We start from the raw sequence: 72,089 nt of genomic DNA, 5'->3' as shown, positions 1-72,089 counted from the left end.
CATATATAGATTATAAAGGCAAAACTCAATTGTGTCTGTGCAAATCAAATATTTAACATAAATAAATATCTATGTACATTGAATCAATATATTCATAATTTAAATAAGCCTGAAAGGCTAATTTTTGATAAAGCCATACATAAAACGTACTGAAAATCTCAGGCATACACCACACAATGATACCACAACTATATTTCCTATCACCAGGTGGACGTGCGTTTGCGCGCCTCAAAGAGGGACACTAATGACATGCTAAGCGCATGCGCACTGGGGATGTTACTCCCTCCTCCTCCTTCTGCTTCTCCTTTCCACCTCTTCTCCTTAGCAAATAGCAAGTGGCTTTCTAAATCCTTCCATTAATACAAACAGGGGAAGCCTGGCCATCCTGGGTCTTAACAGGATCTGAAATAAATAAAATGCATGCAGATAGACTTTGAGATGGATGACTGAGGGCAGCCAACAGGATTACCAATAACAAGAAGGAAATCGCTGCACACAGCAGAAGGATCAGTATGCTTTCATTTGGGATTGTTTCTCCTGCAAGTTGGACGGGGTATTGGGATTCCTAGCTGGACAGAGAAGCTGAGAAGGTAAGGGGCACAATGGGGCAAATGAAACAATGCATATAAGAGGGGGGGGGGGGCGATTATACAAGAGGAGATGCTGGCAGATTTAGGTACCCAGGCGAGTGCTTGCCTTCTGCTAATGTGTGTGCAGGAATAAGCTGTGCACCTGATACATTCTATGCACTGCTATCCAATTGCTATTAGGCACCATATAGAAAAGTATACACGTATATATATATATATAGATATAGATATAGATATATATATATATATAGTAAAGTATACTTCATTAGCATTTAGATTGCTTTTGTAGTGTTTGCTAGAAATCATGGATGAAACCTTATGATTTGCATCATCATTACTGAATATATATATATCTACACTGCTATATATTTGCAAGTTGCGATGCTTTAGAGTACTTGGTTTCAGTGATGCTGCGACTATGAATGATGCTGCGTGAAAATCGCTGTGAAATTGGAAAGCAAAACATCAGATTCATCATTAGATTTTATTTTGTAATTTTTTAAATTCTTGATCTTGAAAATAATAAAGGGGGGTGATGCTGAGGTCACCAACTAGACATGATTATTTAGGAGCCTCACAAAAGGTCCGGGGGCTTGTGAAAGCTGCTGGGGGCTGGTGTCGCTATTAAATAATCATTGGTGCCTCAATCCTCAAGAGGGAGGAACGCAATCTGTACAGGAAAATTGGGTTTCTCTAATGACAAGGGGGAGGAAAAAGGCTTTTTTTTAGGAACATGTGAGCCAGCAAGATCATGCACATAGGATATGAAACGTTCCTTTATTATTATTATTATTATTCTTTTATTTATTATTATTATAGAATAATATATTTAATATAATGCTATAATTATATATTTTATAATATTATATATATATGACCGATATATTAGTAATTGTAATATAATTTATTATTATTATTATTATGATTATTATTCTGTACATAACAAATCTATCTCTGTCTGCATATAACAATGGTTACGTAATTTGTAACATTTTATGGCATGTGGCTTGTTAAATACTACATTGTATCGCATTGTTTTTGAAAGCATCCATGATTAGGCTGTGCAGCATTAAAGGAATCTTTTAACCACATGGATGCCACAGAGGAGTGTGTAGAAGCCACAGTGCCACTCAGAGGATTAAAGAATCCCTGTTTACAGAGAAAAGCACATTGCGTTGGATTTATTTAACGTGGGAATGCCTTGTGTTCACTTTATGGGGCATGGACAATGGGAAGGATGGCTTACAATAAAGGGGGCGTGTCGGCTCTCCAGCAATTTATTTTATATATTTTATGTTATATAATATATATATATATATATATATATATAATAGCCATATAGATGGGTTAGGTAACCTCGCTTTTAAATAATATTAACATTTTAGAGTCAGTGATCACCTACTTGTTGGGATTTACCCAGCCATATATACATATCGGGTAGCTCTGTCACTTAGGATATATCAGCGAAACCCCTTTTTGTGTGAAGCCTGTGTACTGTCTGCTTAGACGGTTTTACTCAATAAGATCTGGGGCAGACCAGATGGGCCAAATACGCAAATTTCCTTACCTTTTTCAAAAGGCTTTATACTTTCCAGGATCACATGAGTGTGTGGGTATGTGAAATAATATGTAAGTTGATTTGGTGGTTGAAGCCCGTGTTTGAAAATATTACATTGAAATCAGTAGGAAAAATCACAACTATTAAATGGACAGTTTAATGCCCCGAAACTATGCTCACTAAAAGAAGAATGCTTATTGAAGTACATTAATATGCATTCTTTAGAAGTATGAAAAAATATTTAGCTTTGGGAGATGCAGCAGCTGTCATATGTATTAACCTATATATAATGGGTGAAGTGTCCATCATATGCATTTTAATGTATACGAGAGCTGCTTAGTCCCTTTATATGTTCATGTTGTCTGTTTTGCAAATGCATGGGAGGATTCTGTAGAATCTCCCATGCGCATTTGCCTCTTTCGAGTCCCCACAGCTCAATGCAGTGCAGGAGATCTGTGTTTAGCAGAATATACTCCCCTCCATCACTGGCTCGAGAATGCAGCCAATCAGTGGCAAGAAATGTCAGGCCATGGAGAGCAACTGCAGCAGCAGGGCAGCAACTTCTGGGTCAGGTAAGTTCTGTGTTTTTATTTTGTTTCCATTTTGGAAGAATGCATATTAAAGTACTCACAAAGTCTTCTTTTTATAGTGTTTATAGAGACGCCAAGCTGTGCCTTTTAAGAGATGAAGTGACATGCACATAATATATATTTTTAGAGGTAGATTCCAGACCATTAAAAAACTTCCTATAGAAACCTCAAAACATATTACTGTAGAAAGGTGAAATAAACACCCTGAACAGATAGGTCAAACGATTGTACTGTGACTATTTAAGTCTTTTAACCCCTTAAGGACAATGAGCGGTCCATAAACTCATTAAAAACAATGCATTTTGAGCCAGTACATGTACGGGCTTTGTCATTAAGGGCTTTAATGCCAACACATGGACTGCAGCATAACAAAGAAGCCACAAAAAAGCTAGTCCAATGCTAACTCATATGCCACTGATTTAGGGGTTTCGGGGAGTTTACTACCACACCAGATTTACATTCACTTACCCAATCATATATTTTTCCTTTTGAAAATCCAAAAAGGGACATAAAAAAACCTTCAGGAAAAACATATTTCAAACAATATTGTTGTACCTAATACGACCACCAGCAGTGAATACTCCTTAATAATGCACTCACATACCTACTACAATGTAAGCATGTAGTATTCAATCTAAATTAAACGAATAAGCCTTGTTGCAACATACAACTCATTAAGTCAAAATTGGAAATGCTATATAGTCTAAAAAAACATAAATATTACATAACTGCATATTTATTCGCAAAAGAAATACCCCGTACATTTAAACCTCCCTTTGATGAGAGAGTATAATTTGACACATAAATGCAATTATATTATTTGTTCGGAAGTCCTGTGTACAGAAGTTAACTATAATGATCGATACATATTATTAGTTCCAAATCCAAAAAAAAAATAACACAGTGGTAAACAAACATGGCAGACACAAAGCACTCACCCTACTGACTATACATTGCATGTCCAAAGAGTAGACTCAAAAGCATGCTGGACTACGATTATGGTGGTATTATAATATGTGCCTTTGAACTTGATTTGTTTCTCTAGGCTGTCTATTGATCTACATAGCCAAAGTGACACAGACTCAAACTGTTCTTAACTGCACTGACCATTCACAGACCCACTGACAACTTTCAGCACCGCTGGCACACACTTATACTGACTACTGTTTACCACACAATGAAAAACTTGATCCCACTGACCACTCTATAAGATGCTCCCAACCACACTAATGTAAACTCAAACACATAGCAATCTTAGAAACAATGGAGTACATTCAATTACACATACAACTATCAGTCAAACTAATGCACAATATTATAAAGCATAAAGATCTCAAGCTGCACCTAGCCGCAGATATATACATACCACACTAAACCACATACACCACATTCTCAGGCACACACACCACTATCAGACACAGACATACAGACACGGTGCCTTGAGAGGCTTAATTGTGTAATTCTCCAATGCAGAGACAAAATCTGTATGTATGGTGCCGGGTCACAATTTCTCTGGCAATAAGAGAGTGATTTGATGCTGCAGCTCACTCTCCCTTCATTAATCTGGACCTGGAATTACACTCATCAGAACTTGTCGGCAGCATTTTAGACCCTAGCTGTCAGTTATGTTGCTAACCATTGGAATGGGGATGGAGGAGAAGCATGGTTATACTATGTGTCTTCCTACAGGATATGTTTATTCAGTAAGTTAATTCATAAGAACTCAAATTAAATTCCCCAAATTTAAGGTCACATTCATCAATCTGCAATCAGTAGATGTACGACCTGCTTTGTGAGTTGTAGAATGCAAATGAAATGTAGGTTAAGCATAGTAAATTGAGGTAACCCTTAATCTGACTCGACAACTTGACATTTTACTCAACCTCAAGCATGAACGCGTACCACTACAAATACCAGTTAGAAATTTAAGTATATGTACAGTTAGAGAGATAGATCTAAAATTTTTCTATATGTTTATCCAGTTTATCATTCTTACAGCAGGATGATTTAGGCTTCCACAGCAAGTAGAGACAAGAGTTATCCCAGAGGTATGCAAATGAGTACAGTGTGAAGAAATGCTTATCTGCATTGAAACTTTCAAATCTGCAATGCAATTCTTTATTGAATGTGAAACAGGGATTGAAAATGGTTTTAGCATGTTTGCTTAAAGCAGAAGTCAGTGCTACATTTGTTTTTGAATATATGTTTTTTTCATCAGTATAGTATAGTAACCGTAGACAAAAAGATACCCCAACATTTCAGGTGTCCAAATTGGGACACCAGTGTTTGGGGTTCTGGCAAGAGATCTGGCATGGTAACCCACCTTACCTGAAGAGTCACCTCACAACACTAGCATTGCAAGAAGACATTTGGTAGCTGCAGTGGAGCACAGACTTCCATTGGTTCTTGCTTTCCTAGGCTGATTAGGGGAGGTCAGAGGATCTCCTCCACTGGCCCATACGGCCCACTGCCCACAAAAGCGGGCCAGCTGCCTGTACCTGCGGGTCCCAGTAATCCTGCGCAGTCCCGCAAGGCTGCCTTCACGCTGCTCCCTTACAGTGTCTCTTCTCTTGCTCCGCCCAGGAACAAAGCGGAGTCACGTGATGTGACGCCACTTCCTGTGGCTCTGCTGTGTTCTTGGCGGAGCAAGAGAAGAGATGCTTTGAGGGAGCAACTCGAAGACAGCCTTGAGGGACTGCACAGGAAATCTGCAGTTCAGGTAAGGAGGTGGGCGTGATTTGTGGTGGGAGTGGGCGTGATTGACCACAAATGTGGCGGGATTCGGCACACATGTCGCGGGAGCGGGCGGGAGTGGAACACACACATTGCGGGAGCGGGATTGGACAAAAAATCAGCAGGAGCAGGCAGGATTAAAAAAGCAGTCCCGTGCAGGGCTCTAGTCTGAAGTTTAGCGCTAAATCAACATTGGATAAACCTGATCCTTCCCACCAGTGGTACTTAGAAGTAGGGTGATGGGTGGGGATTATTTAATGATTTTATGTACCTTTTTTATTGAAATTTAATAGCCCCACCTGTTCCACAGCAAATGGGAGAGAAGGAGGAATGTTTGGACAAAAAAGATTTGTTTATAATGTAACCTCCTATCCTATGTCATCTTGCATTAAGTAGCAAACAACTCATGACTTGAGTGCATGGGACTTCAGTTGAGCCTTGGCTGACTACTTTTCAGTGATTAGAAAAGTTAGACTTCATGAAATAATGTTTGAAGTTTTACGGATTTAATCTCTGATTAAAATTGGAGACCATAAATATTTGATATGCTTATGTAAACCTCACAACATGCAAAATTGTGAAAGAGAAACACTTGTTTTTAGGAAGTGTTGTTAGAGGGGCTTTACTTTTCTTGTGACTTTTTAACAATTGTAATGGACAAATAAATTACTCTGTACCCTGACCTAATGGCTTGTTCTATTACTAGTCTGATTACCAGAATACAAACCTTTACACCACACCAAGAGGGAGGCTACTTTACTATCTGTTAATAGTGAAATATGCCTGTAGGGTGCTCCCTGGGAGAAACTAAATTTGTATTCCTTAAATTTAAAAGTGTTGTAATCCTGTGAGCATTACAAAAAAAAAAATCACTTAGGTCAACTCATAGTTAAATTCAGATCTTCAAATGTACACTTTTATTTCTCGACTGACACCTTTCATTGGGCTACAAAAAAAACTAGGATCTATAGCTTTGATTGACACTGGGTTTTAACCTATATTGTACTCTTTGAGTGTCAAGGGGGTGGCCAAAGGGTGCACATATGTCAACACCCCCAAGGAACATGGAGGGAGGAGAGGAAAGGATGGGCTATGTGCCTCTCCCAAGGGTTAATAGGGTATTTAACTTCCCCATTCCAGTGTGCATGGGATGGAGAATATATAGAATATAGAACATGCTACTCCTTATTTTTCTTCAAATTAGTATCAGTAGGGTGCAATGTTTAATAACTGAAAAGCCATTCCATAATTCTACAGTGTCAATAGGATAGCACATTGATAAACAGGTAGGAAACACCTAAACGTTTGTGTAAATAAATATGGGTGACACAAGTGCACCAATGAGATGAAGGTATGTGCATGAAGTGCATGTTTTGTTGAATCTTTCTGGTTATAGTTTGATATATTTCAAAGACTCGTATCCCAAGGGGTATATGTAGGCTCTGTTCCCCCAGCTACTTACTGCTCTCTACCCTACAATAAATGGGGTAGGGGAAGAGAGAGAAAATTTACTTACTTTTGTTAACAGGGGATCAGGAAAACCCACATTTTCTTCTTTATTCATTTAATTTTTACTGGTATGTACAAGCGGGGGAAACAAGTTACTTCACCTTCTCTTGAGGTGAACTGAAATTAGGATTTACTTAATACATCTGTGAGTTGCTTGCTTGGCTCTCCTGCAGCTGAGTGGATACGAGTCGAGTGTCATTTTCTGTTATTGCAAGTGTGAGTTGGCACTAATGAAAATGTGAGTTTGTCATAGCTTGCAGACACTGGTAGGTAATACAATTCAGTACATTTTACATGCTCATGTTAAAATGTCTCATAAATAATGTTGCCTTTTTTCAATTATTTTTAAGATCTGCATTACCTATATGAAAAAATCTCCTTGTTATTTATCACAATCACAACCACATATATGCAAAAATCTCCTTGTTATTTATCACACTCACTTTAATAGTTACATATATTTATAACACAGAATCACGGCTTCAACGTTATTAATGTTAAGGTCCAGTCTAAATGTTTTTATAATGAGTTCTATGCCCTTAGCAGAATGTGCAAAGAAAAGCTGTCAAACGCTATCAGCTTTGGGTCAGTTCACACGGTATTGCAAAATGATCTATACATTGAGCAAGCAGTGTACAGATCGTTAGCTAGAAGACATTTTTTCATTACTAGTACTACTGATGTATTGTCACCTGACGAATGCAAATCAGGGTCTACTGAAAGCTAAGGGCTGTCAGGGACATCCAAGAACACATGGTCATATGATAGATAAAAAGCAGCATCTGTAGTAGATATAAATTAGGTTTTCCAAAAGAACCTGTAAAAACAATACTGGTGATCAGAAACTAGGATTCCAAAAAGAAGTAACAATGTCAAAATATGTTAAACAAATCCAAAGGTTGTGATATCTGAAATAATTACAATGCTTTTGTAGAATGCTGTGCACAGAAATAGATTGATATATATTAATAAAATATTATTTTGAGAATACGATAGAGAGCACTGTATTTACTCCATTATACAGTAAGCCGACCCTGATTATAAGACGAAACCCCAAACTTTGGATCTTAATGGAAGATAAAAATAAGAGGCCTGAATATAAGACAACCCTATTACGAAAGAATGACTGTTTTTGCTTTCGTTGCTCTCACACTCACTCTCTCTCACATTCTCACTCATTCACTCACTCTAATGCTCTCTCACATTCTCTGTCCATGTCTCCCTAACTTCTGAGACATTGTGAGAGTGTGAGAGAACTTGCGTAAGGGTGACTGACAAACCCCTAGGCTTAGTAGGCTGTGCTGTGGCGCCATGGATCGGAGTTCTGAATAAAAGATGACCTCGATTATAAGACAAGGTTGTTTTTTTAAGATGCCGTGGAATGTCTGGAGGGTGTATTGTTAGCACAAGTATCTTTCTCCTCACCTACAATACTCAATAAAACAAACAAAAAAACCTCAACCAAATTTAATAAAAAAATGTTTTTTAACTCTTTCAAAAGTATAAAAATAACAAATGTTTTACAATGTAATATCCCTAAAGAAAAGGGCACTTAAAGGCTTTAGAAGGGCATGAGCTCTATTAAGGGGTTAAAACAAAAGACTTGCTGCAACTATAATTTAATAATATGCCCACTAGGTAAGTTAGGGGTTAAATAGTGTTTCTTTTTATGATTTTATCTCAGTGCCCCTTTATGGTTCACTGCAATTTAAGATGATATCAAATAACCACTGGGTTGAGGTAATTACCAGCAAGTGTCTTAGACTAATGACCAATGAATTAATTGAACTGTATAACTGTTAATTATTTTCACTAAAGAAACCAGATGGTGTTTTTGAATAACAAATTCAAATGGAATGTAAACTAAAATCTAAAAACACGTTTGAAAACGGATATTAGTAACGCTCACAAATATACTTTTCGTATGATTTGATATGTAAGATATTTAATGGCAAATAGTGCAGTTCCACTATATAGTAATATTATATATTACTCAGGAATGTAGTATGAGGTGGCAACTGTTGTCCTAGTTATGCTGATAAATTATGTAAAACAAGAAATGTATGTATTGTGTTTCTAGAGTCATAAGATCAATTTTCTTACAGATGCCTCCTTGTGCCCGAGCCATGAATTATGTGGAAATTGCTAGCGCAACTTATGTCACAATATGCTAGCTTCTCCATAAATATTTGTGAACATGACAAAAGGGTGCTTTGGACTTTTATTTAACAGTAGAGTTCTAATTAATAGTATGATATATCAGTATGATATATATCATCAAAAATTAAAGCAAATACAATATACAATGTTCAATGTAAATCGTACTAAAAATATATAAGGGGGAAACAGTAATGACAACAAATATTATATGAAAACCAATATATAGAAAATATTTAAAAACTTTAAACCTTTTAAAAAGTGATGAGGTAATTTCCTCTTTCAGATCACTGGTCTGTGTGTCCTTCCATCACAAACACTTGTTTGTAAATGATTTAGTATTAATTAGCAATTACCCATGGTGGTTTAAGTAGGCGAATGGGTTACTGGTATTATAAGAACATCAAAAATTCTTGTATGTTTATAATAAATCACCAGTAATATTTATTTATAACTGATTGTTGTAAATGAAAAAAGATAAAGTATACTAATATTATGAAGCACATATCTTATCTCATAAACCGCTCTATGCACTACTTACCGTATTGGTAACACCCAGTGTTCCCTCTAAGCTGTGCGCTTGTGCGCGCGCACATAGCATTTTTAGAGAGCGCACACGTCCAAAAATTGTGCGCACAACAGTTTTTCCCAATAAAAAAAATATATATTATTTTTTTTGATACTTTATGTGGTGCGGGTATTGTGCGCACCTAATTTTGGCTCTGGGAAAATTTTTGCACAAGAGAAATTTTCTGCGCACACCACCTAAGAAAAATTAGATGGAACATTGGCCACACCCTTAAAGTTTGGTGCTATTTTAAAGAAAAAAATATTTTTTAAGAAAAAATACACATTAGTGGAATGGTAAAACAGTATTATATCTAATGAACAGGAATCCATGTATTTTAACATTTTTGGTATTTATTATACAGTTAGTCAGCATAGGTTATATACAAACAGAAAACCAAGCCCCCCCCTTAATTCATAATGCACCTTACTTATAGATATGCCAATCTGTCCCCAGATATGCTTTATAACCCCTGATATGCTTTATTCCCCCTAGAAGTACCCACTTGCCCCCCAGATATGCTTTATGCCCCCTAAAATGCCACTCTGCTTCCTAGAAGTGCCACCCCCGATTTACCAATGCATCTCCAGACTCCCTGGTGTCTAGCGGGGCCGGCCGGTGGACATCTGTGCAATGCGCACAGACAACCTCCGCTGCCGGCACTTCAGTCGGGGGTTCTATGACGAAGAAGCACCGGCGGAAGTGCCAGCAGCGGAGGTTGTCTATGCGCATTGCCGCAGCTGGTGAACCTCTGCGCGATACGCATAGACAACCTCCGCTGCCGGGACTTCCGCCGGAACTTCTATGGTGGAGCACCGGAAGGTTATGTCAAGCTGCCGGAGAGGAGCATCCAGGTCCCCTGCAGCGCTGTGGGGGATCTGGATCCTAACCCTGCTGCTTGCCCACAGCAGGGATAAATCAAAAAGAAAAGAAAAGCACCCGTCCGGCGCCCGGAACTGCGCATCCCTGCGCTAAACCACGAATATAGGACACACCCCCACTTTAAAGAACAAAAGTGTGTGTGTGGGGGATGCGGCTTATATTCGAGCCAATACAGTATGTGATTAATATATATAGATCAGTATTCCCACAATACTGTTTAAGAAGTTAATGCAAACAGTAATAAATAACCCCAGACAGTACTAAGTGGGAAGGACGTAGGAGGGGAAGTGGGCATACCCAGACCTGTAGGAAATGGAAAAGTATCTCGCAGACCCAGGGAAGCAGCAATTCTCTTGAAGACTCTGATTCAAACCCAGAGATACGTATGGCCTAGACCAAGCATGGTGAAGAAGCAACAAATTAAATTTTCTGTAAATTTTTGTGTGCTGTTACTTTGCTTCTGACTTACTGCCTCCATGTATGTTAAACATGGCGGCATCTATTTATGGTTGCTGTACCCCTCAGTAAAATGTTCTACTACCTTCTCCGTAGATATGGAAATCTGATTATTATTTACCGTATTGGCTCGAATATAGGCCGCACTTTTTCCCCCCACTTTAAGTCTTTAAAGTGGGGGTGCGACCTATATTCGGGGTCTAGCGCCCGACGCTACCGTCACCGGAAGTTGTATACGCGTATTGCGTAGATGTTCCCCGCCGGCCCCGCCAGACACCCGGGAGTCTGCTCCGGTAAGTCGGGGGGGGGGCAGAGGAGGACAGTGGCAGCATATCTCGGGGGGGGGGGACAGTGGTAGCATATCTCAGGGGGAGGAGGACAGTGGCAGCATATCTCGGGGGGAGAGGACAGTGGTAGCATATCTCAGGGGGGAGGACAGTGGTAGCATATCTCGGGGGGGGACAGTGGTAGCAGCATGTTTTTTTGGTGCTTTTTTAACCCCTTAACGACAATTGCCGGTCCTGGCACGACACGGAAAAGCATGTGCTTTACGACAATTGACGTGCCAGGACCGGCACGTCTTTAAACGGGTGCAGAAAGCGATCTGTTTTCGCTTTCTGCACCCAAAAAACGTTGCTGAATGCCTCGACCTCGACCATCTCTGGCCCCTCCACGGGGCGTCAACATCCGCCATACTTTGTATGGCGGCGGACGCCCGTATTAAAAGCGTTTAGGAGGCGATCGACGATCGCCTCCTAAACTTAAATGGTGTCGCTGGAATGCCTCGATCAGGAGGCATCCAGCGACACCAAACACTTACCTTTCGATGGGCTGTGACCGCTCCGGAGAGCGGTCACAGCCGCAGCTGCCGATGATCTTCGCCATCAAGCAAGATGGCCGCTGCCCTGTAACAGGAACAAACAAATTTTAAAAGTTCGCTAGACGGTCCAGACCATCTAGAGAACTTTGGCTCCACTTGCAGGTTGAATACAGGTACTGCACTCACCATGCAAGTCAATGGAAGCCAGCTTTCTAATCACAGTGTGATTAGTAAAAATAAATTAAAAAATAAAATAAAATTTATAATAATTAGAAAAAAAATAGTAAAAAACTAGTAAAATGTAAAAATCATTTCCCACTGATGTCACTATCAGGGGAACCTCCAAGTTGAAAAAAAATGTTAAAAATTTTTTTTTAAAAAGACAAAAAAAAAATATATATATATAAAAAATATATTTTTGTGAGCAAGTCCTAAAATTAGCATATTAGCTTAAAACAATTCTCGCATGGAAAGAGTTAAAATACTGGCATATTAAATGCCCGTGGGGTGTCTACTTTTAAAAAAGGTATGATTTGATGGGGTAAATTGAATTGGCCAGGTTCAACAACGTCCCAATTAACACCGGGGGAAGGATGGCCACACACCTAATTTCCAATTAGAAAAATGCACACGTACCAAATGTGGCCTTTTAGTTCCCCCCAAAAATGACAAACCCATGCATGTGGGATATCACTGCACTCAGGAGATGTTGCTGAACACATTATGCGGTGTCGTGTGACAGCGGCATATACCAGGAGCTGTAAATTCATACATAAAGTAGGTGTGTGAGGGAAAAATACACACACAAAAATACTACTGCAAACTTTGAAAACATGCTGGTGGTAAAATGTGTGCATGCAAAGAGTTAAAATACCAACATTTAAAATACCCTGTGGTGTCTAGTTTTGAAAAATATATGGTTTTGTTGGGCACACTGAAATGGCCCGGCTCAAAGATGTACCAAATAGGGCATGGGCAGTGGATCCCCAAATGCCAAAGTTCAACATTGAAAAATGCGCATGCCCCAAATGTGGCCCTTTTGCCCCCAAACGGCCAGGCAAAATCCTTCATGTGAGGTATCGCTGTACTCAGGAGATGTTGCTGAACACATATTGGGGTGTTTTGTGATAGTGACATATACGAGAACTTTTTAATTCATACCTGAAGTAAAATGTGTGTGGAAAACCAAATGCAAAAAATGACTACCACAAAGTTTGACAAAGACTGGTGGTAGATATGGTGCATGGAAAGAGTTAAAATACTAGCATTTGGAATACCCTGGGCTGTCTAGTTTTCAAAAATATATGATTTGATGGGGTAAATTGCATTGGCCGGGTTCAAAGATACCCGAAATGGCACATGAGGGGAAGAATTACCAGATTTGGAAAAAATGGCTTTGAAATAGCAAAACGCTACCTGTACTTATTGCCCCATAATGGGTAGAAAAAAGCAAAAAAACATAAAAACATTGGGTATTTCTAAACTCAGGACAAATAGTAGAATCCATTTAGCAGGTTTTTTCATTACCTTTTATAGATGAGTAAAAGATTTTTCAACTAAAAGTTAGAAACAGTCATTTTTTTCTAAATTTTTCACCATATTTTATACTTTTTTTAGTAGTAAATAATATGATACAATCAAAACAATGTCATCTTGTCAGCCCTTCTTGTCCTGAAAAAAACAATATCTAATGTGTGTGGGTTCAGTAAACGGGAAAGAAGAAAATTACAACTAAACACGAGCAGCGCAGAAATGTTAAAACGGCCATTGTCACGAAGGGTACAAAAAGTAAAATCAGCCTTTGTCACGAAGGGGTTAAAGAAAAAAACCTTTTCTTTAAAAAAGCACCAAACTTTTAGGGTGCGGCCTATATACGGGGGCGGCCTATATCCGAGCCAATACGGTATATAAAACAATATGTTTTTATTTTTTTGTGGGGTAATAAACTCACAGATAATGCATGTTGCGACATACTGGTTAAAAAAGAGACTTTCTCTACAGCTGATCCACAGATATGAGGTCAGAGGAGTTGAAGCACAGAAAGAGTTGAATCATTGATGGAATGGGGAATGATATGAAATTGTGAATAGGGAGCAGGTGTGGCACTACAATAAGATGTTGGGTCTTTAAATATTTTGCTTAAGGTCCCAAAAAACCTGGTTGTGCCTGAAAGGCACATTTTTTGTGTGAGGTAAAATATATCAAAGGCTAGACCATCTTTCTCACAATCAAGCAGCACTTGGTAAATTTCTATGCGAAAAACCAAGTCTTTACCTAGTGCTCTTAACTTCTTTGTGCAGCTCAAAAATGTCTGGCAGTGCCAGTATTTCTCTATCGGTATAAAGTTTGTGCATTTTATCGAACAAATGTTACTTTTATTGACTTTAGTGTACTGTTATCTTATGTACTACTTGTTATGGCTTGTTTAACCATAGTACAGCTCTGCCCACTATGACAAAGCTGTATAAATCAATAAATAATATAAATACATAATGTTTATCTTCTTACCATAACATAGAATTCCAGGCCTATTTAACATATTTTAAAAACACACAAAAAATCACATATTGATATTTTCTGATACTTGAATTACTAATAGGAGATAGAGAGTTATGGCTAGGTATGAGTTGGTGCGGTACAACTGGTTTGAGAGTCGGAAGAGTTTAACATCACTTTACTTAGAATGCAGTAGAATTTTTAAGCTATTTATTTTTAAGAATTTATAAGCTATTGCTTTTTGTGACAGCTCATTAGTCTAATAGAATAACTCAAGTTGTGCCAAGACATAATCTAGGCAACAGATTGGAGCTTCCTAGAGGTTCACATGTTTAGAGCCCTGAACAAAGACAAAAAAACCCCTTAATGCTTTATTTCTCTAAATGAAGACATTTTTCTTCACAATATGAACCCTGCATGGGGCACAGAAGTGGTTCCCTTAAATGTTAAGCACAATAAATTTGACTTTCAAAGCAGTTTATATTTTCTGAATTACAAGACAATCCACTTAAATAATTACAGCTTCTTTTATAGCAATTTAATAGCTGCAGTAATTAGACAGCTATTACCATTCAAATAATATAAATAAGAAAGGATGAGATTATTAACCAATGCAGAAAAAGTAAATTTGTAACAGCCAAATTACGTGTTTAGAGGTACGTGCTAAAAATAGTCATGAACAAGGCCTCTTCATTCTACAGTAACATAATTAAAGGGGATTAGTATGCAATTATGTAACAGATATGTAAGGTGTGCAACTTCCATGAAAAAAAGTCGCTTGAGAAAACTCGGGAAAGAACTTGTAGCAGCCAACCAACATCATTTATGCATTGTGTACATGTCATACAATTGTATCACTTGGAAACATCTATAATGTGTCAAGTTCTGTTTGATTGAAACAAGGGCCCTTAAGTGGAGGTTTTACTTGATAAAAGAATAAGAAGAATGACCCTGACAAGGACTGCATATGCAATAAAACTAATTTCAGAATCAGTAAAATCATCCCTGCTTTGGATCAGAGACACAATATAATGGGCTTGAATTTACAAAAAAATACATACATAGGCTAGTCGAAATAATACATACTTAATTCCATTTCAATTGGGTTTCTCAAGATTTAATCTAGAGCAAAAGGAGTTAAACAAGAGAACGAATGGCTTACTAGATCAAGCTGGCAATGTAATTCTTTTTCCATGTTCTGCTGTCTTATATTTGTGGAACTACCTGCACAGTAGGATCCTACTGTACCGAAACAATAACTTATCTTTCCTGCTAGCAGGTAGGATTTTGGTTAGGAAGCCAAAGATTTGTATTAAGTCAAAGACAAGAGCTTCAGTTACAAAATAAGACATTAGGATTATGGGATATTCTTCCATGGATAGGATTTCTGTCTCGATAGCTTTTTTTTACATTGTGCTACAGAAGCAACCTTGAATAGGAATGATATCTTCTTACATACAATAAGTGTTTCAGCCTGAAACACTAGTAATTATCTGTGTATTACTTTTGGTTTTAGTCAGTAATGCTGTGTTTAATGCCTTAAACATGCAGCCCATGAATGTATGACATGTAGGCAGTGAAAAAAACAATATTTAGTAACGTATCATATTTCAAATGGTCAGATAAATACATTTGTTTTGGGGATATGGTTAAATGTTTGACTATGTGTTCTTATGTGAATTTGTGACTTATTAATAGCTATTTATATAACCGTAGAATTCAGAAAATTATATAATTTATATACGTAATTTAATTATAAGCATATTTTTCTCTCTTTGCTTCCTTTTTATTTTCTCCTTCCTCAACTATTCCCGCTACTTCCTCTTGTCTTCTCTTTCTACACGTGAATGAGTATTCCTCACTTCACGCAAAACCCTTTCTAGAGGGTCCTAACTCTCCTCCCTGCAGGCAACAGTATCTGGCATTCCATTCCCCTTCTCTAACTTCCCTGCACACATCACTATCCCCTTTTTCCATACACAGCAGTGTCTGGTAGCCTCTCTATTCCCCCCACCCATGACACTATCCAGCAGTACCTCCAACACTTAGCAGCATAGCCTCCAATCGAGTAGCAGATCACTGCAGCAATTTGTGATCATGCTGGGCTTAACATGAAGGTCCAATAGCACCTGCAGTTTGGTAGGACCCTGGCTTTAAGCCCTGCCCAGTGTGACTGACAATTCCTATGGGGACAGCGTTATATACGTATAAAGATTATTATGACTGTAAATACTGCAGAACACAGTATATCCAGCAAATATTTTGATGTCCTACAAAAAAGGACATCAGGAGAGGAAAGAGAGACAAAAATAGTATGGTCTCAAAGAGAACCATTTTGGACTGTTATATATTTCCTCACTGATACTTAGTTAGTAAAATAAATAAGAGATACCAATGTTTTATGCAAAAAGGTTTTGCACAATTAATAGGAACTTATTTATTTAATTTTGACAAATTTCTATTTGAGGCCTTTATGCCATAACTGTTTGAAACAAATCCATGTCAATCAGATCTTATCCTTCCTTCCAACAATCATCAGAGAAATGGTTCAAAGCTTTTGCTTGCTGCCCTGGCAAGCAGTGTCACATAAAATAAGAAGTCAGCTGCATTTAAATAAATATAACTAACTGTCTTCTGGCATGCCAACAACAGTTGCATCTCTGCCCACAGAATAGGACAAAGGAGGGCATATTCTCTTGTCCTCCAAATTATAACAATTAGAAAACTTTGAAATCAAAAGGCCTTTCATTATGTGTGAGGTACATATGAGTTAGAGCAGTATTAGTATACTCATGTGGATTATTGGATTTTGTATGTATCACTTACTTGATGGATTTTAATGATTATGTAAATTAACTGTAAAATTAAAAAAGGATTATTGCTGGTTGGTCTTCTTAAGTATCCAGAAATACACTAGAACACTCCCTAGCTTACTGTGCATTGAAATATTTAAGGTTATTCATTTTTTTGTGTATTGACAGTAGATAACTTCTCTATTACTTACTAGATAAAGGAGGTTTTAGACGTATTTACAAGCAATACTGTTAACAAGTGTTATGCTTAGTAAAGGTGCTGTTCTACTTCAAATTAAAAATTATTCTAGCCATGGTGACCGAATAATACAAATTTTAATAAAGACAGAAGGCTCCTATTTCGCCTTCTCCGAACCCGACAGACCTACCAATGCAGGGAGCAGAGCGACCACCTTAGGGTCGAATTCAGGTGTGGCCACTACCTTGTCTGGGAGGACTTTGCCTGTCTCAAAAGAGGTCCATGGGGTCTCAAAAGACCTCATATGGGATCTCTAGATAGAGTGAACTGCTTTCTTCAAGATAGCAGTGCAAAAAAAAAGCTGGCCTGTAGAATCCTCGAAACATGCCAAACATATGCAGATGGACATACTCTGTGAAAGAAAGCCAAAGCGACATTAATAAGTCTATTTAAAAAGTAGATTTTTTTACCGCTAATTTTGGATGAAGTTGGTGGGAAAATTAATGCACTAAATATGTCAAAATGACCATAGTGGCATAGCCTGGGCTGTCTACCTTTATTTGGTGTTTTGAAATCCCAGACTGCTATTGAAGTTGTAGCCTCAGAATACCAAATTTGAAAATACTACAGTTTTGAAGACAAATATGTGCACTTTTTAATATTTGTCTATAACTGCAAAAAAACTGCAAAAATCCTGGCATATGAGGTGCATCCAAACTCAGCACATGTATATCAATATATTTTACGTTTTAATGTCTCTGTGTACAATTTATAAGAGGTAAAGCTGTAAAACAAAGCCTTTTGGGTGAATTTTTCATGTTTCATACTAGATAATGGATTATAATGATAAATGTGCTTTAAAAAAGCCATTTGTGTCCTGAAAAAAACAAAAATATATACTTTGTGTGGGTACATTAAATAAGGAAAATCCTGAAGGATTTAGTTTTACCTTAGATACTATCTCTAAATTAAAGTAACCATATGTACTAATAAATAATAGTAAAAACACATATTTCCCAAAATTAAAAATTAGTCATCTTGAACCTAATCAACATAACCAGTTAAATAAAAATTCATAAAACAGATATATTCTGTTTACTAAATTCACCTATCTGGTGTGCTACCTCCACTCATTTGCACATTAATTAAAACTGTTTTGTGGTTAAAACGTGTAGAGCATACTGAACATAAGTTACATCTCTTCTGAGTAGATGTCTGTGTGCTAATATGTGCAACAGTAGCAATCCATATATCCATATCTACTGGCCAGTTAATGGTTCTGTTAAAGTGCCAAACTTTAATTGGTCATATGGGTCATATCTAGAAAAGAAATGGATTTATTAAATATTTTTCTACTCATTTCTTAATGAGCTGGGAAGGGTATTGCATGAACTCCTGTTGTGATTCTGGACACTAGATCTAAAGCCTCTTGTACTTGGATAACCTTTTTGCCTTCACTGGGTTTCAGACTGTTTCCATGCTGTTAATTCATTATTTTATCTGCCCCACAGGAGTTATTACATTTTACGCTTTACATGGTCATCTTGCATCTATTTTGTTATAAATTTGGGATTTACAGTATCTTCATATTTTACTAGCTCATCCTTACTTAGTCTTCCCTATAACTTCAGTTCCAGTTATCCATCATAAAGTGAAGTCTATATCTCTCAATTTGTAGCTGATGGCTATGTTTGTGACAATTCCTGCTGCAGTAGCTTAGAGGATGTTATGTGCTCCTAGGTCCTGCAGCACAAGCACAATGCTATATGCTAAATCTTCACAGAAAACTATCAAAGAGATAAATCATTTCTTGTGGAGGCTTAATGTTAATTTGTATGTTTTCTCTGTGTTTGCGACAGACAGGGTCTAAAGGATTTCCAGGCCAGAACCCAATGTTTGTCTCAGCCCTTGTAAAGAGTGGAGTATGAGCTGGAGCGAATCCCACTCAAACTCTGACTCCTATTTATTATTTTTGTCCTTCACTCATGTTGCAGGTGAGTCCAGTTCAAGAAACTTAGTCCAGGATCATTCTCAACTATGGCTGTGCTCATCTGCTTATTTATCTCCAAGGCAGCAGAAACGGATCTGCCTGTTCAGTTAGTAACTGTCTTGAAAGGCAAATGCACATAACATAAGTTTATTTTCCATACATGCAATGCATTTTACTAAATGCAAATTGGAACATGCATTCTTTATGACAGTTAAAACATTAGACTTTTGTCTTATTTTCTTCTTCCTCTGCCTGGGTCTACTGAAACTAGTAATCACCAGTGTATAAACATCTTGTACTTGCTCAGTAGCATTCCCATAGTCACCAAAGCAGCAGCTAATTCAGTCATTCTCATTCATCGGAGTGGAAGCTCAGTATTTTTTTAATCCAATAACATTAATTTGCCTGCAGTAAAATGTTCTGAAGTCCATCTAAAACGCATTTGACATGGAAATAGGACTGTGGTGCTCCTTTGCCAAGCTGTTTATATAAATGTCACCGTTGAATAAATAAATGTGTAAGTGTTTCTTCTTTCTTTCTTTCTCCAGATATTTGTGGTATAGCTGATCAATCTGTTGAAAGGAAATGGCTTTGGAGAATAACACCCATCGCAGCTATTCAATTATACCGTGTTTCATTTTTGTCGAGGTAAGTGTAGTGCCGTCGCATTGAAAGGCTGCAGGGTTGCCATGGTGATAGCTGCAGATCAGTAAACAAGTTACTGCGAGGTTCACATACAGCTGTTACACATTTGATTGTATAGCCGCTGCATTTCTTGTGTCAATAAAATCCTTATAAACTGATTTAGACGGATGTAGGTTTGAAAAGGAAAAGTTAACGTTCTCACTGTTGTCAGTAGTTTCAAACTGTTTAACCAACTACAGCTTTTAATGGAAGAAAAAATAATAATTCACCAAACCCCCATCAAATTGTGTGAGACCATTTATTACTGAACTTATTGAGACAAATGTGCAGATCGATAGAAAAGCAGGTACGCAGACAGTCAATATGAGTTAAGGAAAGCAAGTACATATACAATTAGAGCTATGTGCTGTGCAGCGGAGTCCGCTTAACTCCTGTAAATTAGTCCTGCAGAAAAAACCCATAAATTGTAGCTAGTGATGGTATGTAGATGCCTGGCTATACTGGCTATTAATAACGTTTTGCGAATGCTCCAAAAAGGGTTTAAATATATAAAGGACCATGGGTCGACCTAGTGTATCGGTTTGTCTTAGTCTGTCAATTCTCGTCTTGTCATACCCCTTGAATATATGTATTGTATTAAGCGCTGCATAGATTGTTGGCACAGAATGTCAAGTTAAGTGTCATTCACCCTTGTTAGAAAATGCAAACTTTAGAAATATATTATATTATTAGGTATGTGCATTTGTTTCTTTTTTTATGTCTTCCTCTCTTCTCTCCTTGTGTCTTATTTCTCCTCCTATTCCCTCTTACTTTCCTTCTTTCAACCTCTTCTTTTTTTTACTTTTCTCTTTTTACCTTTTATCTTTCTTTCATTATTTATTTATTTTATTCTTTCTTCCTCTGTCTCTATTTTAATCCTTCCCCCACCCCACCCTGCAGTCATGGGCATAGGAACCCCTAAAAATGCGGGCGGGATGTTTTGGGTTTGATTCAAGTGCATTATGTTTATTGTGCATTTCACTTCTATTATTATTACATTTAAAATATAATGACATATATATGCAACTTCCCTGGTTGACTTTCCATCCATAAAAAGCACATAAAATTGTGCCGCTCTGCCCCTAGATATGCTTTATGCCCCCTAGATATGCCACTCTGCCTCCTGATATTCTTTATGCCCCCTAGATATGCCACTCTGCCTCCTCATATGCCACTGTGTCCCCCAGATATGCCACTCTGTCCCCCAGATATGCTGTATGCCCCCCCTAGATATGCCACTCTGCCCCCGATATGCCACTCTGTCCCCCTAGATATGCTTTATGCCCCACTAGATATGCCACTCTGACCCCCCCAACTTACCAATGCACCCCCAGACTCCCTGGTGCCTAGTGGGGGCAGCCGATGTACGTCTGCTCAGTGAGCGTAGACAACCTCTGCTGCTGCTCGTCACTTCCGCCGGGGCTTTTATGCCAGCACTCCGGCAGAGGGAATCCTCATCTCTGGCAGCCTGGGGAAGTCTGTGCAATGCGCTCAGACAACCTCCACTGCTGCCGGGGCTTCTACGGTGGAGCACCGGAAGGTCATGTAACACCTGCGCTCCTTCATAGAAGCCCCGGCGGAAGTGCCGACAGCAGCGGGGTTGCTTGCATTGCACAGACGTCCGAGGCTGCCGCAGAGGAGGATCTAGGTCCCCTGCAGCGCTGCAGGCGATCTGGATCCTCACCCTGCTGTTTGCCCGCATCAGGGCTAAATGAAAAAGAAAAAAAAAAACCTGCCCTGTGCCCGGAACTGCTGTGTGGCCCAGTTGTTTAAAGGTGGTTGGGGACCCCTGCCCTACCTCACTTTCTCCCAATCTCTTTTTTTACAAACATGTACAATAATATATAACTTGAAACACAGGTAAAAATAGTGTACGTTTAATACATTAAATATAGGAAAACACAGCTAATCTTTGTAACAAAAACATTTTTTTAAATATTGAAAAATTGGACCCTAGGCAAGCATTGTACTTCATTGGTTGATGGCAGACGAGTCCCCTGCTGGTGACCAATAGAGTTGCTCATACAGACTTTTAAAATCCTGGCTCAGCAACATGGCCGGCAGAGACCACTGGAAGGGACCAGGGAGGTTAGTAGACGAAGATGAAGACGAACACGAAGATTCTTCGTGTACGTTTTACCGACGCTATCTTCCCTTCTTTGTTTCTTCGGGACGAACATAAAAACAAACTCTTCGTGTTCGTTTTCATGTTCGCCCAAAGACAAATGCACAAGTCTGTTATCTACCCCACCTCACTACCAACCCTCTCTCCCCCTTCTCACTATCTACCCCCTTTTCTCACTATTTACCCTCTCTTCCCTCTTTCTCACTATCTACCCCCTCTCACTATGTACCCCATCTATCTACCCCCTCTCTCTACACTCCCTACCCCCGCTTTGTAGTTCGTGTGGCTTCAATGCTGAGCACCGGCATATGACGTCATATTCAGAGGCCTCGTGCTCTCACCACGGCAGTCAGGTCATCGCTGAGGAAGGTGGCAGCAGGGAGCAGAGGAGACGCCGGGAGGTTGCTAAAAACTCATTCATGAGCGACAGCTCGGCTCCCCTCTCTCCTCCACCAGGGTGTCGTACAGCATTTCGATTGGGGGTTCCTACGGCACTGGGGGGGGAATTTCTTCATTATTGTTCCCCCCCACCCTCCCCCCGGTTCATACACTCATGCCTGCAGACCCTGACCCACAAACATTTCTCACACACACACACACAACAGTATCCAGCAAATATTTCTTGTCCTTCCTTGTTTTCTCTCTGTCTTTATTAAAATTTTCAAACACTTGTATTTGGCAGTGCAACTGCACCAATGACACCATCTGTCAGACACTTCCCCTAAAGGCCCCCTCCCACACCACCCAACAGGATCTTGCACCCAAGGGTGAGCCTGTGGTTAGTGATACTTGGGTGCAGTATTTCTTTGTTGTTCCCACCCAGTAAATAACACAATAACATACAGATGTGCTCTATCCACTTGCAGCTAACCCTCTAATTCTAACAGGGTACACACACTCTACTATATGCTGACACTCACACTTTAGCAGGAACAATCTGTGGGTTCAGAATGAAGGCACGGATTTGTGTAAGCGGCAATAATCTTGTAAACCATAGACAGGCACGGCTCAGGGCAGGCGGCGACAATCTCATAAACGGTAAGCAGGCACAGGTCAAGGCAGGCGGCGACAATCTCATCAACGGTAAACAGGCACGGGTCAGGGCAGGCGGCAAACACTCAAAGTCAGGAGACGGTCCAGGAGTCAAAATACCGGAGACAGGCAGTAAGGAAGTATAAGGCACAGGAGGACAACAGGACACAACTATAGGGGAGCTGGTATAACCAAACAATGAGTGTAGTGCTTGGTTCCTTTTTATAGTGTCATTTGTTAGCGCCAAAGCGCGTTCTCCTGTAATTTCTCCTACTCCCTGTAGAGGGAGTAGATGTACACGTTTGTTCTTGAATTTGTATGTGTAATCTACTGTGTACATGTACAGTTAATGTAGTCATTTTAGGCAGCATGTACAAAGCCATCATTGCTTTAGCTTTATGACATAGTTACGTTTTTCAGATACCTGTCCATTTAACATGTTGAAGGGTGATCATTATTCTGCTGCAGTACAGTTAAAGTACATGATGAGTTACATAGAAGAATGACTAGGTTAACGTTAGCATGACATTTTTCAAACTATATTGTCTATCCAAGGTCCACTCCAAAGTGACTGGCACACTCAGTGACTGAAGGAAGTGCATCTATGTTGCTATTTTAGCACAATGAATATGTTAATTGAAATACTGTTACAAAAAAAAAAAAAATAATCAAAACATAACATATACACAAATAAGAAATAACTCAAGATAATTAAAATAATTAATTAAAAATACATTACTTATCAAAAAGTTCTACTGTTTTCAATACATTTTCATAACAGCTCTACAAATCATTTTTTAAGTCCTCATTCAATGCAGGATTTACGTATGTAGTTTGCTATGGTATTTAAACTTTGCACTGGAACAATTCTTTAATCCCTAGAACCCTAAAGGGATTATGTATGAAGGTACTGTAATGGCATAATAGGTATAATGCAATATAATGGTGTGTGTATATGCAGAATTACCAGCCTTCATGTACAGTTGTGGGGATAATTTAGTGTTTATTTTGCGCATTAAAAATTATACATTAATAATATGACAAGATTCTACCTTCTATTCCACAAACATTTAAAAGCATTCTGTTGGATTTTCTACCTGTATTATGTTGTAATTATATTATATTATTATATTATACTTGCACTTAGTTTGCATATATAGTAATCTCTGCCAGTTCTCAATCAGCTATGGAATTACTACAACTAGATTAGGAGCATCTAGGTAATTGTTGTGGTGTTAGCCCAGGCTGGATGGGACCTTTAAGGATATTTGTATGGTTCCAACAGTCTCTGCTCCAGGATGATATACACTGCCCTTTATTAATAAATTGTATGACATGGCTTACTTCTTGTTTATTAAATAAGAAAAAACACACCACATCTGTTTTGTATTTTTGAGGCTTCTTTTTTGGGTGTAACATTTTTTCCAGCATTTAAACAAATAAGAAAATTACAATGATGTATGCTAATAATGAACACAATTGAAGTGGTTCTGTTAATCTTAGTTTAATCAATCACTTATTCAAGTAACACATTCAAAGACTGACTCTCCTTTAATGTTCTGAAGCATCACGTTATATTCTATGATAAAATAATGAAAAGCAATGTTAAAAATGCATATCTCTTAAATTTCTGACCCAAACATCACACATCAAATAGAGTGATTTATTTATTGCATGAAACACACAGCAGGGTAGATATTAAATGAGACAGGAAAAAAATAGCTTCATAGTAACAGGTTTATTAGAGGCATTTATATAATAATAGCTCCCTGGAAGGTTGAAATATGCATTTATTTTTACATGTGCTTTCTTAAATGGGATACGGTAAGTGAATATAATTTTCTAGACTGCATTGTTTATGTATGTGTTAAACTGTAAACTAGTTGTTAACAAATTTATTTTTCCCTTTCAAAATATAATAGGGTTCTGTACAGTTATTCTCATAACTCATAGCTTTTTTCATATCATTTTGGGGATTACATTTTTCTATATAAAGCTATGGTTGGTACATAATTTATTATGTTGCTAAATACTTATGGCGATTAAATAAATGCAACTGGGGGTGAAGAATGTTATCATGAAATGCTAAGAATATTGTGAGAAGCATAGCATTGCCTAAGTCTGTTTTTATGGGTTATTCATAATGTATATATTGTTTATAAATGTTTTCAAATATATTTAAGGTCTAGTGTAGAGTAGCTTCTACTTTTGCTTTGTTATTTAAACTTTTATTCCTGCGACCCAGTGCAGTGATATCACATACACTCAAAAACCTACTGATGTACGAATAGGGCAGATGACTTTTGGCCCACAGGCAATCTCAGTCAAATGCCCCAGTAATTTGGAAGACAGTATTCTGAGTAATCGTATCTTTACCTGTAGTTCATTATCTTAGAAACAGCAATCACCATGTTAAATGCCGTTATACAACACAGTGCATTGAGGACCACAGTGACAAGTTTCTTGCAACTCAGTATTGGGTCTTAATCCAAATTTTAAAGAACCCTGCATTAATGCATACGGTTATAGAAACAATATTTTGTAATAGTGGAGCATTCCGCATTTCTGGAGGTTTGTAGGAGATGATAGCTCTATCTGCTTCTGAATAGAGCTAGACCAACAAGTAAATCACTAGACGTGGACTGTTGGTTAAAGGAAAGACTAATGCACACAGAAAACAGTTTTTAAACAAAGAAAGAAAAGTGCTCATTTTATTTATCTAGATTACATTGTGTTTTAAGAAACCACTATCATGGTTGGTGCAATAAAAGCAGAACCTTTATAAGACAGCAAATTATACAGATGTAAATGCCCATGGGCAATGACACTATATCCTCATAGCAAATGACTGTCAATAACAGTTATTGTATTACAAACCATAATAAGGGTTGTAAGTTTGAAGAAACAAAAGCTAGAATACAAAACGTATAATGATTAAAACGTGATTATATTGTTGTTTTTAAAGCAGGTCCTACACTTTGCCATCTCTAAATAGTTTGCTTTTTGGGGTTCCTGCAAAGATCAATGTGACATATTGAGCATTGAAGATCACCCAAGTAACAAATTATATATAAATATGTGACAGTGGAACTAATAATTAAAACAAAGCCTTGTCAATGCAGCTCAGATGTGCATGAGAAAAGGGCTAAAATTCCTGTAAAGTTTCTCCGTTATTATCTTGAAAGAGAATGTGTTCAGCTGCCATAAGCACTGTTCATCAGAGAGCTTGTACTGAAAGATATGGAAATTAAACCTGACAAAAGTAACCAGTGGAGGTGGGGCACATTAAAGGCAAACCAAGCAAGGCAAAGCTATTTCCCTAGCAAAAAATAATTGATGACATTTTAGATAGAACATTAAAAGAATTGGCAAACAACAAACACTTGCTATGTACTGTTGTTGTAGGGAATTTTGTAAAGACATGCGACTCATTACATGTTTAGTAAACACACACACATATATATATATATATATATATATATATATATATAATGCCTATGCATATGTGTACCAGAAATCTATTAAACAATCGCATATTGTCACTTTGACGGGACCGACCTGTACCCCGACTGGGTACTCCCGCCAAACGTTGCTTCCTCCTGCCGGGACACCAACAAGTAACCCCTTCAGCGCCAGGCAGAACCAGCGTTGTAGATAGAAGGTGGGACGTCGCTGCACCGGAGCTGCATTGGCACTGTGGCTATCCGAAGCTTAGCTACACAGCGAGGCTACAGCCCACCCCAAACATCAGGCAACACTCAGGTTGAGGTGAAAATAGGACTCATTAATTAAAACCAAAGACAGAGCTATATATACACAAGTAAGAGGGGCTTTACAAATATCACGTGATCTAATTACCATGTCAGGAAGAAAGTAATTAGATCAAATCCTGCAACACAATATCTGGGGGAAGGACAGAATGAAACGAGACATAAATAATTATATTAATTGGGGACGTAGACGTGGAATGACGATAGACATATAATTGACTTGAGACAGACACTGGCCAGGACACAGGGATAACAGGAGCTCACAGGATTAACAGCTACCTGTTATGCAGCAGTGACACCTAGTCATACCTACAGGGAGTCTTAAGACAAGGGCTAAATCACACAATAACAGGGGAAACACTTCACACCTATGCAATCAACAATGCAAAGACAATCAGCCTTCTTCCTACCACAGGATGTCCAGCTGATGTTACATTTTTGAGACTCTGAGTGCTAAAATATGGGGAACATCAGCAGAAACTGAACCCCTGTATCCACACACAGAAGTCTCTACAAGGCCTGGGCCCATAGTCGATAGGGAGGAAGCTGGCTCTCAGGCCTCTCCAGGGGCCCCAGTGATGGAGGGTTCTGTCACAGTCACTTCACACTTTCCACCACATACCTTTTATGTGACTTATATTGGAAAATATTGGCAAAAGAACATGTAATTGTTCCCGCTGCTTTATGTGCAGAAGTGGCCCTAACCAGTAATTAGTGTACTAAAAAAGGTACAGATGGAAGCTCATGGATTGGTTGCGAGTGAAAAGTTGCCTATTTCCATCACTCACAGTGAATATGTGTTGTTAATGTGACATGTTGAACACAATAGATGTTTTGTGGAAGCCCATTAAATATTGGAGATGGTGCAGTTAGCACATTAATTTAAAGACAAAAGGAGCAGATAAAATGCTTTATCATCCCAGCACAAGAATGTGAGAAAATATAAATTTGAGAAAAAATTGGCTCCCTGCATCATTTATCCCCGTTCTCTCTTCTCTAGATCCTTTCTTCCTTTCTCCCTGTCCCTTTCAATCGTTCACACTGTCAGTCCATTTCACTTTCAATTATGCACACAGACACACGGCCTTTTAGATTGACTGTTAAGGGAAAAATGTAGATATAATAGAACAGCACTGTATTTGTGTTTTTATGCAAATTGAAGTACTAGCAAATAAGTCATACTTCATTATTACTTTTTATTACTTTTTAACCATTATATTTTCTGTCGTTTCTTTCTGTTTGTGAACATATCATTCCCATATGGATAAGGTGGCAACTGAGCCATTCCATCATGTTTGGTAATTTTTTTTATAAAATCATGTAAAGTGGCAATTATACTCCAAATACAATATGTGATGCCAATTTAGCTGTAGTTAGGCTTGCCACCAGCAGGCCACAAATAGCCAACATCAAGAACATTCAGACAGTAAGTTTCTTCACTCAATTGTTAGTTTTGTACTATAAGGCAAAAATACTAAAAAATTATCTTGCTATTTCTTATGTACCCTAATTCACTAAAGGGTGATTGCACTTAAGTTGACCAAACTACATGCTTATTACAACCCACTCTTCTGCTCACTAAAAGCAATTCATATCGAGAAATCCACCCAACTACAACATATTCGAGTTGTGCAGAGTTGAAACTCAAGAAAGTAGTTAATGAGTAGGCATAAAAACCTGTCCTTAAAAAACTAAATATCTGGATGTAACAAAAAAACAAAATTATATGCTTATCCACAAGACTTTTAACCTTGGTCCTAAACCAACTCACAGTAGGAACTTTGCAAACTTGAATACAATCATTTGCAATGGAAATTCTCCATGTCATGTAACTTTACCTCTGGTTGAGCATTAAGGCTAAAACTAGAGAGAAATTAGGAGATTCTCTGTAGACAGTTCATGAAGTTAATGTTTTAGCAAAATTGTATTTCGTCAAGTTTTCCCGCATTTTTGTGCCAGCAACACCTTGATAAATCACCCCTATAATGTGTAACACTTAAGTATAACTTGATTCCAGTACGTAGAAACTTTTAAAGTCTATACACATGCATCTTTTTTAATTAAGTAAAATTGCTTGGCTTTCAGGAGCTTACTATCAATATGGATATATTTTAAAGCCAAGTGTACCATAAATCTGAGTGTTTCTTTTTAAGCTATATTACTTTGTACTTTTCTATAGAATGTTTTCCAGTGGAGGATACTTTTGATGAATATTGTGGTCAAAGGTTTATGGAACGATGAGGATATTTCCTGGAAGTGGATGTTGAGTGCTCTGACATAGATGCATTACTATGAGGTTGATGCCAAGAGCTTGGCTTTCTGATTTTTTTTTTTAATTCAGTTAAAAGCTACTTTACGCTGGCTGCGGAATCTAGTTACATTTTATCTTAATTGATCTTGTAACACCTTGTAATACTGCAGCATTTGCTAAAGTTTTGGACTGGAAAAGTAAAAGATGAACAATACCTGTAGTGATATCAAGAGAGCAATTTCGTAGAGCAGAAAATTAAACCTATACATTTAACTAGCTTACCAGCAAATTATGTATAGATTACATTTTATCATAAATAATCAAGATAACTTGCCTTAAGGCACCCTGTATATATATTTTATGTATATGTTTGCTAGCATAAAATATTGATGATACTCTCCTATACCTCAGTCATCAAATACATTGTAAGCTCGCAAGAGAAAGGCCCTCTTCTCCCCCTGTACCAGTATATATAACGTCTGTTAATATTTAAATTGTCGTACTTAATTTTACTGCACCCTTTTGTAACTGCGCTATGGAATCTGATTCTCTTATTTGTGAATGACATTTGAGCTTTAAGGATATGGCATATCTTAAGTTAGGAAAGTATATATAGCTGTCCCTGTCTTATATTTTTGGATGTACTTAAACCTATAGACGTAAGGCTTGAGTTAATTTGATTTGTTACAACAGAACTTTTCAAATGTTTTTACATGTATCTTAATATTTATTCCCCTCATACTCTTTTAAAAAATTACAGGGGCGGGGTTGTGGCTATATTTCCTTTTCAAATAATCCTATAGTTTATATTTCAATTTGTGATATCAAAGACAAGTTTGTAATTGCACAGATAAATGGATTCAGCACTATTTGGGGGCCCAGATTATCTTTGAAAACGTTATGTTTTGTCATCATTTTTTGTCAATTATGGTTATTTCCATTTTCACTTCATCCACATTAACAACATGAGTATCTCAGGCCTTATGAGCTTCTTATAAGCCATGCCGTAGATCATAGCTAATGGCTAAAATGCGGCTCACTAAATGAACTAGGTCCAGCTTTTGACCAACTGAGGTGAAAGATGAAGTCAAAGAGGAATAAGATGGATGCATAGGTAGACCTTGAAGCCAAAAATTGTCTGACAAATACATTTTCTATATTATTTGAGTTAGTCTTCATATTTAACATGATGACAAAGTATTTTTGAGGTTACTTTAGTGTGAAAAATGATATGGACACTAAGTCAGTAGGACATTGAAAGGAAAACCATTACCGCATGTCATTTATTAGATCTATTTTATGATCCATTGGTAAAGTGAATATTTGGCAAGTAAAACATTTCTTCATTTCATTACTGTAGTTAATGAGGTGTATTTGAGAAACCTGGCAATTAAACATTTAAGTTAGTGTTGTCAGAGTAACTCATTGTACCCATTTAATGTGATTCTCTTGGATTTTAGAAGCCATAGTTTTGTTTATGAAGGCATGGTTTTAGAAGTGTTTTCTTAAAAAGGATCTAAGAATGTTGTATTCTTTGTTAATGTAACTCAGCAGGAAATGTTTTAAGCAAATCAAATGTATTTTATTTTCTATTTTTGTTTCTGTTTGATAAGACATTTTCCTAAATGTTATGTATTATATCACTTTTCAAAACAGCCATGATTAATTAATAATAAGGTTTGTTAATAAGATCTCCAGATATATCTGCCTCCTAACTTTTTTGTTCAAATTTATATTAGTGTACCCCTTTCCAGCTCCTAAATAATAGCAAAAAATAGCCAATCACCTATGATACATAACTTTACTTAATCATATTTACACTCTCACTTGTAAATTTGTTTGTCCACTTACATGATACATGTACCGTGATGCGTCTACGTTTCTAAGACATAAATATATGTTAATTTTGGGACTATTGGGAAAAAATAATAATATAGAACATTCTGTCTTAAAAACCAGTTGGAAATCCTGTGAAATTATATATAAATAACCTCACTTTGAATACTTTTGCCTATTATACACTTGATTTGTTTTATCAAAGGATATAATTCTCCTTGTTCTGTAATCCTCTGCTATTTCTGTAATCTTAACTTTGCATTTCACTGAACTACTTCTTCATCCATCTTCCCCTATATGTCTCAGGTGGCCCCTATCTTTGTGTACTTTTTGATACATAGTGCTTTTAGGTACCTCCCAACACTTTTTGCCTACAGTCTCGATTTTCAGCCACTGTCCAGGTAGCTGCACCGGTGTCCCACTTTTGTATATGTGAGGATCATGAGGCACAGACCTTCATAATAACTGGTACATGACCACCTCATAATGCTCTGAAGATTACCACAAGGTAAGGTTGGGTGGCCTTTCCTCTGAAATTAAATTAATCTTTTGATTTTGATACCCTTTAAAGTGCACCAAAGTCAATTTTGCATTACAGATACAGAATGTGTGGCTGGAACACCATATGATTCAAGCAATTATCTGTGTATATCCCATGTCAAATAAGTGTATAGGCCATCCATTAACCTCTTTGACTGTAAGCTTTTCAGGTCAATGCATAAAATATACAAAATATTTACTGTAGTATTCTATGCTTAAAGATCTGGATGTACCTAAAAAGAGCTGTGTCTTAAAATGTGAAATGCATAGATAGATAGACAGACAGACAGACAGACAGACATTATACTCTTTAGGGCTATAATATTTTCTATTATTATTAGTTTTTTATTTTAGTTTTTTTAAATTGAATTATTACATTACTGATTTAACACACACACACAAACACACATATATATATATTTAGTTTAAATTAAAATGTTCTCGTATGGAATAGTGGCCATTTTAAATGTAATTTGTTATTTTCTATACATTTATTTAACTTAACTACTCAAAGCTTAGGCTTGGTGTATTGCATATATAAATTAGAACATGACATGTACCATAGTCTCAGATTTCTTCATATAAATGTAAGGGTTGAATACGGTTTAGTTAAGGCCAATTAAAAGGATGCTGTTACTCACCTGCCCTCGGCTCCCACGTTGCCACAGCAACCGCCACGCAGGAGAGGGAGACCCCCCTCCAATGCACGGCCACCTCCGCAGCAGCCGCCACGCAGGAGAGGGATACCCCCCTCCAACGCTCGGCCACCTCCGCAGCAGCCGCCACGCAGGAGAGGGAGACCCCCCTCCAACGCAGGCCACCTCCGCAGCAGCCGCCACGAAGGAGAGGGATACCCCCCTCCAACACACGGCCACCTCCGCAGCAGCCACCATGCAGGAGAGGGAGACCCTCCTCCAATGCACTGCCGCTTCCGCCGTCGTCCGCTGTATTGCCGCGCAGGAGAGGCAGACCTCCTGGTACACGGTGTCCTGCTTCGGATACCGGAAGTGAGGTCATGACGGTTTGGCGGGAGATTCAAACTTCCCCTGCGGTTTCCTATTTAAACCTCCTCAGTTCAACCAGACCTTGCCTTCTGATGGTTGTCTAAGCCTTGTGCTAGTACCCAGATAGTGTTTTGATTCTGTTTTCTCATGTATGATCCCGGCTTGTCTGACTTCGTTGATTTCCTGTTACCTGACCTCGGCTACGTTTACGTTTATCCTGTTCTCCTGAATCCTGACTTCGGCTACGTTATATGACAATCCTGCTCTCCGGAATCCTGACCTCGGCTTGTCTGACCTGTTCTGTCCTGGAGTCCTACCTGACCACAGATGCACACTGTTGTATTATTCAACATACACAAATATTTTTAAATACGTGTGCAGTGAGGTAACCACGTGGAATCACAGCTTACTGGGCCAGTCAAGGCAAATCTCCCCAACCAGCCCATGATCCTCACTATACCCCAAGGTTTGTCAAACAATCTTTCTTTGCATAATTCAAACTAATTAGTTTGAATTTACATACATTTAGTTTAGTCTCCTTTGCAACATAATTTTCACATTGTAATTATTGGTGTTCATCTCTCTCTACATGTTCTGATTTATCTTGCTTTGACACAAGTACCCTTGTATGAACTGGTATTAATCCATTTTACCAGGATGTGAGCTTTAGTTCCCATTGAGATGAGCAGAAGTCAGTTTTGATTTCTATTTTCTTTGATGCATTTGTCCCCTGGGTAAACCTTAACAAAGGGCAAGCTTCAGAAAACCGTAAGAATATATAGTGACTCGCTACATAGCCGTGGCATCCTGGCACAACAGAAGCAAACAGAAATGTGTTTCAAGCATTTTCTCACTTGGAATATGCACAACTATTTTTAAAAAGCACGATACTAATAATACAATAATAATAATTGAATATCCATCATGGGCAGCCTCAACACTGAACTGTTGTAGATCTCTACTGACACCTACCTGCTTGTATAGTTAATGCTTTTTCCTGGAATTGCATTACTCAACTGGTATACTTGCACAATATTATTATTAGTATTATCTTTTATTTATATAGTGCCAACATTTTATGCAGCGCTTAATACAATACATGAATTCAAGGGATATGACAAGACAAGAATTGACAGACTAAGACAAACCGATACATCAGGTGGAGAAAGCCCTGCTCGCAAGTTTACAATCTTGAGGGAATACAAATACTTTGATCGTATTTTGTGCAGAATATTGTATGGGATTAATAGATTATAAAGTAGCAGGTCTATGCCAAAAATTATATCTACAGATCTGTCACATTCTATTACATATAATTTTAATGGATTGCTCACTCAGTACACTGAAGTTCTTAGCATAAAGTAAGCATAGATATTTATGAAAATAAGGAAAAACTGTTTTGTTAGAGACCACCTTTTTCTTCCTGAGTATTATGTCATGAAATTGATGTAGTTTTAGCAGATTTTCAGCAGGGTCACAGGAGGATGACAACCTAATTCCATGCACCCACACAAATTATATATTGCCTCTTCAATGTCAGATAGAACTTTCTTTTGATACCATTTTTGACTGTATAGCCCAATATTTTGTATAAATAATACATTAAAATAATAAAAATATATGAAAAAAAACATTTTGCTAGTATTTTTAAGAAAATGTTTCTCAAACCAGTTCAAATGACCAAAATACCTCAAAATATATTAATGTAAATGTCTTTGAAAAACCCTACATGTATAGGTTTCTTTTTATGTTTTTTGGAAGTTACGGGGCACAAAAATGTCAAACTTGAAATTTTAGACTGTTTGAGACTGTTTAGCAGCTCACCAGCTAAAAATCTCACAAAAATACAAATTTTTGGAGAGAAGACAAGCCAGGGTATTTCACTAGAAGCATTTGGACAGATCATGCAACAAGTTGTTTATTTTTGTTGCTTTTTCACAAAACTTTCCATGTTTCTTGTGAGTGTTTGCACAGATTACATGCAACTGCAAAATGTATCCAGCTTGCTTCTGTAGATTCCAAAAATACATCATTTTTTATGAGCATCGCGTTCCTTGAGAATGTGATTCTCCATTTATATTCATATGATGATCATGTGAGACTTCCAATGTGGGGGAAGCAATAATGGCAGTTTCTGAGTACTGCCTCTGCTCCCCTGCACTAAAACTTTTTTATTTTCTTACTTTTATATTTACTTCCAATCAGCAGCACTCACTACACATTATGGAAGACTTGAGTAATTGTGTGAGACTTCTGGAGCATGGAGGGTTAGGTTTAATGTTGGTTACTAACTTCCTGAGTTCATGCAATCATTTAATATGTGCCTGGATGAAGCTTACTTATATTTTTTCTAGTAGATTTAAAGTGAATGCAACTTATTTCAATAACATCTCCATATAAGACAAACCCTTTTTTAGGAATGATGCCAAACCTGGTTTCTGGTTAATGAAGCTTCCCCAAATGGATTTTCCTAGGCATGGCTATCAATTTCTACCTTACTGATCACTGACTTGCCAACTTTTTACTGCCATGCAGGCATAAGTCATAGTTTGCAGATGGATGAGTAGACATTTTAATTGGTTCATTTCATATTTAGTAAAGGTTATTTTAAATCCAGCCAAATTACTATTCCTCAAGGGTCGAACATGACAGTTCATATCCAAAGATTAAAAAACACATGCTCCAACGTAGACCATAATTTATGGAGCACATATGGAGCAGTACTAAAAATAGGATATCTAGCTGTGCCAGGCACAGTAAATTGACCGTTTAAACTATTATTGTATGTGAGCATACCATATTTGAAGCATTGCCATACCTGGGAACTTTCTAAATGAGTTGACGTGGGCTCTTTTAATGTGTACCATTTTGATGGTCCATAATGCAGATTATGTGTAACATCTCATTAAATGTGTTAACGTAATGGTTCTTATACCTACAGTGCTGTGAAAACGCATTTGCCCTCCTCCCAGTTTGTTCTATTTTTGCATATTTGTCACACTTAAATGTTAAGGATCATCAAACTAATCAAAATAACCAGAGATAATACAAAATGGATTTTAAATGATTATTTCATGTATAGAAGAAAAAAGTTAGGTTTTGATTAACTCTTTGCCTTTAATAAATGAAATGATCATTTAAAAGATGCATTTTGTGTTTATTAGGAATTATTTGGAAGATCTAAACAAGTAAATGTGAAAAATTTACCAAAAATAGAAGCAATTGGAAATGGAGCAAATACCTGTTAAAGAAACCTTGACTTCGTATTATCATTATTTAAGGATAGACTTAATTGAGTAACTAACATGCATTTAAACATGCATATGATCAAAAGCACTAATTAGGACTCCTAGATATCATCAGCTCAATGTAGACTATAGGTGGCTCAGCTCCAGACTATGTGACCCTTCACCCTGAGATTGGAGCTTAAACCATGTATTGCCTTAAGTAGCCATTCACATATCTCCCAACATTTTATGTGACCAAAGACGGACACCATTATTTTGGGTGATGTGGTTAGAGGTTAGAGTGTGGCATTCAGAAAAAGTAATATATTTTATTTACACAACTAAAGAGATACTTGCCAGTCGGTAAATGAAAATGACTGAGAATATAATTTATGTTTATGTCAAAATCAAACTACCAGGGTTCCTGAAGGTATGAATTAAGAAATGCAGATCTAGGTATTTTATCATCTACAAAAGGAACATCTGTTGCTTTAAAATGCTAATAAAGCAGCATTCAAGTATTTTTGAGTCTCAGTTGAAGGTTGCTATGGTGATGCTGTTGGAGCTGTTGGTTACCTTGATCTGCAGACCTGTGTTTTCAATGGTCACAAAAAAATATAGTGCCAATTAATTGGGAAGGCAGCTTGCACTACCAATCAAAATACCCAAGACTACATACTGTGGTTGGCATGTTTATACTTGTGTTTTGAACCATGTTATGATTGGCATTTTCCATGTAAATTATGGCACTTTCCCATACCTCCAAAGTGTTCCCAATTAAGAAGGGCACTCCATCTTTGGTGCCAAATCCTTACAAATCCCTCACAATGTTTTCTGTATATAATTAGCAACACAAAAATTTGTATATTGATAGCTGGATAAAATCAAGATGACCTTAAGATACCTGTGTCACGTGTGGTTAAAGGTGTGGTGGGCATGGTCATACGTGGTGCTTGGCTTAGGCAATCATGCCTGAAGTATCACCTTGTGGTGCTCAGCTGTATAGCATTGTAAAGTGGCGACAAGTAGTTTGAAAAAACCACAGTAGTGGTTATTTCACAGACCTCCTTTGATTTTATAGCTCCTGGTCATAGGAGGCCTAGAAAATCAGGATAGTGTCTGAAAATCAGAAGTGTCCAACTAAAACCAACACGCCTAGTAGGTACGAAATTGTGTGAATAAAGTACATTCTTCTTCTTCTAAACATCTTATTCAATTGCAAAAATATTGAAAGGTCATATTCATATAAACAGTCATCGTAGTCACACCTCTAACCCCGTTACCTGAAAACAAAAGTATGCCTCTTTGGATATTTCAAATGTTTAGAGGTATGCTGCGTGACATCATATAGCTTTTGACTAAATTACCTAAATGAGACTTTTTCCATGATCTAGCGTTCTGTTACTCAGATCATTTCTTTCCCCCATCATTCATCCAACTATTTAAAAACTTGAGCTACTGTTGAGATATTGCTCAGCCACTTCTGTATTTCGTGGTTCATGTCTCCCAACAGTAGCTGCAGCTAGGGAGCAAAGGGTTGATGCCTATGCTTAAGACATATTTACAATAAAGCCCAGAACATTCATTTTTTGTTGTTCAAATCACAGATTTCCTTCTGAGATGTCGAAGTTGTCAATAAAAGCTTGTATATATTTTCGATAATGTGCTAATTGCAACATCTGAGTTGTAGTAGAACTGCCATTTAAAACTGTTGGAGTTGTTCACACCTGCTTGGCATCAACCAGCACTTCTAGCTGTTAAATTATACTTTGCTTGCGTATTATTCTAGTAACAGCAAGCATAATGCATTTAGCTAGAACAGAATAATCATTAGCATTACCTGATAACAGAAGGTGAGCAATTAAGCATATAGTTGAAAGTACCTTTAAAATGGAAATTAAATTGTTTTATTTGGATTGTCAAGTATTTGTGTGTGTGTGTGTATATATATATATATATATATATATATATATATATATATATATACATGGCATTGTCAATGTGTTTTCACTGAAGTGAAAATGGTTCAGTATTGAAGAAAGTTTGCAAAATATCCAGCAAAGTGAGTAAAATAAGGATTTTAAATGCATTGGCTAAAAAAGATGTCTGAGTACTCGCTAATTGTAAGTACCGCTATATGGCTCAGAACAGTTTTTGATGTATGAAATGTCATCTTTTACTTCATTTTTAATGTTCTTGTTCACACCAGGATTCCCCTCATAATGAGATAAATGTTTAACAGTAAATTTATTGCGACTATTGTAAAATATTTCTGTAATGGTAACAGAATGTGGGCTTTAAAATTGATAGTTATTATTATGGTCATGTTTTGATTTTAAAAATATTTTTTTTAAATCACAGGTGATACGTAAATTGCAGAAGAGATTGTGAACAGGCCACAGTTATTTAGTATACTTTAACATTCATAGGGCATTTCCGTAAATTGCTTATAAAATAATTTGCTCCACATGTAAGAGTCAGCCACAAAATTCAGGAGCCAGCGGCTGGCATACTATTACTGCTGGGTCATGTGACGTTGCTTTACATAATGGTTCTGCGCACACTAAGGAAAAGCCAGCTCTATCTCTGTAATGTATTGTATGTGTTATGAGATTAGTCTACTGTAGTGCTGATAATGTCTGTGCAATCCCTTGCCATTGTGTCAGGACTCGACAAATCCTGGGCACCAGGTCACCATGGCAACTAAAAATATTTTTTCTCCCTGAGGCAGACGGCATATGCTCAGAGAGTTGTAGGGATAAAGATGTAAGTCACGACACAAGGAGTTACCTCTTTATCTCCTTAAGTAGCTGGGGTTGAACGGTGTCCTTTCTACTCCTAGTAGGCGTGGTTGAGCGGACTCACATAGCATCATTGCGTGCCAGGCTTCTGTATGGATAATACCAGTTTTGGTGCTGTTAACACATTCAGCCTGTAGTGGCCACTCCACATAGTTTTGGAATTCTTGCTCCACTTTGATGGTATCAGCTGGGCCTTGGTATCTTGTGTGGCCCTGCCCTTTAAATACTCGCTGCTTATTGCAAACAGAGCCTTTGAATTTGGGTTTCTACCTTAGGTGACATGCTTGATCCAGCCCGCTGTTTGACTGTTTCTCTTGCTACTGTTACTCCTGACTAATGTTTCCTGTCAGAGGGCTATCTTGCTAAGCCTTTTATCCGACGTCTACCATACCAAGCGCCCTGTCCATGGACTATCCTGCCAAGTGCCCTTGTGGATTTCAGTCTGTTCTGCCTGTCTGATTAAGTCACAGCCCTGTCTCGGTCCACAGCCCTGTTTCGGTGCTCAGCCCTGTTTGTATCATAACTGCAGCCCTGTCTTGGTGCAAAGCCCTGTTTAAATGCTTAATCCTGTCTATGTCATCTAGCCGTGTCTGAGCTAATCAGTCCTGTCTTCGCTGATCAGTAATTAGTCCTGTTGGTACCATCCTGTCTTGCCAGCCCTGTTTGTACTTCCCAGACCTGTCGGTACTATCCAGTCCAGCCTGTATCACCCAGCCTTGTCGGTGTTAATGTGTATGAGCGTATGGTGCTGTGTGTGTTACTGTGTGAGTGTATGCATACTAGCCAGGTCAAAATGAATACGTTCACCAAAACAAGCAATTGAGGATGATCAGCAAATTAAGATTCTGAGTAGATATTGACAGCCCAGGGTGGAAACCAGGTCAGGAAAGCTTATAAAGGTCATCTGGGATCACTGACTTTACAAGCACGCCTCCTCACAAGTGAATGGACCAAGATGTGAGAGCGAAGGAGATATGACAGAAACTTTAAATACATGAAAATACATTTTGGGAAAAAAATAGCTTGTACATTTTTGTCTGGCTCCTAAATCCAAACCAAATGTGTCAACCCTTGTATTGTGTTATATGTTAATTACAGTAATCCTTTTCTGTTTCCTGTGTATGTCAATTTCCCATGCAGTAGTAAAGTGCATATATAAACTGTGCCCAGTGCCAATAAAGTGTGTGTTCTGTTGCATTCTGACTGGTGGTGACACCTTTTCCCCAGAGGAGCATCTTTACTTTATTGTAGCCAGCTTTCATATTGAGGAATGTGGCAACAACAGCCAGGGACATCCCATGGACAATACTTTGCAACAGATTACTTTGTTATTTACTTTATGGAACATATTTTCAGCTGGATTCAAATCCATAGATACATTTATCACAGCTAATTGAATAGCAATCCTTATGTAGATAAAATAAAAAAGGTAAAAACATAGTTACAGTATATTGTCCTGGATTTGATAGCTGGGATACAATGCATCACAGTGTTTATCTATTTTTCTTAATTGCAATCTCTGGGAGGATTGATATTCTATTACTTGTGTTAGATTTATCTCCGACATTGAATCCATTCCCTTATTTCTCAACTGCATTGATCGTGCCATCAATGTTGACACTCGTGTGCCCTTTGCTTTAGGCACATGTCCCTTTTGTGAGTCGTGCTAGGACCTAAAGTCATTTAGACGCATTCATTATCGCTGTTTGCCGAAGGGCTTATGTAACAGCATATGGCATATATGAACATACTCCCCAGCCACAGTAATCGGAAGCTTGCCTGGGTGATGGGGGAATTATTGGTTCATGGGATTTGTTCTCCAAAGAAACTGCCACTGTTTAAATGTTTTAACTTACCATGCTGTATTTTCAGCTTGTCATCATGGCTGGGACTGTTCTGCTCGCATACTACTTTGAGTGCACGGATACCTTCCAAGTACACGTCCAAGGTTTTTTCTGTCAGGATGGAAATCTTATGAAACCTTACCCTGGGACGGAAGATGAAAGCTTCATTTCACCACTGGTGCTGTACTGTGTACTGGCAGTGACGCCAACAGCTATCGTAAGTAATTTATATGCTAAATACGTTTAATAATGTATGTGACATATTTAGTAATCACTCCATTTTAGACAAATATGGCTGTGACAAAATGACAATAATACAATTTTACAAAAATACCATTACACATTATATTGTTTGAAGAGTGTATTTAGACACAGGGTATTTTATCGCTCTATATAGTGAAGTACTATTTGGACATATTAAAAATTTCGATTATTTCGAATTATTTACTTAAATGACTTTCCACATACACATTACTTGTTCTATTCAAACAAGTATGTATGTATTTTAATATAAACATTGGTAATACAGGTAACTATTTTTTTTTTTATTTCTATAGTGTCAACAATTTACGTAGCCCTTTGTACAGTACATACATTCAAAAGGTGTGACAAAATTAGAATTGGCAGACTAAGACAAACCGATTCATTCGGTAAAGAGACAAACTTCTAAAAAAACATTTAGTGTTAACATCGAGCAGCCCACAATACACTCAGTAAAGGAAAAACTCCAGTGGGCAGCGGGTGCATGTAATCTTTTGTTGTACCAAATGTAAGTAATCGAAAGCAAGTAGTATTTGGTTTTGTTTAATGTTTAGTGGTCAGAGACACTGATAAAATTATACATGCTACAAGGTATAATGATGTCCTTCACAGGTAATGTTTGGTGTCAATCTAGTTATTTTTTTATAAAATATCAATATGGTTTCTTTGATTTTGTTATTTTGATTTCTTGACAAAAATTGCATTTTTATTCTAGATATTTATTGGTGAGGTAACTACATATTTTATAAAGTCTACAAGAGAGAACCTGATTAATCAAGAAAAAATGATTTTGACCGGAGAGTGCTGTTACCTGAATCCATTAATCAGGAGAATTATTCGATTTATAGGTAAGGACCAACAAGATTGCAGTTATCGGATCACTGTAGTTTGTGTTATCCCCCAGAGATGCATAAGAGTGTTTGCTCTGTCCACTTGCTATACTCTGTATCATGATGACCCTAGTCAAAATGGATCATCCATCTCCCTTATATCTGCAGATTGCATTGGGAAAGTTAGTGATATCCTTAAATCACATTTCCTTATAGGCTGTATATAAAAGAAACTTGGCTTGTCGACAACAACTAGTTTGTTTGTGTTTGTTGCTTTTGAATTTTGTGTAGGTTTTCTTCTATAGGCATATATATATAGGTGTCACTGCTGGGGGGAAAAAAAAATTCAGCCAAAATCCCCTAAGCACAATAATACCCCATAAGTATACGCTATGTGTAGATAGACAGATAGATGGATCCACGTGCAGGCAGATATATATATATAATACCCCATACGCAACCAAATGCGATACACAGTGTGTATATTAGACTTGGGCACCAGGGGGCTCTTCGTGTTCGTCTTCGTGCTCGTCTTCGTCAAAAAAAAAATCTTCGTATTCCGCGAATATTCGCCCGTTCCTGTCTTCTCTTCGGGCGAATATTCGTTTTTTCTTCGTTTTTTCCGGTTAAGGAGTTAACGCGTACCGCAGCAACTCTGGCGCCAGTAGTTTAAATGTGCGTATCAGCAACTCTATTGGTCGCCAGCAGGGGGCCTCCTGCTGGGGACCAATGAGCTCACTACCATATACATAGCTAATATATTCTCGGGCAGAATATTATGCTACTCAGTGTAAAACCAACAGAGGGCAGCATTCTGTCCGAAGATATATTAGCCATATGTGGCAGTGTGTTCATTTTCATTTATTAATTATTTAAATAAAATATATCCCCATGATCCGCTGGTCTCCCCGCTGCAACAGTCAAATGTACGCACTCGCAGACATTCATTCTGTCGAACTTGCAAACTCTTTTTTTCTATTTATTTTGGGTTTTTTTTGTATTGAACCATTACACGAAAGGATCATGGGAATATATTTTATTTGAATAAATTCAAATGAGCACACTGCCACATATGGCTAATCTATGTTTGGACAGAATGCTGCCCTCTGTTGGTTTTACATTAAGTAGCATTGTTCCATATGCTTCAAATCCAAAGTTATTATGCAACTTAATGTAAAACCAACAGAGGGCAGCATTCTGTCCAAACATATATTAGCCATATGTGGAAGTGAGCTCATTTGCATTTATTCAAATAAAATATATTCCCATGATCCTTTCGTGTAATGGTTTAATACAAAAAAACCCCCAAAATAAATAGAAAAAAAGACTTTGCAAGTTCGACAGAATTAATGTCTGCGAGTGCGGACATTTAACTGTTGCAGCGGGGAGACCAGCGGATCATGGGGATATATTTTATTTAAATAATTAATAAATGAAAATGAACACACTGCCACATATGGCTAATATATCTTCGGACAGAATGCTGCCCTCTGTTGGTTTTACACTGAGTAGCATAATAACTTTGGATTTCAAGCATATGCTACTTAATGTAAAACCAACAGAGGGCAGCATTGTGTCCAAAGTTATAGTAAGTTATTTATGCTAAGTTAAATGTCCGTACCGGCGACTTTGTGGGTCGCTGGCACTGACATTTAACTGACACAGCGGGGAGACCACTGGTGTCCCTGCTGTGTCAGTTAAATGTCCGTACCAGCGACTTTGTTGGTCGCTGGCACAGACTTTTAACTGTTGCAGCAGGGTCCCAGGTTGATTTTTTTTTTTCTGCCTAGCAACTAGTGGTAAGGGGCCGTGCGAGTGAGCCTATTGGTCACTTGCACAGCCCTTTACCCTACGGATTTCTGCTCCCGTTATCCAACGCAGCATCGCAGGGGTTAACGGGAGTGGAAATCAGGAGTTAAAAAGGCCGTGCGAGTGAGCCCTATTGGTCACCTGCAGGGTCTTCCTCTGGCATCAACCAATTGGTTGATGCCAGAGGAAGACCCTGCAGGTGACCAATAGGCTCACTCACACTGCCCTGTAACCCCTGACGACGAACCTGCGGATTTCCACTTCAGTCAACTCCCGCGATGCTGTGAAGATAAGGTAAGTTAGATGGGGAAGGGACCGGGGAGAATAGTAGACGTCTACGTTTTACCGGCACTGTCTTCTCTTCTTCATGTCTTCGGAACGAACACGAAAACGCACTCTTCGTGTTCGTTTTCATGTTCGCCCAAAGACGAATGCACAAGTCTAGTGTATATATGCCGATCAGCCATAACATTATGACCACCTGCCTAATATCGCGAAGGACCCTCTTTTGCGGCCAAAACAGCATTGAAACATTGAAGCATGGACTCCACTAGAACTCTGAAGGTGTGCTGTTGTATCTGGCACAAGACGCTAGCAGCAGAATAATTTAAGCCTTGTAAGTTGCAAGATGGGGCTTCCATGGATGCATCCTGGTGCCATGTGTTCTCCAGGTAATGGACACACACACCGGGCCATCCACGTGATGTTAAAGAAAAAGTGATTCATCAGACCAGGCTTACCTTCTTCCATTGCTCAGTGGTCCATTTCTTATGCTCACTTGCCCATTGTAGGTGTTTTCGGCAGTGGGCAGGGGTTAGCATGGGCACCCAGACTTGTCTGCGGCTACGTGGCCCCATAATCAACAAAATGCAATACACTGTTCTCACACCTTTCTATGAGAAGCAGCAATTTGAGCTACACACGGGCCAGTCCCCCCTACGTGCATCAATGAGCCTTGGCCGCCTATGACCCTTTCGCCGATTCACCACTCTTTCTTCCTTGGACCACCTTTGATATTTACTGACCACTGCAGACAGGGGAACACCCAAGAGCTGCAGTTTTGGAGGTGCTCTGACCTGGTTCTCTAGCCATCACAATTTGGCCCATGTCAAAGTCGCTCAGACTCTTACACTTGCCCATTTTTCCTGCTTCTAACACATTAACTTTGAGGACGAAATGCTCACTTTCTGCCTGATATATCCCACCCACTGACAGGTGCCATGATAACAACATTATCATTGTTATTTACTTCAACTGTCAGTGGTCATAATATTATGGCTGATCGGTGTGTGTGTGTCAGTGGCGTCTCCAGGTTTCATATTTAGGGGGGGCACATGGGGGGCCAGGGACCAAAGTAGGGGGGCCAATTATAAAACGGTACATATACACTATATATATATATATATATATACACACACATACGTTAGACGTGCATTTTTAACTACATAATATGCACTTATCTCTTTGAAGTAAAGACTGTGATTAAAATATGATTTCAAAATAACAGCTAAAGTGACAGTTATTTTTCATTCTTTAATATTAGCCCCTGCTGACAATATATATAAATATTAGACCCTGCTGCAGATATATAGAAATATTACACCCTGCTTCCGATATATATTAATATTAACCCCTGCTGCGGATATATATTAATATTAGCCCCTGCTGCGGATACATACTTATATTATACCCTGCTGCCGATATACATAGAAATTATACCCTGCTGCCAACATATATTAATATTAGCCCCTACTGCCGATATATAGTATTAGTCCCTGCAGCCAATATATATAAATATTAGCCTCTGCAGCCAATATTTATTGATAATAGGCCCTGCAGCCAATATATATTAATATTAGCCCCTGCTGCCGATATATATAAACATTAGTCCCAGCTTCCGATATATATTAATATTAGCCCCTGCAGCCAATATATATTAATATTAGACCCTGCTGCCAATATATTTGCCACACTGACTGCAGATCAGGGGAAGACAGTGAGAGTCAGTGCAGTGTTCCCTCCTTCTGACTGCACCGTGACATTGAGAGGTCCTCTCCCCTGTAATCATCCCCAGAGTCCCTTTGTCCCCTCATTCACTAAACCATAGCGCTCTTTTACTTACACCCTGTAGTTCAGGTATAGATCAAATAAACAACACATGGAAACAGCACATGCAACTGAATGAGATTAAAAAAAAACTTGTATTTGCAGGTATACATAAATAATGTATGGAAACATAGCATTGCAGGTATAAACCAACAGAACACACAAACCCAGCATTGCAGGTATATATCAACTGGAAATCACATGTACACTCAGCACTGAAGGTTTAGATCAAATAATCAACACATGCAAACAGCACTCCAGGTATTGATCAACTGAATAAGACATGCAAATCCTATATTTGCAGGTAAACATTAATAATGTATGGAAATATAGCCGATACAGATGAACAGAATGACACAAAACCCAGCTTTGCAGATATAAATCAATTGGAAATTACATATAAACTCTGCATTAAAGGTATAGATAAAACCCCCTAAATTACAGGCATAGATCACAGGTCGCACACCCCAAAGCCAACCCTGGTGTCCACACTGCCCACATAGAACCTGACCAGCACCTAAGTTACACATTATGTCAACTTTGTCCCCAAACAGCTGAATGTACGCCGTTTTTGTCCCATAAAGACCTCTCCCTCCCAATCTATCCTATCTACCCCCTCTCCCTCCCTATCTACCACATCTGCCTCTCTATCTACCACATCTGCCTCCCAATCTATCCTATGTACCCCCCTCTCCCTCCCAATCTATCCTATGTACCCCCCTCTTCCTCCCAATCTATCCTATGTACCCCCCTCTTCCTCCCAATCTATCCTATGTACCCCCTCTTCCTCCCAATCTATCCTATCAACCCCCTCTCCCTCCCAATCAATCCTAACTATCCCCTCTCCCTCCCAATCAATCCTAACTATCCCCTCTCCCTCCCAATGTATCCCATCCACCCCCATCTCCCTCCCAATCTACCCCCTCTCCCTCCCAATCTATCCCATCTACCCCCCTCTCCCTCCCAATCTATCCTATCTACCCCCTCTCCCTCCCAATCTATCCTTATCTACCCCTTCTCACTTCCTATCTACCTCTTCTGACTCTCTAACCCCCTCCTAACTTTCTAACCCCCCCTTTGAAGTTCACTTACCTTGGGCTTGTCCAGCGGTGAGATCGCGAGGTCTCTGTATCCCTGGTTCTGCCGGCTTCACTGCTGGGCGCCGGATATGACGACATATACCGGCGCTCGGCTTGAAATGCCGGCACTGCGAACCAGGCAGAGGCCTCGCGGTCGCGGAGAAGAGTGAGAGGCGCCGAACGGTTGCTGAGAACCTCAGCAACCGCTCGGCGCCTCTCACTCTCTCCTCCGGGTCTATTAAAAAAAAAAAAAAAAGACGGCGTTTCAATTGGGGGGGCACACCGGGGGGCACAGCATGATGTAGGGGGGCCATGGCCCCCTCTGGCCCCCCCCTGCCGACGCCACTGGTGTGTGTCTGTGTGCAGATATATATACATATATATTCGGGTTGCAAGTGGATAAAATATCTCCCAAAGGCTTGCCTGCTTTGACTGGATAGTATCATGCCTCGTATCCCTAATTACTGCAATTTTTACATTTATTCCACTGGACTAACCCTACCACAACAATGAACACTGAGACAATAACATGTTAATGTCTATTTTTCTCAGTAAGTGACAGTGTGTGTGGGGGCCGAAAACATTTCATCTTGACAGGCAGAGTCTTTTCTGTGACTAATTTGTTCTTTAAATCAGGTTAACTTGGTTAAACTCCTACTAAATAATGATCTTGCATCTAAGTCCAACAGAGTGGTTATTTAACAGCTGTTGTAAATGCAATAGCCCTTCTTAATTGTGTTTCTACCTGCTTCCGGCACATAATACTATATAAACTAATAGCCTGATAAGTTTGCAAACCCAATGGGGTGATTTATAATAGTACCTCACGTGCATGATAGGCACAATGCATAAAATCACACTTACTCCTAATTAGATGTATAAATGGAATTGTTAATTACAAATGTACTCTGTAGGCATGAATGAAGAATGCATATTTGAGTACTTTATAATTTAATACGTTACTTTAAATATACATTCTTTGGGGTCTATTTACCAAAAGCAGGGTTCACAGGAGAGGTCAACTCCTTGACTTAACTATACGTTATGAAAAGAGAACCCCAGTTGGTCTGCTGTACAGAATTGAAGACCACAACTCTCCCTTTAGTGAATTAACCCCCTTAATTGTAAAAAAGTAAATGAATAAATACTTAATGAATCCAAGACAAGACCAATTACTGACTAAGGTCTGAGTCTTTACATTAGGAAACATGGGGATACTAGATGGGCTAAATTGTTAACCGCAGTCAAATTCTGTTTTTGACTGTTCTCTGACTCATGTAGTGAGAACTCTGCAGTAGAACACACACTCTGCATTTCATGCCACCTGAATGAGCCAATCCTTGGCAGGAAAGTGTTTCCTATGAACTCATTGGAACCTATTGCATAAGAAAGCACTGGAGTTAGCTTGCAATGAGTATCCAATGCATGTGAACTACTAACAAGGGTTCCGATAAATCCTTCAATACATTTTCATGCATAAAAGTTTAAATGTCATACTTGGCTGTCACATGTATCACAGTCTATACAATGGCTGGAATGTCCCTTTAATTAAGCATACAAACTTATTAATTTACATGTTTTATATTAAAGGGGCACTCCAGTGCCCCATGCAGTTCGACCAAGGAAGAATGCAGAGTGCCACCCACTACATTGTGTGATTTTTGCACCAGTTTTAAGCAGTCAATGAAATGAAGCATCACAAAAAGCAGGTAGGGTGCTGGGTTGTATAGCTAGAGGCATCAGTAGCCAAAGGAAATAGGTGGATAAGGATATTAATATATTGAAGAAAGTCCAAAGGAAGGCTACTAAACTGGTAAATGGTTTGCAGGATAAAAAAAATTCAGGAAAGACTAAGGGATCTCAAAAAGTATACCTTGAAGAAAGAAGGTAGAGGGAAGATATGATAGAAACATTTAAATACTTAAAGGGGTTTAAGAAAGTACGAGATTGAAGTTTATTTCAAAGGAGGCAAATGTTAGAACAAGAAGCCGTAATCTAAATTAGAAAGTCATAGATTTAGATGTAATGTAAGGAACTTTTACTTTATCGAGGGGATGGTATCGAGGGAATGGAACAGCTTCCCACCAGAAATGGTAGAGGCTAATACAGTGTGGGACTTAAAACATGACTAGGGATTGATTAAGGCCTGACTCTTACATTGGGGGAAAAATGGGCTAACTAGATGGGTCCAGTGGTTCTTATCTCCTGTCAAATTCCCTAGCTACATAGAGTGGCACTTGTGTACCTTTTAAATTACACACAATGCCCAATGTTCATAGGTAGCTTTTTGTTTGTCTAAGCAACTTTGGCAAGGGCCAAATTGTGATGGCTAGACAACTGGCTGCCTAATATATCCCACCCCTCATAATGGTATGGCTGATCGGTGTGTGTATATATATATATATATATATATATATATTATAGATAAATCAAATAAGATATTTTAAGCATGATCAATATGTAGTACCACGTGATTGATTATTGTTGTAAAATATCAGTTGGGTTTTAGCTGACAGATCATTTTAAGGTGTTGATAGAGCATCAAAGCTTGCTTAAGATCTTGTGATTCATAGACTAGTATTAGAGTTTGTCCAGTTGAGGCTCATTTACATACTGTGGGTGTTATGTAGAAAAAGTGATTCTGGTGTAAAGTTTAAAAAGTGATCATCACCATAGCAACCAAGGCGAACATTTCATTGGTTGCTACGGTGACAAGTTTTAAATTCATACCTCCGTGCCATAAACCCCTCCTACACATACCTTACTTAATTTTGTACATGATCCAATCATCCTCATCTGCTCTCTGCCTACATATACACGTATATTTTCTTATCTTATGTTACACACTGCATAGATTCCAGGAGTTTTCGTGCGTGTTAACTGAAACTCTAAACTGGCTAAGCACAGATAATGAAATCATGTATGAGACATTATGTGCATGAGTTCTATTTATATATAATTTGGCTGAATTGTTAAAATTGGAAATTCTTCATGTGTTTTCAGTTCATCTCATTTTTGTTCTGACCTAAAGCATGACATCGTTATTCGGTATTAAACAACCCTGCAAGCATTTCCAGTTGTCGAAATATCAACATGGCAGTGGGTATTTCAATATTGTACAGTAAATAAAGCATATATTCTTTCAAATACAGCATTTAGATGCTTTATCCTGGGGGAAAACAATGAAACACATATAAAGCTTATATGTATATATATAATTTCTTATTATGCACAGACTGGCCATCTGCAACCTGGTGGGCCGCTGGCCAACATTGCTCCATCCAACACGTGATCTGCCAGCCTTAAAGTGCCAGGAATAATTTATTTTCCCTGGTTTGGTCCTGTTCTTATTACCCTAAGACTATTATGACATACATTTGTTATTGGTGGGCATGTTTTGGTATGATCAATCTGGCAGCTAAAGGATTATCTTTTCTAAAGGAATACTAAGTATTGAAAACTGAGCTAAACTTTCGAACGGCAACTATAATGAAAACACTTATAAATCATATATACGTATAATATTTAAATTATTTTATGGCAATAAAAACCTCCATTGAAGCATTATTTATAGTATTTGGCTGCTATACGCCAGCTTCAAGTAACAATATAATGCTATGTTTCATTCTCGGGTTGGACGTCACGTTGACGCAGGCAACTCTTGTAAAGCAGATTTGTTAATTAATGGGATGATGTTTACTAAGACTACTGATTTCTTACTTGCAGTAATTTTTCCCTTTACCATATGTCACTAGAATCATTTCCATTGAAATCTTTTTTTCCCCTCTTTCAAGACCCTAGATCATGTTTGTCCACAATGGGAACAGGGCTGTGCTTTTTCAAGTAAGGAGTTAATTGAGGTTACTTTGAAATGTCCTTGATCAGGAATTGTCTGTGAGCCAATATTGATGCCTGGCGGTCTGCCAAGGATAGAATGGAGTCTGTGGGATTCCCTTTGGGCTTCATGCTATGAGCTCTTTCAGAAACTCCAGCATATTACAGCCGACTAATCAAATATTCTTGCTAGTGGGTTAGCGTTTAATCAGGTTAGAAATTGAATTAATATGTGTAGCACCATAGCAAGTCATGAGTTTTCGTATAAAGTGCTGTTTCTAAGTGACAATAGATTTTTAATGTTTACAAACTATATTTTAAGAGGGTTAATATAATTATTGAACTTGGTGACTGTCTATCTAGTTGTCTGTCAATCTCATGTCGGTCTCCCTTAATATGTGTTTGTGAATTTATGGTTTGTTCATGATGTTTTAATAATTAAGCCATCCAGAATACGTTCAAAGTATTTTTGCAAATATGTATTTCTTATTATTGTGTAGTCACGTGATACAGTTCTTTATACGCCAAAGTATTCTACACTCCTAAAAAAGCACATCAGGACAGGAAAGGAAGACAAATTGTTTCCAAATAAAGGACTGTCTTTCCCGAGGAGGAACCAGTAGGAAGGATGCTGCTTTTGTCACAGGCAGCCTTGAGAGGTTAACAGCCTTTCTTGCATGTTTTGTTGGACCATCAATTGTCTTGTAGGCTTGCGATAAACAGCAGTCCATTTATCATCAATGATATAGTATACTGTAATAAATGTAATTGCTCATAGTAACTCTATTTCCATGTTTTGACATGTTAGCCCTTTTATTCCTTATTATTGCATTTGATTTATTATGTGTTTTTTTTCCCCACAGGAGTCTTTGCCTTTGGACTGTTTGCTACAGATATTTTTGTTAATGCTGGCCAGGTAGTCACAGGTAACTTGACTCCTTACTTCTTGACAGTGTGTAAGCCAAACTACACTGGAGCAGACTGTCTTGTTCATCATCAGTTTATCAACCATGGAAACATCTGCACTGGTGAACCTGATGTCATTGAAAAGGCAAGAAGGTCTTTTCCATCCAAACATGCTGCTCTGAGTATATATTCTGCATTATACACAACGGTAAGTAGTGCATATGAACCTGTTGGGGAGATCTGCCCCTCGGTTTTGTACCAGGGGGGCTTGTCGGTTTAGGGCAGGGATACGTCACTGAATAGAAGTGTTGAAAATACTGGAGTCTGTTCTATGAAAGGCAAGTTGTTGGTCAACTCAGTAACACTCAGATATCACAATTCACAAAAGAAACTTGTATATTTGTTTATTTTGCAACTTGCTTGTGAGTTAATGAGAGCGTGCAACATAATTTTTGTTCATGCAAGTTGTCGTCCATGATGCCATGGACTGCATCTTGCAACCTCTGACATGTAATAGGACCATACATAAAAAATAAATAAATAAAAGAATGACATGGAATAATAGGACGCAATATGACCCAGAGGCTGGTGAGGCAAAAAAAAAAAAAATTACAAAAAAGAATCCTAAAGCAAATCCTCTCTGTTCCATATGAAGCATATTGAAAAATTCCCTCTTATTGCCCGAGAGTCTATATATTCTGCTGGGCACTAGCAGCACCATGAAGCTGTATCCTGAATTGTCTATAATACAAACCTATTACTTCTATTAAAGTCAGTATGAATTTGATGGGTGGAGGATGCAACACATTTTTCAGCCACCTGGTGCCACTAGTACTGGAACTTAGAAAGGACTTCAAATGACAGAAGGACCATTATCAAATTTGGCATTTGTCTGGTTCCATTGACAGCTCAAGATAAATCTTAAATCTATGATGAGTTCAGTTTATTTGGTATTTGTCAAACATATCAACAAGAAAAAAAGATCTTTGTAAACACTCTTGCTGTTCCTGTTTCTGATGCACTTATACCAGAAAATATTTGAATGTTCCTAGAAATATCAATCCAAAAAGTTGTACAGCCAATCATTTAAGAATTCATATGGGTTCAAAATGTTAAATTCATAAAAGCTAGTTTCCTCATCTTTATTCTTAAACACTTCACTTTGCCTTAAAACAGTCTGGATTCCAACCGGATGTCCGAGAAAATGAGCTCATGTTGGCCTGATGTCACTTAACGAACCTTATATCATTCCTAAATTATTTGCTTATTCACTAATATACATTTTTAGGATATATATGTTTACTTGTGTATATTTTATCAAAGTTATGTGCAGTCTTGCATCTTCAACAAAAATGCGCTATATGTGTTGTATACGACAGTATCTAAGCAAGGGAAACTCCATTATTATTATTTATTCTTTTAGATAGCGCCATAACGATGTACAATGGGTAGACAGGACATAACAAGTTGTATATAACATAATAATTTGACTAACAGAAACAACAGGTGACGAGGGCCCTGCTCAAACCCATGGGGAAAGTCCAAGCACAATATGATTTAGTGCTAAACTATTTTTCTGACATTATTTCCCCTGGATAAAAAGGATCAGAAGAAATTCTTATTTTGCTTTAACATTGTCTAATAAATTGGCTTTATTAGAGATGACAATCTGAACTGCACCAGAGGGGCGTCATTTTTTTGTAAAAATATTCTTCCCTCTCTGTAGAAACAACCTTGGGACCTTTATTAAATTATGTTTGACTGTGAACTTCTCGATGTTAGATACATAATAAACACATATACACACACACTTAGACATACACGGAAAGGTTAACAGGCGTTAGATGTTCCCTTTGGGTCCTTTATGAATTGGGCATCATGGGAAAAATATAGTTTAGTTTGCATTTTAAAAAAGGAAGTCCAATTTATGAAAAGTGGGATGTGGTTGCCATCTAGTGTGTATTCGCATTATTACAGAAACATATCAAGTTTGCTTTAAGTTTTTGTAATGTAGGACTGCCATTGTAATACATAATCATTTAGAATTCTAGCATTCATAATCACAACTTGAACCTTTAACTCGCCTTTATATGACATGTTTAAAACTCAAAGCTTTTTAATTTACCGGTGCAAAGGTTTAAGTAAATATAAAAACACATCTGAGTAATAAAAATGAATTCTCTTTTCATTTGAGACATTAAAATTGGAATATTTTATCTAGCAATGAATCTTCGATGCAAAACTAATTATTATTGCAGAGTTTTATATCACTAACGTACACCGGCAAGGTCCGATTCTGCAAAACAACATTGATGCAAGAAAATTGGTAGACCCCCGTGGAGCTTTTTAATAAGCCTATTATGGTAATATTGATTAGAGTGTTCTTTTGAAGCAATATAAATGTGTCCAAAGTATTTTGTGCATGAGTCTTCATACTTGGTTTAGCATATTTGATTTGATTTTACAATATTTGTTATCTTCATGATTTCCTGTATTTTTGCAGATGTACATCACAAGTACAATTAAAACGAAGAGCAGCAGGTTAGCAAAGCCTGTTCTCTGTCTTGGGACTCTTTGCTCTGCTTTCCTAACAGGACTGAACCGTGTTTCAGAATACAGGAACCACTGTGTAGATGTCATTGGAGGTTTCATCCTAGGAACAGCAGTGGCTTTGTTTCTGGTATGTACAATATGCAGTTGTTATTAACTCCAGAATATATTTAGAAATATTTAGAAATATTTCAGCATAGTAGGAAAGATGGGGCATGTCGTATGCTTGTGCAATATAGGGAATTCTGGTAAAACAACCAATTATATGTTCTGGTCTGCAATGTATGATTCCATTTGGTAGCTATGGTGTTAAAATTCAAACTTTACTCCATGTACCCCACCTTCTGTTCATATTTGCACATCATTAGCCAGTGCTCCACCATAGAAGCCCCGGCGGAAGTTCTGCACATTGCGCAGATGTCCACGGCTGCCAGAGAGGAGGATCCAGGTCCCCTGCAGCAATGCGGAGGATCTGGATCCTAACCCTGCTGCTTACTTGCAGTAGGGCTAAATGAAAAAGAAAAAAAACACCCACCCGACGTTCGGGTGATACGAACTGTGCATCCCTGCGCTAAAACCGATTGTAGGCCGCACCGCCACATTAACCCCTTAATGACAATTGCCGGTTCTGGCACGGCACGGAAAAACAAGTCGATTATGACAAATGACGTGCCAGAACCGGCACGCCTTTAAACGGGTGCAGAAAGCGATCTACGTTCGCTTTCTGCACCCAAACGGCGTTGCTGTAATGCCTCGACCTCGAGGCATTCAGCAACGCCACGATCGGCACCAGGGGCCATGTCTGGCCCCTCCCCGGGGCGTCAACAACCGCCATACGTTGTATGGCGGCGGACGCCCGTTTTAAAAGCGTTTAGGAGGCGATCAACGATCACCTCCTAAACTTAAATGGTGTCACTGGAATGCCTCGATCAGAAGGCATCCAGCGACACCAAACACTTACCTTTGGATGGACTGTGACCGCTCCGGAGAGCGGTCACAGCCGCAGCTGCCGGTGATCTTCGCCATCTGCAAGATGGCGGCGGCCCGGGAAAAAAACCAATAAAGGTGAAAAAGTTCGCTAGACGGTCTCCTGACCCTCTAGAGAACTCTGGCTCCACTTGCAGGTTGAATACAGGTACTGCATTCAACCATGCAAGTCAATGGAGCCCAGCTTTCTAATCACAGTGTGATTAGTAAAAATAAATTAAAAAATAAAATTAATAATAATTAGAAAAAAATAGTAAAAAAAACAGTAAAATGTAAAAATAATTTCCCACTGATGTCACTATCAGGGGAACCTTCAAGTTGAAAAAAAATTTTACATTTTTTTTTTAAAAAGGCAAAAAAAATAAAATATATATATAAAAAAATATATTTTTGTGAGCAAGTCCTAAAATTAGCACATTAGCTTAAAACAATTCTCGCATGGAAAGAGTTAAAATACTGGCATATTAAATGACCATGGGGTGTCTACTTTTAAAAAATGTATGATTTGATGGGGTAAATTGAATTGGCCGGGTTCAACAATGTCACAAATAACACGGGGGGAAGGATGGCCACACATCTAATTTCCAATTAGAAAAATGCACACGTACCAAATGTGGCCTTTTAGTTCCCCCCAAAAATGAGAAACCCATGCATGTGGGGTATCACTGCGCTCAGGAGATGTTGCTGAACACATATTGGGGTGTCATGTGACAGCGGCATAAACCAGGAGCTGTAAATTCATACATAAAGTAGGTGTGTGGGGGAAAAATACACACAAAAAAATACTACTGCAAACTTTGAAAAAATTCTGGTGGAAAATGTGTGCATGCAAAGAGTTAAAATACCAGCATTTAAAATCCCCTGGGGTGTCTAGTTTTCAAAAATATATGGCTTTATTGGCCACACTGAAATGGCCCGGCTCAAAGATGTACCAAATAGGGCATGGGCAGTGGATCCCCAAATGCCAAAGTTCAACATTGAAAAATGCGCATGTCCCAAATGTGGCCCATTTGCCCCCAAACAGCCAGGCAAAATCATTCATGTGAGGTATCGCTGTACTCAGGAGATGTTGCTAAACACATATTGTGGTGTTTTATGATAGTGACATATACCAGAACCTGTTTATTCATACCTAAAGTAAAATGTGTGTGAAAAAACAAATGCAAAAAAAATTACTACCATAAAGTTTGACAAAGGCTGATGGTAGAATTAGTGCTTGAAATGGGTTAAAATACTAGCATTTGGAATACCCTGGGCTGTCTAGTTTTCAAAAATATGACTTGATGGGGTAAATTGCATTGGCCGGCTTCAAAGATACCCGAAATGGCACATGAGGGGAAGAATTACCAGATTTGGAAAAAATGGCTTTGAAATAGCAAAACGCTACCTGTACTTTTTGCCCCATAATGTGTAGAAAAAAGCAAAAAAACATAAAAACATTGGGTATTTCTAAACTCAGGACAAATAGTAGAATCTATTTAGCAGGTTTTTTCAGTACCTTTTATAGATGAGTAAAAGATTTTTCAACTAAAAGTTAGAAACAGTCATTTTTTTCTAAATTTTTCACCATATTTTATACTTTTTTTAATAGTAAATAATATGATACAATCAAAACAATGTCATCTAAAGAAAGTCCTTCTTGTCCTGAAAAAAACAATATATAATGTGTGTTGGTTCAGTAAACGGGAAAGAAGAAAATTACAGCTAAACACGAGCAGCGCAGAAATGTTAAAACGGCCATTGTCACGAAGGGTACAAAAAGTAAAATCAGCCTTTGTCACGAAGGGGTTAAAGACCTAAAGTGGAGGAAAAACATGCAGCCTATATTCGGGCCAATGCGGTATATCTCCCTGCATTTAATATAAACAGGACCTGACTTTACATAACAAGGGTCAACCCTTTATAATGAATAGTTATTCCAGCATGATGGAGATTTTCATCTTACATTTGTCAAACTGACACATTTTTCTGGATATATCCACTCTAATATGTTTCTAACATGCTGCATGCTACATCCATAGATTCATTAGGATTCTTATTAGAACAGTGTGGTTGCCAAGATTTACAATAATACATGCTGTGGGGTTCACACAGCAGTTGCCTTGTTTCTACTATTTCACTCAGGCTAAAGGAAGTGAAGAAATAATCAAATCCCCTCTGGTTTGCCAGGATGGTTATTTTACACTGTAGGGATACATTTATTTTTTTATAAAAAAGAAATAAGAATTATTTTTTTTTTAAATACATAGCAAAACATTCATTAATATTCTACAACCGTGTTGACTTTTTCTCTTAAATATATTTATGGATGCAGTAGAGCTTAAATCGTACTCGCAATAAAGCAAAATGCCTTTGCTGATAGGATTTTCCATTACTTGGTATCTGAAAGTAACTTTGGATGGATTGTATGATGGATAATGAAATGCAAGGTATAATTTTAAAACCCATCAAAGGTATTAGACGTCAATTTGAATGATGGACCCTTCTGGAGACCAATTTTTAAAATAATTTAAAAACAGATTCAGTAGTAATATTACCACAGTGGAAGACAAAATATTTCCATTTAAATATTTATTTTTCACAAGAGCATGCTTACATTATTTATAGGTATAAAACATTAACAAGAAATTTACAAGCTCCACTTGAAACTTTAAGTTCATTTCAACCTATAAGGCCCTTTTTATATTATTTTCAGTCTGGGTAATGCCTGAAATCCATGTAAAATCCATGAAAAAAACCACAACACACTTTCTGTACATGCCATTGCTACTTCAGATTATCATGTCGGTATTCCTTTCCATTGTACTGATATATTTTCCTTCATGGATTTAATTTAGTTTTTCACTCCTGCATATGTTTTGTTGGTTGAAATATACAACTACACAATCTGTATAAATCTGAAATTACTGACTTTTATGAGCAACTAATTAATGAAAATGTGGTTTTACAATAACCCAGATGATATGTTTACTTACAAGATATATATATATATATATATATATATATATATATATATACCGTATTTGCTCGATTATAAGAAGGTTTTTTTCAGAGCAAAGCGGAGTCTTATATTTGAGCTTGTCTTTTAATCAGACCTCAAATAGAGGTCTGACTACAAGACTAAGATCCAGATCCTCCGCGGCGCTGCAGGAGACCTGGATCCTTCTCTCTGGCAGCTGGTGGGCATCTGTGTGATGCGCGCAGACAACCTCCACTGCCGCCGACACTTCCTCTTGGGCTTCTCTGATGAAGCAAAGGCATCACATGACCTTCTGGTGCTCCACCATAGAAGCCCCGGCAGAAGTGCCGGCAGCAGCAGAGGTTGTCTGTGCGCATCCCGCTGCCAGAGAGAAGGATCCAGGTCTCCTTCAGCGCTGTGGAGGATCTGGATCTTAGTCTAGGAAGTACTGGCCAGCAGTAGCGCAGGTCTGCATTGCACAGACCTCCACCGGCTGCCCCACTAGACACCAGGGAGTCTAAAGCACGGGTCACAAGTAAAGGTAAATCGGGGGGTGTTCAATGGTTTTCTGGAGGCAGAGTAGCATATAGGGGTAAAGGGCATATCAGGGAGGCAGAAGAGGAATATAAGGGGGTTAAAAGGCATATCAGGGAGGCAGAGTGGCATATAGGGGTGTATAAGGAATATCTAGGGGGAGTGGCAAATAGGGGGTTAAAATGCATGTCCGAGAGGCAGAGTGGCATGGATGGATGTATAAGGCATATCTGGAGGTAGAGTGGCAAATAGGGGATTAAAAGGCATACCTGGGGGCAGGGTGGCTTATTAGGGAGGCAGAGTGGCATATCAGGGAGGGCGTGTGGCATATAGGGGGTATAAGGCATTTCGGGGGGGCAGAGTGGCCTATAAAAGGAAATAAAAACAAAATAATCATTTTTCAATCATAGTTTTTATTAAATATGAAAAAATAGTTTACATGTGAATTAATATTTACTAGTAAAACTTTTTTCCTATAGGGTAGTCTTATATTCAGGCTTTTTCTTTTTTTCCTAAATTAATATTCAAATTTTGGGGGTCGTCTTATAATCAGGGTCATCTTATAATTGAGCAAATACGGTGTGTGTGTGTGTGTGTGTGTATATATATATATATATATATATATATATACACATATGTAAATCTGTATTCAATACTGATGTTCCTGCCAGTAATATCTTAAAAAAAAAATCTCTTTAACTTTTTGGATTTCATGCAGGGCCTGTGTGTTGTACACAATTTTAAAGGAACATATGGGTCACCATCCAAGCCAAAGCCAGAAGATCCAAGAGGAATGCCTCTAATGGCTTTTCCAAGAGTTGAAAGTCCACTTGAGACTTTAAGTGCACAGGTACTTTTTTATTATTTATAAAATTGTGTGTTCAGTCAGGGGAGGGCTGGCAGCCTAAGGCCTGGGAGGCAAGTCTAGTCAAGTGGCCCATTGCGCCACCAAAGCGGCTGCGAGCGACATTGAAAGCGGCTGCCGTACGGCAGTCACTCCACCGGCGCCTAATGAAATTAAAGCGGCCGGCGTGCACGCACCACGCCGCCCAATAGCCGTGCCTCAGCTCTTCATCCCACCACTTTTAAGACGTGGGACGAAGAGCTCAGGAATGGCCATTGGGCCTGACTGCCGCACGACGCAAGGGCGTACCTAGAGTATTTGGCACCTGTGGCAGATCCTGTATGTGGCACCCCCCCCCCACACACACACTTCAAAACTGCATAGTTTCTATGGTTAGGCAAACACTGACAGGGGTACAGCAAAATTGTTATCATTATATACTGAGGCACACATTGACGGTGGTACAGCATAACTACTAACATTATATACTTAGGGATTACGCTGTACCACTGTCAATGTGTGCCTATACTTTGAGCCAGACACTGACAATACTGCAGTACAACCCCTATCACTATATACCAAGCCAAACATTGATGTGGTGTAGGCCTAACACTTCAGTGACTGGCTTAGTACATATTAGGGATGCATTCATTTGGCCAAAACCGAAAAAACCCAAAAACTTTTAAAATACTTTATTAAATGTAACACACCAAAATTAGACAAAAAAAATCAATAACAATATTAATATATATATATATACATATATATATACATATATATAATTAACAGCAATCACAATCCTATCATTCCCAGGTTCTAGCATGTACTGGCTGACTTAGCATGATAGGAATGTGATTGCTGTTTGCAATCATATATATCTATTAATACTGTTATTGAATTTTTCTGTCCAATTTTGGTATGTAATTTACGTTTAATAAAAGTGTTGTTAACACAGCACAGTTGGACAAAAAAAAAATTGATAACAGCAATCACACTCCTATCATGCCTAGACAGCCTCCCTATGCCATGCTATCCCCCACACTTCCATGCAATCTCAAACCCTCATTCACAAACATTCATCATAAACTATAGCATAACACCCATCACTCTCACACACTTACTAATATTTTCCTACCTTTCCTCTGGCACTGTCACTTTTCTTCCTCCTCTTCATTCTTCCTCTTCTTCCTCTTCTGTGTCCCGTCCTTCCGGTGCAGAGAAGACGCTACCGGCATGGCGGACAGTCCCGGTGGCAGCCGCTTAGTTTTTAACTTTGCGGCTGCCATGAATGTTCGTCTGCCGGCCACCCGGCCAGTTCGCCGGCCCAGATTCAGGGCGGCCTGGGGGGCAATTGCCCCCCTGCCCCCCGGCCCAGCATGCCCCTGTGTTCAGTTGTGTCCTTCTGTCTCATCCTTCTGCATTTTTATTAATATTTAAAAAAATTATATGAACATGAGCTTTATTTTTTCATAAATGTTTAATCATACCAGGTGCACAACAATACATGTTGTGTTGATTCAAACAAATAACCCTACTTATTTTGGTTCAGTGCTTTTGGGTATTTATTTTGAGATGCAGTCAAGTTAATCATGAAATCATGAAAAATACGTTAAAAATAAATAAACTAGGTGCCAATAATTTTCCCTAAGAGAAAACCCAACCTATCTGCCCTTACCACCATATTTGGCCAGCAGGACAGGTCTAATAAAATATATATATTTTTTTTAAAAATAAATCTTTTGGGCAACAGGACAGTAACATTGTCCACCCCTTCAGCACTCAAAGTTCGCAAGCTTTAGAAAACTATTTTTAATGACCTTCATTCAGGGGCAAACTGAGACCGTTCAGGGCCCCCTGCGGTGATGCCCCTTCCTTAGCCGCATGCTATCACAATAACAGTTATTGTGTGCTTACACAATAACTGCTATTAATATATTCTGAGCCATACATTGACGGTGAAACAGCAAAGGGGCCTTTCTGAACAATTTTAAACAGGCACACCGGAACAAGTGCCCAGGCCCCCTGTAGTTACACTACTGTTTGGGCCGGTGATCCATGATCTCTCCCTAACCGGCCCCGCTCCTGGGAACACCACCTTGTCCCTTACGGGCCCTTGGCTTGTGCCTGAGTGCCCAATGGGTCAGTCTGCCCCTACCTTCATTAATGATCCCTGGTGCATCCAAAAATAATATTGTAAAAAACACAACAAAAGACAGTTACACATTGCCCAACTGCAGCATGTTTAAAATTGTGTAAATACACCAGCACATCAGAGGCACCAAGTAGTTGGAGGATGCATTGCACTCCTCCACTGACTATAATGAAAGCGATAACATTGCTTATTCGTGGGATGTATTTCCCAGTACAACCTGTTTTAATGTCTTATTGAATTCACTAATAATTGTGTCTATTTGAAAATGTTGTTTTTTTTTTTCTTGTAGAATCACTCTTCCTCGATGACTGAAGTCACCTGAAACAACATGTATACAAAAGGGAACTGTTTTTATATTACCATAAAGTGAGAACTTCAACAAACACAGTTACTCAGTCTTAAACTGTGATTACCAGTATTATGTTATATCTAGATAGAAGCTAATGTTTTGTATTTTTTCTTTTCTTTAAGGAAGTGATGTAGCTTGCCTTTTTTAATGTTTTCATCTCTAACATCCTTAGTTTATACCATAATCTGATAAATTCATGTTATGGTATACAATGCACTAAAATTAAAAAAAAGAAAGCATCTTTTGAAAATGTCAATGTTTTGTGATCATGTTTGTATACAAATTTTGTATTATTTTATATGCATTGAACTGCATTGTAAATTACATGTAAACATAGTTTCATTTTTTCCATTAATGAACAGAATTTTATACTTGAAATGTGTATATGAGCAAACAGTTTGTTTTTCATTGACATACATTTTATTTAACACATAGTGAGCAAGCTGAAACCAATAAATTATTTAGTGTTGATTTTGCTTGATGACATATGCTTATATAAATCAATTTGTTTAGCTGGATTCTTCTTTATCCACTATATCTGGGCACGTTTACATTATGCATTCACTTCAAGGATTTAGCTTACTGTAGTGTTTAACTTCCCAGTTACCATATTATCAAATAAGATATGTTATTTGTAAATGTATCTAATTCAATTTCTATATGGAAAAATTCAATACTCACTGACTGTTTTCACAAACTTTAAAATAAGATTTTATAGTGAAAACTCCGCTTAACTTCTTAAGTTTGAAGCATGAAATACACTGGATTGTGATTATATACAAAATAAGCTAAATAAAAGAAACAGATGTATGATAGACAAATGGTGGCTTTTTTCTCTTAGTTCAGCCATATTTTTTTTCTTATAAAATAACTAGAAAATATTAAAAAATAAATATTACTTTGGAAACTTTTAACATCCGCTCAATTTCCTCTGTAGCTTGGTTTTCAGTAATGTATATACTAAAGTATCACTTTCGTGTTTTGAAATGTCTGTATTTAATTCTGGTTAAAACCGGTTGTACTTGGTGATGTTTCAATTTTAAACGTTTTTTGAGCAATAAACTGTTCAATTTTACTAAACGTGCCCATTTTGATTTATTTTAAGGTGTACATTATTGGAATTATTCTCACCAGCCCATTAAGCAGACTTAGTGTGAATGCCTCACAACTCAATAGTGCAGATATGCTGCAAATAAGTCTTACTGTATATATGAAGGGTGGCCAAATTTGAGCTGTCATGAAAATATGCTGGTCCAACCAATGTAGTTCAGTGAGCCGCACATTATTTGTAAAAGAGCCACGGTTTGGCCACCCCTGGTATATATGTTGTTTAATACATACAGTCGTGTGAAAAAGAAAGTACACTCTCTTTGAAATCTGTGGATTTAGATATGAGGACATAATCACTATTATATCATCTGTTCCTTAGCAGGTCTAAAAACACAACCTCAGATGAACAACAACACATGACCTACTACACTGTGTCATGATTTATTCAACAAAAAATAAAGCCAAAATGGAGAAGCCATGTGTCAAAAACCAAGTACACTGTTTTATTCAATAGCTTGCTGAACCACCTTTAGCAGCTATAACTTGAATTAACTTTTTTCTGTATCACTTTATCAGTCTCTCACATCGTTGTGGAGGAATTTTGGCCCAATCTTTACAACTTGATTCAGTTCATTGAGGTTTGTGAGCATTAGTTGATGAACAGATCTCTCCACTTCAATTCAACCAGGTTGAGGTCTGGACTTTGACTGGGCCATTGTAATACATTGATTTTTTTCTTTTTCAGCCATTCTGTTGTAGATTTGCTGATGTGCTTGGGATCACAGTTGCATGACCCAATTTCAGCTATGCTTTAGGTGTCTTGTACACATGGCCTCACATTTGTCTCTAGAATACTTTTTTTTATATAGAGGGTTGACTCAGTGACTCCAAGGTTGAAAGGTCCTGTGGCTGCAAAACAATCCCAAATTATCACCCCTCCACCACCATGACAGTTGGCATGAAATGTCTCTACTTTGGTCGAACATTATTCCAGAAGTCTTGTGGTTTGTTCAGATACAACTTTGCAAACCTAAGCTGTGCTGCATTGTTTATTTGAGAAAGAAGACAACCATTCCAAACAAACCATGCTTGTTCAGTCTTTTTCCAATTATAGTGTCATGAACTTTAACATTAAACAATCTAACTGAGGCCTGTAGAGCCTGAGATGTAACTCTTTGACCTTGGGGTAAATTTACTGGGACGACAACTCCTTGCCCCTGAATGAAGATTGGCAACTGTCTTAATGTTTTCCACTTCTGAATAATCTTTCGTGAAATGGCCTTATAACCTTTCCCAGGTTGATGGACAGCAACAATCATTGCTGATGTCTTTCCTCCTTGGCATTGTATTAACACACCTCAATACTCCAGACCAGCAAACAGCTCAAACTTCAGCTTTTATAGAAGTGGTCACACGTGCTATTGTTCCATTAAATAAGGGTATTTGATTAGCAGCACAAGTCTGCTACTTAAGACCGTAATTCCTATGGAAGCAGTAAGGATGTACTTTAGTTTTTCACACATGGCTTCTCCATTTTTGTTGAATAAATCATGGCACGGTGTAATATGTCATGTGTTGTTCATCTGAGGTTGTATTTACGGATATTTTAGACCTGCTAAGGAACAGATGATTGTTATTAGGTGTATTTTTTTCACATGACTGTATATGATAGACTATGGGATATGCTTGATTATCTAGTAACAATTCATTAATAAGCTGTGAACTATTTTCATATTAAATCATACTTAAGCAGAATCTTTATACACTACTGTTCAAATGTTTGGGGTCACTTAAAAACGTCCTTGTTTTTGAAAGAAAAGCTAATTTTTAATGACAGCCCGGGCATGTACGGGCTCAAAATGCATTGTTTTCAATGGGTTTAGGGGCCACCCATTGTCCTTAAGGGGTTAAAATAACATGACATACAGTCAAGACATTGTTAATGTAATTCCATGAACCAACAAGAGAGTATGTATGTCCTTGCTGATGCCTCCCTCCTCTCATTTAATTTGCCTGCATCCAGTGAATGGAATAGCACTTGCCACTTACTGCTCCATTCAAACTGAACAGTCCTTTCCCAAATGTTTAAACCCTCTCTATTTGTGCCCTCCATGTTTCAGGTGTCCTAAACAGGATATTTCTTTTTGGGAGGATTTGGATAGTGGACAGGTGGGATCAGAGGCAGCAGTGGGCAGTCTGTATGAAAAAGGGCCCCAGAGGTTTAGTCACCATCCCACCTTACCCAGTGTCACCTTGTGGAGCTCTGTGCAGCATTGTGAGGGGGCCAAATGGGAGTTGTGATGGAGGTCTGTACTGCAACCACATGGGCCACCATTGTCTTTACAGCTCCATGGACCGGTTAGTGATGATCAGAGGATCTCCTCAACTGGGTCATGATCCAGTGCCTAAAAATTAGGACATCTCAGGACACTTCTGAGGTATAAGTGTGCAACAGAAAAAGAGCAAGGTTTGGTGACGGGTGCAAAGTGGAAGGGTCATTGAGTGAAAGACATCTGCATATTGGAGAGAGTAAACACTAAGAGTGCCTCTTGCCTTAGCCAGCTTCTGCATCCCCGAATGACATATACAAGCTGTGTGGGGTGTGGGAAAAGTGAACTCCAAGCAAGCTTCCTCAAAATGTGGAAAATTGCACATATGAATACTGTGTATTATAAGTTTTCTGTGCGTTTTTTTAATTTGTATTTTTTTTCTCAGATGACGACATGTAAAGACAATTTTAGGACACTGTGTTAAACAACAAAAAATTACAACACTGTAAGCTGCTACAGCACTACTGGAATTTGATCTGTGTTATCCTCTTGAACATTGACCATGGGGAAGGGGCTGTAGTTTCTACCTCAGCTGTGTTTTTTTTCCATCTCACAAGAATGTATATACACTATTCCTTTAATAACATTAGGGAATCATATGCTTTTCAAAATCGTATCTCTTTCTTCTTGAGCAAAAAATACCTCGATTTCCACTTTCCAGTGGATTACTGCTTAATGCTTAACAATATAAGAAACAAGGGTCTAGTGCAACCCCTTCTCAACCAAGAGGGCATGGCAACCCTACAGCGTGCAGTGGGTTAGAGTGCTATATTATATTAAGATATTAAGAAAACGTAATATTGATTTTTTAACATAAAATAATAGAACCTTTTCAGAATGTTTTTATTTTCTATGGCAACAAGGACATCACGGACATCAGAGCAAGATTTTTAGTGATTGAAGAAATATTTCTGGGAAAGGTTTGGTGCCTCCGTGTGGTACTTTGTAAGATTACAAGTAAACACAATTGGTTTTCTTTGGGCCTTGAGCCATATTTATTAGGTTCTAAACATAGGTTAGAGCTTGTCTTTGTTTGTGGTACGCTGGCACAACGCTGGCACAAACCAAAAACAAAAATATATGTCTTATTTGGAGAACGTACTAAACAGGGCCGAGCCTTCCTTTTTCTTCTTTGCCTGTCCAATTCTGAGCTATGACAAGTACTCATCTAGTCTAACAACTTGAACACAACATTGCATTTAGACACAAAAATAAAGTATATTTTACAACTTACAGCCTCCAGACAGCATCTGCAGAGAGTGTACTCCTCTCAGGTGAACCAAACTTAATAATTTCAGAGCTTCCTCTTTTAAAATCCCTGACCATGTCCTTCTATTGAATGGTATATTAACTCTATATATACCAATAGCCTTTTTAACCTGTTAATAACATAGTCGTTATGCAGCCTTACAAAAAAATACTGCAGTTTTTCTGAAGTAATACTGCAGTTTTTTGGACATGAAAAAACTGCAATACTGCACTTTTACTGCAGTATTACTTCACATTTATTGCACTTTTACTGCATTTGTACTTCACTGTACTGCAGTTGTACTGCAGTTATTTTTGTACGGAAGTACAAATGCAATAAAGCTACAGTACTTTGAAGTACAACTGTAGGTTTGCAGTATAAAAAAAAGTGTAGTAAATGTGCAGTAATACTGCAGTAAAAGTGCAGTAAATGTGCAGTAATACTGCAGTAAAAGTGCAGTATTGCAGTTTTTTCATGTCCAAAAAACTGCAGTATTACTTCAGAAAAAACTGCAGTAATTTTTCGTAAGGGACAACTTTCGCTTTATACCTATACGATCTGTCACAATCGCATATAGTAATGTATTATGACTATATTGACGATCTGATCTCTATCTGGTGAGGTAGAAAATAGGCTGTAAGTCAAAACTTACATTACTGCAAAATGTAACAAACCTGACATTTTGTCATCTGAGACATCTTCAAACCCGTAAGGGACAGTTTATAAGACTAAAGAGAAACTGTTCTTCTAAGATGAGCTATCAGAAACAAGTTCAGGATTTGAACCTGAGTTTACAGGAGAGAGGCTATCCTATGCCATGTATTAATAAAGCTAAAAAGCAGATGATCTTATGAGTAGAGATGTCAAAGTGCAGAATACATAAAAAGACCAAAGAGGGCCTGCTCTTTACAACCATATTTAGTAAAGAATATGATCACATTTTCCAGATTATCCATAGCAATCTTTCAACCTATTGTAGAAAAGGGCTGCCGCTTCTTTAGTAGAAGAACTAGGACCCTGGCAGGCATTTTATCCCCTTGTATTTATAATAATAAAAAGCTTACAAAGTTGTAAAGTATGCAAAAAACAATATGTAGGTCTGAAGGAATCAGGGGCGGGCTGGGCAGGGGGGCAATTGCCCCCCAGGCCGCCCGAAATCTAATCTAAACGGCCGCTGGGTGCTGATGCCGGCGGCCGGCGCTACTATAATACTCTCTTTTACTTACTATGGCAAGCCAATCCGGCTTGCCATATTAAATTTAAAAAAAGGTATTAAAGCAGCGCCGGGCAGCAGCATCAGCACCCAGCGGCCGTGTGCGACGGCCGCCTAGTGATGGGAGCAATGCCAGCGTGAGGGTTGAAAGCTCCGCCCCCTCGCACGGAGCTTTTACCCCTCACTCTGCTCCCGTCCCTATGCGGCCAATCTAATCTAAACGGCCGATGCGTGCTGCTGATGCCGCCGGCCGGCGCTACTTTAATATTTTTTTTTAAAGAAAAAAAGTATTAAAGAAGCTACAGCCGGCGGCATCAGCAGCACGCATCGGCCGTTTAGATTAGATTGGCCGCATAGTGATGGGAGCAGCGTGAGGGGTGAAAGCTCCGCCCCCTCGCACTCAGACTGCTGGAGCACCGGATGTCAGTACGTTGAAAACGGCAGTCTACAGCTACCAGGGAACGGAGGTCTACACGAAGAAGTGGAAGATGTACAAGGTTATTAAACCAATCTATATTTGTACAAATTATATATTATTTTATTGTATTCGTTAAAAAAAAACAAAAAAATAAAGGTAGTGTCACCTCCGTCCCCAATCAGCCCCTCCCAGTGTTACCTCTGTCCCCTTTCAGCTCCCCATGTCATTGCTGTCCCCATCAGCCCCAACCAGTGTTACCTCTGTCCCCAATCAGCCCTTCCCAGTGTCACCTCTGTCCCCTTTCAGCCCCCCCATGTCATTGCTGTCCCTATTCAGCTCTCTAGTATCACCATTGTCCCCAATCAGCCCCTCCCAGTGTCACCTTTGTCTGCATTCAGCACCCCTATGTCATTGCTGTCCACATTCAGCTCCCCAGTGTTACCTGTGTCCCCAATCATAACCTCCTGGTGTCACCTCTGTCCACAATCAGCCCCTCCCAGTGTCATTACTATCCCCATTCAGCTCCCCACTGTCACCTCTGTCCCCATTCAGCCCCCCATGTCATTACTGTCCCCATTCAGCTCTCCAGTGTCACCTCTGTCCCCATTCAGCCCCCCATGTCATTGCTGTCCCCATTCAGCTCCCCAGTGTCACCTCTGTCCCCAATCAGCCCCTCCCAGTGTCACCTCTGTCCCCTTTCAGCCCCCCATGTCATTACTGTCCCCATTCAGCTCTCCAGTGTCAACTCTGTCCCCATTCAGCCCCCCGTGTCATTACTGTCCCCATTCAGCTCTCCAGTGTCACCTCTGTCCCCATTCAGCCCCCCATGTCATTACTGTCCACATTCAGCTCCCATGTGTCAGCTCTGTCCCCAATCAGCTCTTCCAGGGAATTAATATTTGAGAGTGTATGGGCCCACTTGATCCTGGTAGGGTACTCATATTTGCCTTAAAAACACTTTCCCTGCTGCTGTGTACTATATGTCCCATAATTCTCAGCCAGAATCATGGGGGACATTTACCTGGCTGAGCATCAGGGGGACATTAGGTTTTACGTTTTTTTTACTATCCTTTGTTGCTATTAAATTTACTTATGTTAAACCACATTTGAATCATATTTGTATTTTTATAATCAATATGCGTTAGAAAATCAGGAAAAGATGGGCTGATTCGGTGGCACAATGGGCCACTTGACTTGACTTGCCCCCAGGCCTTAGGCTGCCAGCCCTGCCCTGGAAGGAATGTATGTGAAAACATTTGAGTTCCATCTGAAATGAGGAGAACTCAAATGCTACGTCTCCTGCAGGTGGAGACCTACATCATGCAACTCAAAAACCAGAAGGATTAGATTCAGAATGGGATGTGGGGCACTATATACTGAACAGTAGGGTCCTAGCTTAGATATACATTGATAAAATATTTACCTTTAGGATATTTGCATTATGCACCTTTCCTTATGCCAGGGGCGTCCAACATGCGGCCCGCGGGCCAAAAGCGGCCCGCGAGACCTCGAGGTGCGGCCCGCGTAAGATCGGCAGCCAGGGCAACCGATCTTACGCGAGCCGCACCTCAAGCCCTGCTACTTACTTGTGGGAGGGTCTTCTGGACTGCACAGAGGAAGCGGAGTTCATGTGACATCCTACTTCCTCTGTGCTTTAGCAGAGAAGGCAGAGGGAGGCCGCGCCCCCTGCTGAAGTGAGCGGCATCAAGGAGCTGCAGTGCAGGTAAGGGGGTGGGGAGGGTGTTTGAATGAGGGTGTAAGTGCTGGAACCTAGGCATGATGGGACTGTGATTGCTGTTAGCAATCACACTCCTATCATGCCAAGTCAGCCAGTACATGCTGAAACCTGGCCAGCTGCCCCCCTTGTGTAGTGATGCTGCCAGCAGTATGGGGTCTGCACTTACAGCCACCCTGTACCAGCATGTACTGGCTGACTTGGCATGATAGGAGTGTGATTGCTAACAGCAATCACAGTCCCATAATGCCTAGGTTCCAGCATTTACTGGATGGATGTGTAAGTGCTGGAACCTAGGCATGATGGGACTGTGATTGCTGTTAGCAATCACACTCCTATCATGCCAAGTCAGCCAGTACATGCTGAAACCTGGCTAGCTGCCCCCCTTGTGTATTGATGCTGCCAGCAGTATGGGGTCTGCACATCACTTACAGCCACCCTGTACCAGCGTGTATTGGCTGACTTGGCATGATAGGAGTGTGATTGCTAACAGCAATCACAGTCCCATCATGCCTAGGTTCCAGCATTTACTGGATGGATGTGTAAGTGCTGGAACCTAGGCATGATGGGACTGTGACTACTGTTAGAAATCACACTCCTATCATGCCAAGTCAGCCAGTACATGCTGAAACCTAGCTAGCTGCCCCCCTTGTGTAGTGATGCTGTCAGCAGTATGGGGTCTGCACATCACTTACAGCCACCCTGTACCAGCATGTACTGGCTGACTTGGCATGATAGGAGTGTGATTGCTAACAGCAATCACAGTGAGCACAGTCCCATCATGCCTAGGTACCAGCATTTACTGGTTGCCTGGGTATGATAGGAGTGTGATTGCTGTTAGCAATCACACTCCTATCATGCCAAGTCATATTGCTAATTTTGTCCAATTGTGTGTTACCTACTTTTATTAAACATGTGAGTTTTTATTATTATTTTTAAAGGTGGGGGTCATTTTCGGTTTTGGCTAAGTGAACCCTGAATGTTTTGGTCCAGAATTTTCATTTTAGTTCATCCCTAGAATAAATCTAGGGAATCCTGAATTTGTAGTCGCAAAACATTCAAGGCCCAGAAATCAGTGAGAGGAAGAGTAAATGTTTTGTGACATTTTACTTTATTTTAATCTGCATATTTTATTAAAGGCCATATTTTTTGTCACAGTGAAAAATGAGTGCGGCCCGCGCACATATACAATTCTGATGAAGTGGCCCACTGCAGAAAAAACTTGGACACCCCTGCCTTATGCTATAATATAAGTTTACCGGTTAATATCCAAAAGGGATATCTAATATAACAGCTAATCAGCTATTTGGTGGTTAAACATAGCATGATGAAACATGCTAAAGGTGATTTCATTTGCCACCTGATGGAGCTGTGTGAAGCTGCCCCCCCCCTACAATTGGGACAAATAAAACAAAATTATCGTTTAGAGTGCTCAATACGCAATTAAATAATTAATTTGTTTAAGAAAGATCTGTCAAGTATGGCCTACAGTACAGAAAATACCCTTATTAATCATCTAGGGGAATCAGGCATAAAAAGGTTCAAAAACATTAACAATTTGTTTCAAAAAGGGCAAAACATGTCTTTATAATTTACTGGAAAATAACTGTAATAAGTCTAGACCATTTATGCATTTAATTTTGCTGGTCTTTGAACCCCTTCCAGTTTCTTAATGTCTTTTTTATGAACTGGTGCCCAAAACTGTAGTGCATAATAAAGGTCCAGTCTTACAAAGGTGATTTTATCTTCTAGTCCTAAGAATTTGAAAATGGAACATTTCTTCTTGCTTATCCTACTTCTCCAAATGGCATACAATAGAACAATAGATTTTTAGCAAGCAATGCATCTGTTAACTCCCAGTTTGCTCAACTTTGTCTACAGAGAACAAATACTGTATTTCAAATGTATTACCATGTATTATTTTGTATCTGAATTAGTTTGAGCTACCACATTCAGTGCCCTGCTTGAGTTCTTTGCATCTCTACATTTCTAACTACACACCAAATTATTTTATTGTATTGATCCAGAGAAGATAGTCCAAAAATATATATGACACCTTTTAGGAGACCAAATTTCATAGAGTAAACCGTATGGGTTGTACAGCTGTGTGTCTCCAGCCAGTGGTTGCACACCAAGGACCAGATCTGCTGCACATCAACAGTCTCTTTAGACTATTATAAAGTACATTACTTTGACATAAAACCATGTGGACTCCTACTGATGAAAGTTATTTTAAACAGTCCTTAATTATGTTACTCACCCAGGAGTTTAATGTAGATATAAGAGCATATGCAGCTGGTAATCTGCAACTGTATTTTAGAACACAGCAAAAGCAGATTTAAGACCATTTGTTAATAAAAAAAACACAGGCTTGAAACAAACATAACATAACATAACATAACCCATGCTGTATCAATACATTTTCTTATCAAAGTTACAA

General features: G+C 38.6%; 1 protein-coding gene across 1 annotated transcript; it reads left to right on the top strand.

Moving 5' to 3' along the window:
• The first annotated feature begins 19,925 nt into the window (after nt 1-19,925).
• On the top strand, nt 19,926-61,627 carry LOC149284253 (phospholipid phosphatase-related protein type 1). The gene is made up of 7 exons (XM_089496945.1): nt 19,926-19,988; nt 40,483-40,671; nt 41,431-41,563; nt 51,237-51,487; nt 53,783-53,959; nt 59,028-59,159; nt 61,595-61,627. The coding sequence occupies exons 1-7, from the start codon at nt 19,926-19,928 to the stop codon at nt 61,625-61,627; spliced, it is 978 nt and encodes a 325-aa protein (XP_089353071.1).
• Nucleotides 61,628-72,089: the final 10,462 nt, after the last annotated feature.

This window comes from Sceloporus occidentalis, unplaced genomic scaffold (assembly GCF_023333645.1).
Source record: "Sceloporus occidentalis isolate IW3139 unplaced genomic scaffold, rSceOcc1.0.p SCAF_96, whole genome shotgun sequence".
Taxonomy (NCBI): Eukaryota; Metazoa; Chordata; class Lepidosauria; order Squamata; family Phrynosomatidae; genus Sceloporus; species Sceloporus occidentalis.
The sequence above is the reverse complement of the archived record's forward strand: the minus strand, read 5'-3'. Positions and strand labels throughout refer to the sequence as shown.

Excerpts from the sequence above, each read along its gene's own strand:
- LOC149284253 (XM_089496945.1), top strand. The coding sequence starts at position 19,926 with ATGGCTTTGGAGAATAACACCCATCGCAGCTATTCAATTATACCGTGT. Across the intron at positions 41,564-51,236 it reads GAGAATTATTCGATTTATAG|GAGTCTTTGCCTTTGGACTG; the intron begins GTAAGGACCAAC and ends TTTTCCCCACAG. Across the intron at positions 51,488-53,782 it reads ATTCTGCATTATACACAACG|ATGTACATCACAAGTACAAT; the intron begins GTAAGTAGTGCA and ends GTATTTTTGCAG.